The sequence below is a fragment of the Muntiacus reevesi genome, chromosome 2, assembly GCF_963930625.1.
Source record: "Muntiacus reevesi chromosome 2, mMunRee1.1, whole genome shotgun sequence".
NCBI classification, from domain to species: Eukaryota; Metazoa; Chordata; class Mammalia; order Artiodactyla; family Cervidae; genus Muntiacus; species Muntiacus reevesi.
In genome coordinates, this window is record NC_089250.1 from 135220141 (window position 1) to 135292229 (window position 72089).

General features: G+C 40.6%; 2 protein-coding genes across 2 annotated transcripts; one reads left to right on the forward strand and one right to left on the reverse strand.

Annotated features, from left to right (window-relative positions):
* Nucleotides 1-8819: 8819 nt before the first annotated feature.
* On the forward strand, nt 8820-37911 carry RPP30 (ribonuclease P/MRP subunit p30). The gene is made up of 11 exons (XM_065922897.1): nt 8820-8933; nt 10429-10484; nt 11036-11092; nt 12522-12596; nt 15431-15502; nt 21498-21587; nt 30309-30425; nt 30969-30998; nt 31409-31446; nt 31810-31889; nt 36126-37911. Exons 1-11 carry the CDS (start codon nt 8852-8854, stop codon nt 36233-36235), a joined length of 807 nt encoding a protein of 268 aa, XP_065778969.1. The 5' UTR covers nt 8820-8851; the 3' UTR covers nt 36236-37911.
* An 11708-nt stretch (nt 37912-49619) lies between these two features.
* On the reverse strand, nt 49620-59043 carry ANKRD1 (ankyrin repeat domain 1). The gene is made up of 9 exons (XM_065920005.1): nt 58933-59043; nt 58085-58264; nt 57050-57187; nt 56601-56708; nt 55030-55128; nt 53409-53507; nt 53203-53301; nt 52969-53067; nt 49620-50455 (listed from the first exon to the last, which is right to left on the reverse strand). The coding sequence occupies exons 1-9, from the start codon at nt 58957-58959 to the stop codon at nt 50345-50347; spliced, it is 960 nt and encodes a 319-aa protein (XP_065776077.1). The 5' UTR covers nt 58960-59043; the 3' UTR covers nt 49620-50344.
* Between the last annotated feature and the right edge of the window lie 13046 nt (nt 59044-72089).

Below are 72089 nucleotides of genomic sequence, written 5' to 3' on the forward strand. Positions count from 1 at the left end.
GATTTCTCAAGAGGCAGGTCAGGTGGTCTGGTATTCACATCTCTTTCAGACTTTTCCACAGTTAATTGTGATCCACACAGTCGAAGGCTTTGGCGTAGTCAATAAAGCAAAATAGATGTTTTTCTGGAACTTTCTTGCTTTTTCAATGATCCAGCGGATGTTGGCAATTTGATCTCTGGTTCCTCTGCCTTTTCTAAAACCAGCTTAAGCATGTGGAAGTTGATGGTTCACATATTGTTGAAGCCGGACTTGGAGAATGTTAAACATTACTTTACTAGCTTGTGAGATGAGTGCAATTGTGTGGTCATTTGAGCATTCTTTGGCGTTGCCTTTCTTTGGGATTGGAATGAAAACTGACCTTTTCCAGTCCTGTGGCCACTGCTGAGTTTTCCAAATTTGCTGGCATATTGAGTGCGGCACTTTCACAGCATTATCTTTTAGGATTTGAAATAGTTCAACTGGAATTCCATCATCTCCACTAGCTTTGTTCGTACTGATGCTTTCTAACGCCCACTTGACTTCACATTCCAGGATGTCTGGCTCTAGGTGAGTGATCACACCATCATGATTATCTGGGTCGTGAAGATCCTTTTTGTACAGTTCTTGTGTATTCTTGCCACCTCTTCTTAATATCTTCTGCTTCTGTTAGGTCCCTACCATTTCTGTCCTTTATTGTGCCCATCTTTGCATGAAATGTTCCCTTGGTATCTCTAATTTTCTTGAAGAGATCTCTAGTCTTTCCCATTCTATTGATTTCCTCTATTTCTTTGCATTGATTGCTGAGGAAGTCTTTCTTGTCTCTCCTTGCTATTCTTTGGAACTCTGCATTCAAATGGGAATATCTTTCCTTTTCTCCTTTGCTTTTCACTTCCCTTCTTTTCACAGCTATTTGTAAGGCCTCCTCAGAGAGCCATTTTGCTTTTTTGCATTTCTTTTTCTTGGGGATGGTCTTGATTCCTGTCTCCTGTACAATGTCATGAACCTCCATTCATAGTTCATCAGGCACTCTGTCTATCAGATCTAGTCCCTTAAATCAATTTCTCACTTCCACTGTATATTCATAAGGGATTTGATTTAGGTCTAGGCTTAGGTAATGATAAGCAAGTTTTACCCCATGTGAACGTGTGGCAGGATATTCAAAAATCATGCAAGATGAAGGACAAGTGTTCATTATATGATACTCTCATTCACTGCAGGATAGTTAACATCTCTGACCCCTTCCTACTGTAAGCTAGTGTCAACCACCTCACTTCTCAAGTATAGTGACAATGATAAGCTTACAACAACAAATTCTATGACAAGCAAAAAAATTACACAAATTTTCAAATCCCTCCTCGCCCTGGCAATGTTAACTAGGAGGTAGAATAGAGTGTATGAACACTGTTGTGGATCATTGATTTAAAAAGTGTTCATCAGATGAAAACAAGGTCCTCCTGTACAGAACAGGAAACTACATTCAACATCTTGTGAAAAGAATATGAAAAGGAATGTGTGTATGTAAAACTGAATCACTTTGCTACACAAAAGAAATTAACACAATGTTGTAAATCAACCATACTTGAATAAAATAATTTGAAAAAAATAATGAAGGGTTCAGCAAACATTTTCCATCATTTATATCAGATAGTAAATATTTTCTGGGCTGAGATGCAGAATTGAGACTATTATGTAGGTGTTTAAATAGCAAAACTTCCTTTTGTAATTTAAAATCACATTAGTGACATTAATTGAAGAAGGCAAATTAAGAAGTATTAGCATAAAGTTTCAAGGCTTAAATCAGAGCACCCTTTTTGGATCAGTCTTCGGCTCCACAATTTAGCACTGCACTATGAGATTAGACCATAATTTTCATATTTGGAAACCAATTTCTAGGTCAAAAATGAGCTTAATTATTCCTTGTCAGATGAGTTTCCCCAAAACAAAATTTTGCTATACATAAACAAATCAGTTTACATGATTTTTCAAAAGGTGGGGAGAAAGAGTTATTTAAAGGGGTTATAGCCTGGACCAAAAGAACCACATCTGGCCCAGCGTCCACTGGTAAACGAAGATGGAGATTTTTTTCCTTGACGGCATCAGTAAAGTAAATTTCTTTCAGCAGTTCAAAATTTCCTCAGCATCCACTATATGCGCTGCAGCTTTTTGGAATACAGATTGTGTGGGTCATGGTTAATTACCATGGCTATTACTTGTCTAGTTTTTAAGTTTAAAGCTCAAAGTGGTTCTGATCTACAGGACAATAAATTGGCTAAATTCTGCCTTGACAAAATCTTGTCACATTGTGCTTATATTTCATGAGTGTGATGTTAACACTGACCCCTGCAGGAGTCCCATCTGTAGTCATGGTTACCAATTCTGACACATCTACTTTAAAATGGTCAAAATTTCTCTTCATACACAAAAATAAGCCATTTCCTAATGATGTGCTTTGTTTGGGCAGCATTTTCAAAAGATATTTGGTCATATCAAAATTCCCAACAACACCAATAGCTTTTATATATCTACTTCCTTACCAGCTGTAATAGAATACGCCAGAAATAACCTAGCTTTTTCTTGCGATTTACCCTGAAAATTCTAAGCTATATTTCCAACATACTGAAAATAGACTTTTAGTTGTATTGGCTGTGAATACTAGTTTCTGCTTAGGACCTGCTCTTTCTTGTGCCTTCAGTAAATATTCTTCCCAAACTAGTCTTCAATTAAAAAAAAAAAAAATTAGTTGCCTGAGCAGTTTTTCTTCACTTATGGGATGATTTCAAGGCATCATTCCTACAATGATTCTATCAACTTGACTGGGCCATTGGATGCCCAGATCAGTGTCAAACATTCTGGCTGTGTGTTTGAGTTTCTTCTGAATGAGATTAGCACTTGAATCAGTAGATTGAGTAAAACAGATTAACCTCCATAATGTAGGTGGGCTTCATTCCAGTCTGTTGAAGACCTGAATTGAACAATAGGACTGACACTTCTAAGGGCTTCCCTGGTGGCTCAGCGGTAAAGAATCCACCTGCAATGCAGAAGACACAGGAGACACGGGTTCAATCCCTAGATTGGGAAGATCTCTGGGAGAAGGGAATGGCAACCCACTCCAGTATTATTGCTGGGAATATCTCATGGACAGAAGAGGCTGGTGGGGTACAGTCTAAGGGGTCACAAAGAGTTGGACAAGACTGGAGAGAATGAACACACACCCAGTATGCTAGGAAAAGTTGGGCAGGTGGTTCACTGAGCAAACTTACCACCCATGTGGTAAATAGGGGCAAATGTGAATCTGCCTGGAGGAAGGGCATCTTTTTCTGTTCCGCACAAGAGCACCAGTAAGTACTCCATCATTGAGAAAAAGAGAGGGGGTTCTATCTGAGTTGCTAGTGTACCCAACCAGTCTACCATGTGCATACTTCAGTTAATTTCTGTATTTAGATAATTGAATACATACAGAAATACTTCAGTTACCCAAACTGTTGTTTAAGTAATTGAATACATCTAGTAGTGCTACAGGGCTTCCCTGATAGCTCAGTTGGTATAGAATCCACCTGCAATGCAGGAGACCCTTGTTTGATTCCTGGGTCACCAGATTCACTGGTGATGGGATAGGCTACCCACTCCAGTATTCTTGGGCTTCCTTTGTGGCTCAACTGGTAAAGAATCTGCTTGCAGTGCGGGAGACCTGGGTTCAATCCCTGGGTGCGAAGATCCCCTGGAGAAGGGAAAAGCCTTTCCCACTCCAGTAGTCTGGCCTGGAGAATTCCTTGGACTATACAGTCCATAGGATCTCGAAGAGTCGAACACAACTGAGTGACTTTCACTTTCATCAGTGCTACAGTTGGGTTGACGTGGATATGAAGATAAACATGAAGCCATGGGTTCCTTTATTAAATTTGCAACTTTTGACTCAGTACCACCTACTTTATGCCAGTTCTAGATATACCTCAGACCTCTGCGTCTTGTTGTTCCTCAATTTCATGGGCCAAAATTTAATTCAAGCATCACCTCCTCTAGTAAACTGTCTGTATGTCCTCTCCAAATCTCTCAAACCTCCCCCTCAGTATGGAAGAGAAGACTCTGCCAGATGCTCTGGACACACCTGTGCAAGTCATGTTATAGTATTGCTTTCTTGCCTTGCCCAACCTTAACCTTAAGCTGACAGAGGACAGAGGGGTGGGAGGAGTATTTCTGAATTCACTCAGGAAGGGTGAGCCAAGTGAGAAGAGTACAAGGGCAAAGACCAACAAAGCATGCACTGACATTGAGGGGCCAGCCCAAGAAAGAGGGGTCTGCAGGGAGCCCCAGATGGGCTGTAAGTTTGCTTTGGATGCTAAAGCCCGTTCTCTCTTTCATAGCTGCCTAAGGAAGAGGAAATAACTGAAGAGTCATCCTTTTTGAGTTCAGGACTCCTTGATATAATAGGAATAACAATATCTCATTGGCTGGTTGTGAGGATTAAATCAGACTGTAGGTAGGAAATATGTAGAGTAATTATATAGTACTATTATTTTCCAGTCAGAAGTTTCCAAGGTCTTCTATCCTTTTAGCTGTAGCTACACCAACCCACCTCACCCCAGGCCAAATTCTGACCCCTCTTCTCTGCTCCCCTCCCAATGCCATCTTCTCTTTTCATTCTTCCCATTCTTCCTCCCCTCTTCCACCCCCTTCCTCCCCTGCCCTCTCCCTCCCTACTTCTTCTTTCCTCTCTCTCCAGCCCTCCACTCTCCTTTTCCCTCTTCTTCTCTCCCCCTTCCCTTCCCATCCTCCAACTCTCCCTCTGCTTGCTTTGCCCAGGAGACAGTACACCGAAGCCCAGGATGAAGATGCTTGGATCCACACGTAGGTCTACCATGATTAACTAAGTTTAAATGACTCACATGTAAAATGTAGATGTTACTAAAAAGCAGGACTTAACTCATAGCTGTTTTGAAAATTAAATAAGGTATGTAGGTAATTACCTTGCAAATAGGCTTGCCCTCAGTAAAGTGATCAATGACTGTCATCTGCTCATTTTCCTTCTCACCCTTTTTATTTCCTTGTTATGTAAGCCCAGAGTGAAGATGAAGAACGAATTCTAAAGGGTATAGTTCTCAGCAACAGCACCATGACTTTCAAAGAGAGAAGTTCTCTGTTGTCTAAGCTCTCTGTTGTCTAATCAAATAATGAGTCATCTTATTCACCTTCACCACACACTGGACATATTTCTGACCAATATAGATTTTGTGGTCACAGTATTACCAAAATGCAAGTTCATGTGCCTGACAAACAGTGAGGCCAAACAATACCAAAATGTCATAGTTTGGAACAGAGAAATTTTATTACAGGGCCATGCAAGCAGATGGGCAGCTCAAGCCTTAAAAACCCCAAATTCCCTGAAAGCTTTCAGCAAAGCCTTTTTTTCTAGGAAAGGGGAAGGAGAGGTTTAGTTAGTCATAGAAAACTTCTTGGGTCAAATCCTTTGTTTTTGAGGTCATGTCATGGCCAGGTAATGCTATTTCTGTAAATCTCTACCAAAGGAATGTTATTCTCTGTTCTGACAAGAAAGGGCAAGGTCTCAAGGCACGACTTTTTCCCTCTGAGGTCAAGGTCCTGGTTAAGAGGAGGTAGAGCTCAGCTGGCAGCTCTCTCAGAGCCAGCTCCCTGCCCAGTTGTCACCGCTGAGGAAGCCAGATGCCCAGGACCCAACTGGCCCTCAGGTTCCTCAGGTCACCTAAATGGGAGGGAAGAGAAGGTCGCACAGACTGCAATCCAGGCAGATGGTCAGTAACTACTATCAGGGCACTGAGATGCGCTTGGGGGAGAGGTTCACTGCTGCCTCACAGCCTGGGCCGAGGCCAGTGGGTGGCCATGATAAGAGTTCTGGAGTCCTACAGGACAGAACCCCCAATCTCTTCGCTGGGCTCCCCAGCTTACCCACTGGCCTGAGACCAGGTGAGCTGGAGGAGCCTGAGGAGACGGCATGGAATCCATCTCTTACCTGATTTTCCACCTGACAACCACCACTCCGCCTGACTGGAGTTGGCTGAATGAGCCCACCAACGGTCACTCCTTGAGCTTGGGGGCGGGGCCCACTGCAGTGCTGACCAATGGCTGAGCAGGACCCCTGATGGTCCTGTGGTAACCTTTCCCTGCTAACAGGGTGCAGGGATAATGCCACACAGCAATGGCGGTGTGCCAAGGGCTGCACCCGGCTGCACTCCATTGCAACAGTGTGATAGAGCATGACTGAGTGCAGCCCTCAGCACCCGGGCCGGTGCTGTGCGCCACTAACCCCCTACCCTGTTACCAGGGGAAGGTTACCACAGGACCATCAGGGGTCCTGCTCAGCCATTGGTCAGCACTGCGGTGGGCCCCGCCCACAAGCAACGCAACTGTCAGAGTGACCGTTAGTGAGCCCCTTCAGCCAACTCCAGTCAGGCTCGTGGTGGCCGTCAGGCAGAGAGAAAGGTGGGAAGTGGATCACAGCCTTTTCCCCAGGGCTCTCAAACTCACTTGCTGGCCCGAGGCCCAGTGAACTGGAGGGGCCCAGGAAACAGGCCGGGGGCAGTGTCCTGGAGGGTTCCAGAGTCTGTCCCAAGGCCACCCACTGGCCAGACCCAGGCCTTAAGGTGGCGGTGAACCTCTCCCCCACCCCCAGCTCTGTGACCTAATGGCGGCAGTCTGCATAAGATGCAGTCTGGGGAACCTGGCCTCTGCCGTTTGGGTGGCCTGAGAAGCCTGAGGGTCAGGTGGGCCCTGGGCACCGGGCTCCCTCAATGATGACAGCTGGACAGCGTGTGGGAACCTGGCTCTGAAGGAGCCTCCGGCTGAGCTCTACTTCCTCTTAGCCAGAACCTGAACCTCAGAGGGTGAAAGCTGTGGGTTGGGACCTTGCCCTTTCTCGTCAGGACAGAGAATCACATTCATTCTGTGGAAGTTTACAGGAACATCATTACCTCACCATGACCTGACCTCAAGAACAAAGGATCTGACCCCAAGAAGTTTGCAACAGCTAACTACGCCCCTCCCTCATCTTTCCTAGAAAAGGGCTTTGCTGAAAACTTTTGGGTTGCTGGTGGTTTTTAAGCATGAGCCACCCATCTCCTCAGGTGACCCTTGATAAACCCTTCTCTGTTCTAAACTCCAACATTTTGGTATAGTTTAGCCTCACTGTGCAGGGTCAGGAACTTGAGTTTCCATAACAACTGGTGAAGATCCTGTAAAATTAACACCAAATATTCTGATGAAAAAAAGGCAAAGGGTTTGCTTTATATGACTTCATTCTCTTTGCAGAAGTAAATTTTTATTTTTACTTAGGATATATCAAGTGTTGGGAAAGCAAAAGATTTCTTCACTAAACTTAGCCAAAAGGAGAATTGCTTGCTACTACATGCAATTCTAGGGATAGGATTGAAGGCAAAAGGAGAAGAGGGCAGCAGAGGATGAGATGGTTAAATAGCATCAGTCACTCAACGGACATGAATTTGAGTCTGCCTGCAGTGCAGGAGACTTGGGTTCCATCCTTGAATCAGGAAGATCCCCTGGAGAAGGAAATGGCAACCCACTCCACTATTCTTGCCTGGAGAATTCCATGGACAGAGGAGCCTGGTGGGCTACAGTCCATGGGGTCGCAAAGAGTCAGACAGGACTGAGCAACTTACACTTTCACTTTCAAGAGACAGTGAATGACAGGGGATCCTGGTGTGATGCAGTCCATGGTGCAGCAAAGAATCAGACGTGACTTAGCCACTGAACAATAATAAGATGGGGCAGATCCCTCTTGAAATTCCCTTCTGAGCCCAAGGAAAAAATCACGAGAGGAATACAAGTCAAGATGTGGCCTACAGGCTAGAGATTGTCTATGTACTCTCTGTGGTAAGTTAGCACAGAAATTGTAACTGATTAGAAATTTTCACACCCATTATGCCTTATCCGGATACCCAAGTCCCTTGGACTCTTCTTATTCAGTCCAGTACAGAGCAGTTCAGATGTTAGATCAAACTTTTGAGGCCAGATTTATCTATTGGTCATGCAGGAGGAAACAGGAATGGGTCCTAGAACAACTGGGTGGGGGTGGGAGGAGTAACCAGACCCTTCATCACAGCTCGTTTGAAAAAGCACTGATGTTAACTATTGCTGTTGTTATTGAGTTGTTAAGCCATGTCCAACTCTTTGTGACCCCATGGACTACAGTATGCCAGGCTTCTCTGTCCTCCAGTGTCTTCCAGCGTTTGCTCAAATTCATGCCCATGGAGTCCGTGATGCCATCAAACCACATGATGTCATCTGATGTCAACTATAGCTTCACAGTTTTATGTTCTCGGATCATTGATCAATATTTAAGAAGAGTTCACTTACACGAAGTTCAAATATGTGGAAATATCAATTGTGTGGGATTTGATTGTACCTGGCAATCCGCTTTTAGGTCAGTTTCCCCATTTCCCGTTAAGTCCATTTTAAACAACAGAATGGCCTTTAACGGGGAAAAAAAAAGAACAAGTTCCCTACTACTTTTAAAGCATTTCCAGCCCTTGGCAAAAGAATTTTTGGTTCAAGTAGGCGCTCAATTAATGGTGTATATGTCCGTTTTAAAAGAATCACTTTCTACATTATTTCCAAGGATGAAGGGTGGAAAATGTGAACCCCGACACCCCCACCCAGGAGAAAACAAACATTCTCATTTGGAAGAAGACGAAGAAGGACTGAAGCAAGGCTGCTAATACACGCTAACTTCTGCTGGTACTTGAGGGCGAGAAAGGAGCATGAGAACCGCAGATCACGAGAGGGCGGGGCGGGGCTGACCGAGCCGGTGAACTGCAATTCCCGGCATGCCCGAGGAGGCGGGGCCCAGAGGCTGCGCCGGCGCCCGCGCTCACGTGACTTCGGCATGGCGGCGTTTGCCGATTTGGACCTGCGGGCGGGTTCCGACCTGAAGGCGCTGCGCGGGCTCGTGGAGAACGCTGCTCACCGTGAGTCGCCCGGGCTTCGCGGGCCGCCGTGCCTGCGCTGTCTCGCTGTCCCTAGGCTGTCGAGCCATGCTCTGGAAGGACCCGGCGGGCCTAGTTCAGGTGTCCTGGGGCCTCTGGCGTGTCCCTGGAAACTGATGCCCCGCGGTGTTGCTTTGACCCCAGGCGCGGGAAACTCGAAAGCATTGGGGAGATGTTACCCAGTCCAGCTCCTTCTGCCTTGCGAATTGAGGAAACTGAGGCCCTGACATGGCGGGGGATTTGCATGGGCCCCACAGCTGATGGATAGCAGAAAACAGGGCTCCCAAGTGTACACCTACACCGATGAAAACATATCGCCCCTTCCTGCGTCTCTTGACATTGTCCTGATACTGTCAAATGCGGGAAACTGATGCAGAGATGGGGAGTACTGTGGGGGGCCCCGAGAATGGGGAGGGGGATATGTGGTTCCGAGTGTTGGAATATTATTTACACGGAGAGTAAGTGGGGGCGGAAGACTTACTAGGAGGGTGGGAGGAGAGCAGAATGGCTAGAATGCTACTCCTGTTTCAATCCAGGGGAAACAAAAGCCGTGAGAAGTAAGACCTCATCTTAATTATTGAAGTGAATCACAACTGCTAAATGGGGATAGAAGGGTTTCAAAATAAAAGAGATTTCTTCAGGGTCTGTTAAGTAATGGATGCTCAGTAAATATTTGAGAGAGGAAGAAAAGGACCTTGGACAAACTGATGAGGGGGAGGCCACTATTTTGGCCTTAATATGCGTTATCTTTTAATATTAATATCCTGTCGTCACCGTTGGTGTTTAAATAGCTTAAAGATTGGAGTCATGATTTAAACATATTTTTGATAGTCCACGTGTCCAGAGCAGTGCTGTGTTGAGGCTGATAGAGCCAGGCCCTGGCTTCAGAGAGTTCTCAGTCTCTTGGTGGGTATCTCAAAGGAGAACGTGGACATTGGTTTGAATGAATGGTCATCCTGTTTCTCCTTAGCAAAAGGGTCTCTGAAGAAGTAGAAAGGGTAAAAAGCGAAAAACAACAACGACAAAAGTAAGAATGAAGTTGATAGTGAAAAAAGTATAAATTTGATGAGATGAAAATGAACATAGGGGCACGAAAAAGAATGATGGTTGAAAGGAGATAGGCAAAGATAAAGGTCTTTGTTATCATGCTGATAATACATCACCAAAGTCAAACAAAGCTCTGTGTCTGTGCCAGACACTGTTCTGAAACATCCAGTGTGTGTTATCTCATTTAATTCTCATGAGAGTTGTATGAGATGAATCCTGGTATTATCACCATTTGGCAGATTAAGAACCTGAAACTTAAGCTTAAGTAACTTTTAAGTGATAATGTTTAGGTTTGAGAACAGGTAGATCTGACTCCAGAGTCCATACTCATGACCATTCTTCTACCTTGTAGTCTTAACGTGAATCGGTATGAGCTCATGTGGAAAAGAGGTCGTTGTATTTGACACAAATGTTCAATTTTTCTTTTCAGTGGGCTATTCAGTGGTTGCCATCAATCATGTTGTTGAATTTAAGGAAAAGAAACAGGTAAAATAGGACTTCTGACATTAATAATAACCAGCAGTTATAATTATTTTGTGTGTATTGGTAATATGGAAGCCACAGACGAGCACTCTTTGTGCATTATTTTATATGTCAATAGTTGAGCTGATACATACGTGTGCAAATGAATACATACCTGTGCAAATGATAACTTTTTTGTGAAGTGCTGGGGTATGATGTAAAGATTCTTAAAGTCGATTTGATGTTAAGTAACTTTTTAAAAAGTGCGTTGTTGTTGTTTAAACTGTAATCACAATAATTAATCCTTTACTGTCATGGACTCATTACTGATTGATTTCCCTTCCAAACATACTAGTAAATATGTGTATCTCTCCTTAGGCCAACAACTGTTCCTTACAGATTGTTTCATTCTAAAAAACTGTTGTTCATCCTTCCTTTCTATTGATGTTCTCAGCTCCTACTCGGCTTCAACTTTCTTCATTAGAAAACACACACATGCACATACACACAACTTATTTAGTGTTTCTGCATGCTAGAAATTAGCTTTTTAAAAAATTACTCTTTATTTGTTGTAGGAAATTGAAAAACCAGTAGCTGTTTCTGAACTCTTTACAACTTTGCCAATTGTACAGGTAAGTGCTTTGTTTAAGAAACATAATACATACTCATCGAGTTCAAACATTCCCAGTCATATATATGGTTCTCTAACCTGCACTGCCCATTCCTTTGTCTAGTAGTCTTACCTTTCCATGAAGACTTAGTGTTTCCATGAAACATTATGTACATCTCTTTTTCTCTAGCTATACAGGTATACCTCAGGGATACTGTGGATCTGGTTCCAGACTACCACATTAAAGCAAGTCACACGAATGTTTTGGTTTCCTGATTAACGTTAAATTTATGCTTACATTGTTCATTAAGTGTGCAGTAACATTATGTCTCGGAGAAGGCAATGGCACCCCACTTCAGTATTCTTGCCTGGAAAATCCCATGGATGGAGGAGCCTGGTGGGCTGCAGTCCATGGGTTCGCTGGGAGTCGGACACGACTGAGCAACTTTACCTTCACTTTTCACTTTCATGCATTGGAGAAGGAGATGGCAACCCACTCCAGTATTCTTGCCTGGAGAATCCCAGGGATGGGGGAGCCTGGTGGGCTGCCGTCTATGGGGTCACACAGAGTCGGACACGACTGAAGCGACTTCGCAGCAGCGGCATTATATCTAAAAAAAACACAATGTTTATCTTAATTTTAAAATATTTTACTGCTTAAAAATGCTCACCGTTATCTGAGTCTTCGGTAAGTTATAATCTTTTTGCCAGTGGAGGGTCTTACATTGATGCTGAAGGCTGCTGAGTTTGATAAGGGTGGTAGTTGCTGAAGACTGGGGTGGCTGTGGTAATTTCTTAAAGACAACAATGAATTTGCTTCCTTTCAGTACAATTTCTCTGTAGCATGCAATGCTGTTTGATAGTATTTTACCCACAGTAAATCTTCTTTCAAAATTGGAGTGAGTCCTCTCATACCCTGCCACTGCTTTATTAACTAAAAGTTTATGTAATATTCTTAATCCTTTGTTGTTATTTCAACAATTGATTAAGTTCAATGTCTTATATGGGTGTGGTTTTTGACATTGAAAACAATTACAATAGTATCATCAGAGATGAGGAAATTCCCTGGCAGTCTAGTGATTAGGACTTAGGCAAAATCAGTAATCACAGATCCCTATAACAAATATGATAGTCTTGAAAAAATGTGAAATGTTGGGAGAATAACGAAAATGGGACTCTGAGACATGAGTGAGCAAATGCTGTTGGAAAATGACGTATTATAATAGACCTGCTCAATACAAGGTTGCTACCAATCTTCGGTTTTTAAAAAAAACAAAAGCAGTATCAGTGAAGCACAACAAAATAAAACAAATAGATTATAAATTCCTTGAGAGTTAGGGCTAGGTTTTACTGATCTTCACCATTCCTTATTGTTAGTACCTTTTAATGAATACTTTCCATTGGTAAGGAGGAAAATCAGTCATCTGTATTTTGTGCTTTCTTTATTATAGGGAAAATCAAAACCAATTAAAATTTTAACTAGACTAACAATTATCGTTTCGGATCCATCACACTGTAATGTTTTGGTAAGTTATTTTTCTTCTCTCTTGGTCTTGTAAGTTGTATTGATTAATGTTGAACACTTGCTTTTCAAGTCATCTCATTCTTAGATCTTCCCCAACCCCCAGTGTATGACACTTGACTGCTCTCCTTAGTTCAGAATTCACATGGTATAATAGAGTCTCTTCTATTCATGAAACGTGTATAAGGATTAAACCTTTTAAAGATTTAAAGAGTATTCCAGCAACTGATCTTCATTGAACTTACATGACCCAGACATAGAGTACTAGTGATGTTGCTATGAATAATACAGACATTATCCTTTGGAAAATGGGTAGAATCTTTAAAAAGTGGGAGATAGTAAATAAGGAATGTTGTGGGAGTGTGTAACAGGAGGCCAACCTGAGGAAGCTGATGTTCAGACTGTGGCCATATGAATCAGTGAATGTTATTGGTGCCAGATAGGGAGAGGATGTTCCCACAGACAGGATAAATTATGCAAGGTTCTGAATCCCAAAAAAACATGGTGCATGGTGGGAAATGAAATGCCAGTTGAGTTGAGCCTGATGAGCTGTCTAACCTAGGATGATGTTAGAAAGGTAGGTCTGGGTGAGCAATTAGAAGAAGCCTTTGAAGGTTTTAACTAAGGGAGTATAGTTATGAGATTTGCATTATAGAGAATGGATCAAAGGGGATAAAGGAAGGGATTTGATAAAGGGATAAAGGTGGGGGAGGGAGGATTGACAGGATTTGATGTTGATTGGATCGAAGGTGGTGACTCCCTGCTTTGGCCTGAGCACCCAGATAAGTAGATGGTACCATTTCCTGAGATGAAACATACAAAGAGAAGTAAGTGTCGACCATCATGTTTCAGACCCAGTAGGTTATTGTAAGAGTTCCAGTGAAAAGAAAGTCACAATCATGTCCAACTCTTTGTGACCTCCGTGGACTGTACCCCACCAGGTTCCTCTTCCATGGAATTCTCCATGCAAGAGTACTGGAGTGGATTGCCATTTCCTTCTCCAGGGGATCTTCCCAAGCCAGGGATCAAACCAAGGTCTCCTGCATTGCAAGCGGACTGTTTACTGACTGAGCCACCAGAGTTCAAGTGGAGCTTGTCAAATGAGTAGTTGGAAAAGAAGGATGTGGCCCTCAGAAGAGGGACCCCAATTCAAGATACTCATTTGGAAGTGGTCACCTTGTAGAGAGTAATCGTACTCATGAGAATGGATGAGACTCCCCAGTCAAAGTATAATGTGGGAGGAGAAGGTCTGGGACAGAATCCTGGGGAACATCCATACTCAGTGGTGGAGTAGAGAGTGAGCTAGGATGGGAGCCTGAGACGGCCATCTGAGGAGTAGGTGGACAGTGAGGAACATGAGAAGGGTGAGCAACATCGGCGCGCCTGAGTGCTCAGGCGAGTAGGAGAAGGGCTAAAACGTGTCTTGGACAGGCAAGTTCCCTAATGACATGGTGGTCATTGGTTGCCTTACGAAAAGCCACTTCTGTGGAAATGATTGGGCTTTGAGAAAATACAGCCCGTGTCTGCTGCTAACTTTGCTTAAGAAACTTGACTCCATGGAGGAACAGAAGGCTTGGGAGGCTGGTGAGAACCTGCTGTGTAGATTTTGTTTGTCAAATGGAGACTTGCAAATAGCTGGTGCTGATGTGAAGAACCGGTGAGGGAGAAAGTGAGATCTCTGAGAATCTGAGCTCCTGGTTCTGGAATGGCCTCCTCTCTCATAGAAAAGGAGTAATCAAGGAAGGGCTGGCCTCCTTTCTAACAATTAACATTGCTAAAGAAATTATGAAAAACCAAGTTTTGGGTTTTTTTTATAGCTTCAGGCTGCATTCTGGTTGTCTAAGCCTGGGGAGACAGAGTTGACTTTCTATGGTCACAGACTTTGATTTTTCTCTTGTTACCATGAACATCCTGGTGGCCCCTTTCAGTCCCTATCCCAACTGGGACTGTCAAGCAGAGGACAAAGAGTACTGGATCCTGACTTTTTCTGAGTTCTAGAACCTGCCCTGTCTTGGCATGCATCTCCCCAATGGGTTCGCTTAGCTGCTCAAGCACAGTACCTGCTGCATCTCTTCAACCATTCTGTTTCCTCCTCTAGTTTTTATCATGCTTTTTCTTTTTACAGAATAAGAGGTAAAAAATTTAAAGGTGCCAAAGGGAAAGAAGAAATAGCACATATTATCTCATGATTCAGTGATTATATACTTGAATATGTATTTTTTCAGCCTTTTCACATGCATACCCATGCAGTATCAGTTTGAGACTTTCTTTTATAAACCATCTTTAACTGATAAATCTCTCTCCTTCTGTCAGAGGACTCTTGGTTATTTTCTTACACATCTAGCAGTTTAATTTGTATTTAACAGAATTCTCATTGTGAACCTAATGACATCATACTTAGTCATGTGTATTTCTCGTCTCACCAAAAAATGATATGCTCCACTGAAAGCAGACATACGCCTTAAATGATTTTGTATCCCTAGTGCCCTACACATAGTAGGTGCTCAGTAATTTTCTGGCAAGCTCCTCCACTAGCTTATAAGAGCAGGAGCTGTCTAATTTGATTTTTGTGTCTCAAACGAAATGTTTGATATACAGGTAAAGCATGACAGTGTGGGAAGGAAGGAGAGATGATTGGTAAGATGGATGTTGATAGCTAGAGTCTTACGTGCTGAGAAAGTCTTTTCTGTCAACATACAAAGCAAAGCAAAAATGTCAGTGGCATATTATAAATATTACAAGATTGAAATATAAGTGCAGCCAGGACACTAGTCAGAATCCCATATGCATTTGTTGTTGTGTTGTTACTGTACGGTAACATTCTTTTCATTTTACTAGAGAGCAACTTCTTCAAGAGTCCGGCTGTATGATATTGTTGCAGTTTTTCCAAAGACAGAAAAACTTTTTCATGTAAGTAACAATAAAAGGAAATAGTACTCATTATTTTACGTAAGAAGTCTGATGTTGTACCTTTGTAAATGACCTGTTTCATCTCATCTGGAAGCACTGAGGATTTTTCATTTATACGTGGAGTCCTGGAACTGCCTGAGGGTGTATTTGGGTGGCATATTTTGTTTTGTTCATTCTGCTAGATATTTGATGGGCTGATATTAAGAGAGTCCATCAAGTCTTTCTCTTTTTAAAAAAAAATAATTTTGTTTATTTTTCTACCTATGGCTGTGCTGGGTCTTCTTTGCTGTGCAGACTTTTCTCTAATTGTGGGGCAGAGGGCTGCTTTTTATTGTGTTGCCTGGGCTTCTGTTTTAGGTGGCTTCTCTTATTGTAGAACTCCAGGGCAAGTAAGCCTCAGTAGTTGTGGCTGTCAGGTTTAGTTGCCCCATGGCACGTGGGATCTTCCCATATCAGGGATCAAACCTGAGTCTCCTGCATTAGCAAGTGGATTCTTTACCACTTCAGTTTCTGTCCTTGCTATTTGCTGCTACCTGTTACAGAAGAAAGGCACAAGATTCTACTGTGGCATAAAAGATCCTTCTCTGCTTAGCTTCTTTGCTCTGAGGTGTGGTCCATATGCTAGCATGATCATGGTCTTCTAGAAATCCTTGAGAATCAACTATCTGCTGGTACTATTCCTTTTTGTTTAAGAGAACCTTTATGAATTTCTTTTGTCCTTTTCAAATGGCCTTTTCTGTGACTTTTTAGGAGGGAAAGTTGTTTCATGTATGTGCTCATTTTCTCAGCTTGAGACAGAACACACTGGGCGTTGTTAGTGATCACAGGAAGAAAGAAATCAACTGTAACAATACTTTTTCAGGAATATGTTTTACTGTGTAAAGTGGATAAGCTGCTTTTAGAAATTTCTGAATGTTGTCTTTGTCTAGGTTCAAGAAAATAGCCATCTACCCAAAGTGTATCCACCAAAGGGATATTAAGGAGCTGGTCTTTGATGTTTTAATTTTACAGCATAATCGATTTTTAAGTAGTCTGTTCTAAAATTATAAGAAGATTTTACCTAAGTTTATTCCAGTAGATGGAGCTGTTGACTAAGGAGACTCGTATGTGATAAATTTAGTTTTTGAGGTACACTCACAATTTTTATTGTTTATATCAATGCAGGGAAACAGCACAAGTAGGCAATGAATTCCACTTTTTTTGTGACTCCTTTTCTAAATGCTCAGTTATCGTAATTCTCTAGAATTTCATTTCAGAAAAAAGGGAAGTGGGATCGAGTGGTTCATAGGCATCAGAGACCCCTGTGGAACCTTTTAAAATCAGTCAGGCTCAGATCTCCACCATGGGAGATTCTGATTAGGTAGGTTTGGGGTTGAGCTTGGGTATTTGTTTTTTTCTTTTTTTTTTTTTTGGCCATGATATTCTTTATTTATTTTTTTTTTTTTTTTTACTTTTATCAGTTTATTATAAAGGATATTATAAAAGCTACAGATGAAGAGGTACATAGGGAAAGGTTCAGAAGCACCCAGAGCACAGAAGTTTCTGTTCTCACAAAACTGAAGTGTACCACCCTTATCAGCAAGGAGGCCCATCAGCTCTTGTGGTTCAAGAGGGGTATTTGTTTTTTTTTAAGTTCCATATGGGATTCTGATTCAGTGTGGAAACCCTTAAGAGAAACATGGATATGTCCAGATTTGTTAAGTAAAAACTTAGTTTTTTTATTAAATATTAACAACTCAGTTATAATGTAGACTAAAAGTTGGTAGTGTCCCTAATTTTTTATTGCACTCTTGTGTTTTGAATTGATTTTGAAGAGCATACATCGTACATTTCCATAGCCATTTATGTGATTAGAGAAAATAACAGCCCAGGGGGTAATTGAGATGGATGCTTATTATTATCATCCCCATTTTGTAGACGAGAAAATTGAAACTCAGGCTAAATGATTTGCTCTAAACCTCAGGTAGCATGTCATAGAACTAAGACTAGGATTTTAGACTGCATTATATATTTGATTCAGTGAATTTATCTTACTGTTTTCCTCAGATTATTCTCAAATTTTAGCTCTGAGGTATGAACATGTAATTCATGATGGTGGGTGGAGGAATCAGAAATATTCTGGAAGATGGATAAAAGCTATACATAACTGGCAGAGTATTTGTTTGGAATTGACTGTAGAAAAAACAGTTTTTAAAATCAGAACATTTTTCCATATCTTACCCATTCTTTAAGATTCAGTTGAAGTTGGCACTCCTTGTTTTTGATAGAAAATCCTTTTAAAAAGATTTTTCTTTTAATGTAAAGCTTGAAATTGGGTCAAATGCAAGCAATTTGTTGCTTAACAGGTTATGTTCTATTAAGTGATTTTGTTTGTTTGGTAAGTAGATTATTTAGAATGTAGATAGAATGTAGATAGGCAAATATCTCTGTAGATAGGATATTCTAAAACTAAGGTCTCTAAAATGAGTCATAAAAGCATTCCTAAACACATGTTAACAATTAGTAGTGTGAAATCTAACCACCCTAAATAATTCCATGGGAATTAACATACTAGTTTCCACTCAGAGTATCTGAAAGATATCTCATAGATAAACCCTCTTCCTCCATAATTACCCCAGGGAATAAGGCAAAGGTGAAAGGTTGTAAGCTGAGTCCATTGGCCAGGGCTTCTTGGGTTGTGGGTGGCTGTGGAATCTGGCAGAGGGAGTTACATAGAAGTTTCAGGAGCTTCTGATTTGGTTGTTCCATTTAGGATTTTTTTTTAAATTTTATTGAAGTATAGTTGATTATTGTGTTAATTTCTGCTGTGAAGCATAGTGAATCAATTATACATATATATATTCTTCTTCATATTCTTTCTCATTGTCATTCCCATTTAGTACTGGACAGGGTGAGGAGAATTTAGGCTGTTTAGTCCAGCGGCCTCCAATCTACTTTGAGTGTATACTATATCAATTTGAAAAAATACTGGTCCTACATCCCCAATATGTGTGTGTTTATTTTCTTTTAAATTATTTGCATGCTTCATTATATCAGTGTGCTTTATGAAATAATATACACACACTGAACAAAATATTTTAAGAGAGGAATTAAAAAGTGAAAACTGAAGTTCTCTTTTCTTCCTGCTTCCGAAATCCATGCCTTACCCTTTGCAGAGCATTATTGTACTAACACCTGAGGCTTCTGAAAGGGCGGATCTTTCCAGGCTCCTTTTAAGGTGTGGTCTGACTGCACTGGTGTCAGATTTGCCTTGAAGATTTGTTAAAATGCAGACGATTAGACCCTGCTTACTAAATTGATTGCTGGGAGTAGGGCCTGGTAATCTCCATTTTAAGCAAATTCTTCAGGGGAGGGTTTTTTTTTTTAACATGGGTTAGGTTGGGAGGATCCATTTATGGACATCTCTTTTCACTGGCAAGCCTGGCTCTCCCTTGCGTAAAACACCAGGATGTACCAACCTGACATCCATGAAGGATTTGGGGAGACTGAACCTTCTCCCTCTTATTCCCTTTGTTCCATAAAGTCAAAGATAAGTGTATGTACCATTTGAGGAGTACCTTCCTTAAGTCCTCATAGGAGTCCTTGGCCAGAGGAAGATTAAGAACAGTTAATATGAATTCATACACAACCTGCCAAAGCCACTATAATAAAATTCTTAATCACAAGTATTTGGACATAATGTAATCCTTTTTAATGATTTAGAAAGTATTTCATTATAATGTGACCATTAACTCTTATTTTATAGTTACCTAAGTGTATCAGTTGAACATTTGGATTAATAGCTAAATAACAAAAGAATTCGGTTTGAGACATTTTAAGTCTAAGGTGCCAAGTAAAGCTGTCCTTTGTAACTGAAAATTTATTATAATGTGTGTATTTAAACCAACACAAGGGGGGTTTTTTTAATTAACCCTGGGGAAAAAAGAGCAATACATAAGCAAGTAACCTAATTTAGCTTTACTCTGGGGAAGAATGTTTTTACAGGCTTTTAAGAAATGAATCAGCTTTTTGAAATGAAAAATAATTTGTACTTGTAATAATAAATTCAAAGAGTGCAAAGAGGTATACACTGGAAAGTACACCATCCTCCTACTGAAACGCCTTGTGCCATTTCTTTAGCGGCAACCACAGCCAGAAGTTCTTAGGTTTCTTTTCAGAAGTATTTTTACCCAGTCCTTCTTCATTCCCCTCTCCCTCTTTCCTGCCTTCCTTCCGGACACCTTGCTTTGTTCACCTGACAGTGTATCTTGGCGATGGTTCCATAATATCCATTAGAGAGGTACCTCATTGCATGTAAAGAGTCAGCATATTCTATTGTGTAAAGCAACCCTGTTTTTTTAGGTAAAATTGAGGAATGTTTAGTTGTGTCTTGTCTTTTGTGATTGGTACTGCAGCATATGTTCTCTGACTAATACCCTGAAGCATTTGTAGGGTATAGAGCTATAGAATACACTTCTGGTCTCTATAGGATACTTTCCTGTAGGCGAAATTTGCTGATGTGTGCGTGTAAACTCTTGATACCTATTGCTGAAATGCTTTTCAGGACAGTACTGATTTAAAACCCCTGTGAGTCCCTGTTTGTTTGTTCTTGTGTCACCCGTATGTTACTAAGCTTTATTATCTTTGCCAACCTGATAGTTTAAAAATGGCAAACAGAAGCTGAATTTGTTTTAGTTTCACCTGCTATTCAGAGGTTTTCTCATCCATTCTTAGCAAATTTTCAGTGACTTTTATGAGTTAGACAGCTGTAGCAGTTGGGATAGGACAGGTCCTTTATGAGCCGAGTGTCTGCCAGAGCAGCATTACTTCCCAGGCTTATGCTAAGTTACTGTGACGGTCTTAAAGCCAGGCAGCCTCCAATCACTCCCTGCTCCCTGGAACCCTGAGGTGGGGTAACAATGAGTGGAGCAGGGACTCTGAAGAAAAAGGAGAAGATGTGACAGTGCTGTCATTGCGGAAGGTCAAGCCTACCTACAGGGCGTTGCCACCCCCTGTCGACCCATTTCTCTTGGTCATTGCCACTGATGTTAGATGGGCAGCACGGCCCCCGTGGCAGCTTGAATTGTTCATCAAGCCTGACTGTACCGGCATTGATAATGAGGCTTATTTTTTGTCATAATAGGGAAGAGCCAGTTCTTTTTATCTCTGTAAATCAAATAATGGCAAAATGAGAGCTGGATGTGCAGCTTCTGGCCTGCACGTTTAAGCTAGTAACTGCTCCTCAGCTTTATTTTCCTTCCCTGTTCTTCCTTTTATCCTCATTTCCTTATCTATTTATTTTGTCTTGCATGTATTTTTTTATAAGCAGTTTCAGATCTCTTTTGGAAGTAAATGCAGAGTGTCAACAGGTAGTAGCAAAAATGAGAAGAAAGGAAAGAGAAATTAACAGTTGGAAAAAAATGCATTCAGAATCATTTGATTTACAACAGTTCTCCTTTGACCATTTGTGGAGATGCTTTGTTTCTATTAAAGTTTGAACAAAATGCTGTTGGTAGTGCCACGTAAGGTTTCTTTGACCACTCAGTAGACTGATCAGACCCATAGACGTGGGACAATTGCTGGCACAAAAATAAATAATTTCTGGAGAAAGTGGACCATGCATACATTCCTTTTAACTTTTCTTTTTTCTTGGTATCAGAACAGTTTCCTTTTTCTGGAACAGTCTGAAGTAACCTTCCAGAAATTGAGCCTCTCTTAGCAACCTCTCCTTGTGTAGCTGACTGTGGATTAGAGGGTCTCTGGACCATGTCTGTTGAGATTTCTGTAGACATATCACCCTACTTCAGCTGGATTACAGCTAAACCATTCAAACCAAATGTGAGTGGCTAACCGTTGGCTTTGCAAAAGGACGGATGCATTTGAACACAGAACCCCACAGTGTCTATTGAGTGAGCCGTATCTATTTACATTTCTTTATGGCATGTTTGACCCTACCCCATTCTTAACATGTGCCAGTTTTGCTTTTGGTTTTACTTGTGTTCATTCTTCTTGACAGGTTGCTTGTACACATTTAGATGTGGATTTAGTCTGCATAACTGTAACAGAGAAGCTACCATTTTATTTCAAAAGACCCCCTATTAATGTGGTAAGTGTCAGACTTTATTCTCTGTGTGTCTCTCTAGATGTGCATTAACATCCTGGGAAAGGGGCAGAGGAAACCGCTGCTTTTAGAGGGGAAAAATCAAAGGCTAGTAATAAATAGACAACTTAAAGGATTTTTTTGTGCAAGCTGACTAAAGGCTGAAAGAAAGTTTAATATAAAAAATAACTAGTAAATTACTAACGTGTGTTTGAAAGGCCTTAGAAACTCAACTGTGTGAAGGACATTTCCTAAGAGGATAGCTAATAATAACGGACAGTTACAGTCTGCATGTTGCATATTAAGGAGACAGAGAAGCCCAGAAAGGAGGAGGGAATGGCAGCAGCAATCTGGAAAGGGGATGGCAGTGGCAGGGGCAGGGACGGCAGGCATGGTGTGTGCCCAGGTACAGCCTGCACTGAGGTGTGCTGGCTCACACAGAAATCCAGCATGACTTTCGTTATAACCAAGGAGGGTGATCCTGCGTTGTACTCCTTCCTCTGCTATAGAATCTTTCTTGTTACCTTTCTACATAATTTCTCATTTTCTTCTACTCGTTATCTTCCATCTGTCACACCTTTTTATAAGTCTTATTCAATCATGAAAGTGAGATTGCTTCACTTTGGGAGCTATAAGGTTGGCACAGCTGTCAACTATTTGCATTGGCAGCCAGATCCTGGGAGGAGTCAGGATGCTATTTTAGAACAGAGGCTTCTGAAGCTGATTCCCATTCTCAAAAAACGCTGTTGAAGGAGAAAAAGGTTTAACAGTCTAGATTACACACCTGCCCCGTCAGAATTGGAAAATTAAAAATTTATGGATTTTTTTTCAGGATAGGTAACTCCTCTATTCATTTGTCTCTGGAGAATCTTTTGTTTCTCTCTCTGCTGCTAAGGAGTTGGCTTGATGCTGAGAATAGGCAGAGACGGTAAAGAGGAGAAAATTGATCTGTATGGTATGGAAAAATTGAATCCGGTGTGGAAAAAGTTTAAGATGGCTTATGTTCTACCCCTGAATGTATGCTACTAAAGCATTCAAGAGTAATATTTTGAAAAGTATTCAAAATTTTAAAGTTATATATTTAAAGGGAAAACTATAAAACAGCTCTTTGCTGATTAATAAGAATACTACTGAACATATATTTAACAACATGCTCAAATGATTGTTTCCCTGCGTTCTTGCCAGTACTTATAAATAAATGAGTAAACACTTTTTAAAAATGGTCAAATGAGGGCAAGGAGAAGCTGTACAGCTCTTCAGACGCAGAGTTGGAACAGACCAGATTGGCTTCCATTAGATGAGACCTCCGATGTGCCCCAGGTACCATGCTGAAAGCTCAGACTAACAGGGTATCTGAGGTGATGACAGTCTTACTGGCCTCACATGGTGTCCTCCCCTGAGGGAGCAGGCTTTGTCTCCAGACGTTTGCCAAGGCTTTTTACCAGCTTCAGTTTGCCATTCCAGTTTACAGGTAAATGGCACCCCCCATAAGTTGCTCTTGAACTTTCAACTTCTTTACTTTTCTCTTCACCCTGATGAACAAGGAAGGCCATTTTTTTAGATGACTTTGCCTGAGTAAACCCACATACAATACTGTGTTCTTGGTTGGGAGGAGACAGTGGCATGTGACGCTAAGACCAAGTCCATGGAATGGACAGCAGTTCACGGCACTTAATTCTTCTCATCCCACAACAATGCTAAGCTACCCAGTGCCAGTTTTGGTGATGGCTTTCTCTTGGTTTCTTATGAACGTGCCCTACTGTTCAACCCAGATTGTAAGCTCCTGGGAAGCACCAACCATCTCATGGTCTTTGCTTAATTATACCCAATACCTTTAATGAGTCCTGCCTAAAATTTTCAGTTGAACGAATATACATCTAATTTCATATTGTCAAGGTACAACTTGGGGAACACAAGCAAATCCTGCAAGCCATTAACCCTTAGCTGGTTGTCAGGGCTCGGCAGGCAGCCTCCGCAGTGAGAGGAGTGGGGCACTGGGGCAGCAAGAGGAGGAGATGCACCAGGACAACCCACCTTCCAATTCCATCTGTAAGTTCGGGAAGGTACTATTTTTTGATGGATATTTTTGGCCACATTCCCACATTTTTTAATGTAAGAATTCTGAAAAGTAAAAATTTGACAAGTGAGACGGATATGCAGTATTTAACACAGTGTCTGCTTTTTTTAAAATCTGGTGTGAACATGTTACATATGTTGTTTAATAAAAACTAGATGATGGAGTGGAGGGAGGGCTGTGCAGTCTTATTTTTAGTCTTCGTCTAGTGTATAAGTAGGCTGCGGTGTGAATTGGTCAGGAAGCAGAAGAGTCCCTGTTAATTTCATTCACCTCTTTTTCATTTAAGAGAAACTGAAATTAAAAGTTAAATTAACTAAAATTAAATTAAAAGCTAGAAGCATATTGATACAATAAAAGTTATCGAGCTTGTTGTACAGTGTAAATAAAGGGTAGTTGCATAGATGTGTGTATATTATTTTTACCTGATAATTATACCTATTCTGGATTTGTATGCTTAAAGTATGGAAATATATTCCCCATGAAAATACAGAAGATGTAGTGAATGTGGGGAACAGTTTAGCCTTAAGTATTGGTCCTTGCATGCTCTTTTGGCCCTTAGAATGAATTTGTCTTTGACTGTGATAAGTTGTTGGTTTGGTTTATAAGGATCACAGTATTGGGTACAGATCTTAGTTTGGATGGAGTGGTGGGGAAAAAAAAAAAAAAAAAAGGAGCTGTACGATATTTAATTCATTAGTCTTGACCTCCTGGCCATAAGACATGTGAGAATTATCAGCTCAGAAAGTTGGGATTTTAAGTCAAAGGGTACAGATTTTCACTTAGAAAAAGAACTAGTTTTGAGGCTCTAATATACAGCATGGGTGACCGTAGTTAATAGTCCAGTATTGTAACTTAAAAGCAGTTGAGAGATGATCCTAAGCAGTCTCACCACAGAGGGGAAAAAAAATGTTAACTACATCAGGTGATAGTTGTGTTAATTATTTTGATCTTGGTAATCATTCTACACTGTAGAGCAATGGTCCCCAACCTTTTTGGCACCAAGGACTGTTTGCTTGGAAGACAATTTTTCCATGGACTCGAGGCTTGGGGGAGGGGGGATAGATGTTTTCACTTTCGCCCGCCTCTCATCTCCTGCTGTGTGACCAGGTTCCTAACAGGCCATGTACTGCTACTGGTCCATGACTTGGAGACCCCTGATGTAGAGTATATTTATATCAAATGATCACATAATATACTTTAGATATATACATTATATTTTTCAATCATCCCTCAATAAAGCTTTAAAAAAAGAAGTAAAAGAAGGTTGCAATTATGAAGGAGGGCCCAGGAACTAAGACATACCAAAGCATTCCTTATAAATAATTTTTAGCAGCTTTCATCCCTCTTGGTATCTTCACCACATGCTTAGGGCACCATAATTTCAGTTATGTTAATTCCCTCTAGAATCTCCTACAAACCTCCTCTGAAGTCTGAGTAACTTGTAATAGAATCATTTTATCTTGTTATAGTTGGGTTTCAAGAAAGTTGAATTCAGCTCCTCTTCTTGGATAACCAAATGACCTCTAATAGCATTTCAAGGTCTAAGCTCTCACACTTGCTCTCAGCCTGCAACTTTAAGGTGGGGTAGATGTGAATTCTCTATTATGCAAGTGATATAATTGAGACTCAGGTAGCTTACATCTCACAACAGGTACACATCTCTCTCCAAGGTTAACTTGGGATTTGTACTCAAGCTTTGATTCTAAATCTGCTGTCATTTTCCTCTTGGGAAATGCTATTTAAAATTACAGCAGAGCTCTTAGTTAAGCACAAAGTAATTTCATATTTTAAAAAGTCTTTATGAAATCAGGTTTTGAGAAGAATTTTCTTTAAGCAACACCTATCTTTACCTTCCCTTTGATTTTTTTTCTTAAACAGTGTTTTGCCATTCAACAACAACTTAAGTTTTTTGAGCTATTTTCAGTGATTGTATGTTTTATGCTCTCTTTGTGAAGTTTTCCCTTCAGCATTTTCTCTAACCCTAATCCATTTGTCTTCTTGGTCCAATTAGTCACCACAGAGAGAAATCCAGTAAATAGTATCTGAAACAATGAGATTGTTCCAGGAATCTTTCCACATATCCTTGAGTTGGGTGTGACTGCTCTATAAACTTTATTCTTCATCACATATACTGTGAACCTAAATGTGTTAAGTACTTTAGGGATCTAGTGCTTGGAGCAGTGCCAGCAAACTTGGCAGTATCAAAAAATGTCTGTGTGGCAAAAAAAAAAAAAGAAACCATCTGAAATGACAGACTGTGGAAATGGTTTCACTTATGTCATAGACAAATGATTAGTCTCTTTAATATATAAAGAGCTCCTAGAAGTTGATAGGGCTTCCCTGGTGGCTCAGACGGTAAAGAATTCTCCTGCAATGCAGGAGACCTGGGTTTGATCCCTGGGTGGGAAAGATCCCCCTGGAGAAGGGCATGACAACCCACTCCAATATTCTTACCTGGAAAATCCCCATGAGCAGAGAAGCCTGGTGGACTACAGTCCATGGGGTCGCAAAGAGTCAGACATGACTGAGTGACTAAACATGCTTTCAGAAGTTGATAAGCTTAAAAAAGAGAGATCACTGTTCAATCCAAAAAAATGGATTAAGAATATGAAAAGGACATTTCACAGGAAAGGAAATACAAATAGGCTGTTAACATATGAAAAGAGGCTTAAATTCATCATGCTAAGAGAAATTCACATCAAAAATCACCTATCTGATTGGCACAAACCCAGAAGTTTGATGACACATGGTTGTAAGGCTGTGGGAAAGCAAGGATTCTCATGCTTTGATTGTAATTGTGAAAGTGGAGCAGTCCATATGAGGGAGGGTTAATTTGGCAACAACTATCAGAATTATACATGCTTTACCCTCTGACCTAGTGTATTAGTTGCTTGGGGTTATCATAACAGAGTACCACAAATGGGGTGGCTTAAACTAATAGAAATGCATCAACTCACAGTTCTGGAGACTGGAAGTCTGAAATCAAGACATTATGGAGTTATGCTCCCTCTGAGACCAATTGGGCGATCCTTCTTTGTCTCTTCCTAGCTTTTTGTGATTTGCTGGCAGTCTTTGGTGGTCGTTGGCCTACAGCTGCATAGCTCTGATTTCTGCCTCTGTCTTTATTGTGTATCTCTTACGTCTTCACATGGTCATCATCTTATAAGGACACCAGTCATACTGAAACAGGAGTCTGCCCTATTCCAGCATGACTTCATTTTAATTTACATCTATAGTGACCCTGTTTCCAAATGAGGTTATATCCTAAATACTGAGTTAATTAGGACCTCAACATAACCTTCATAAGAGACACAATTCAATCCATAATACCCAGCAATCCCACCTTAGCGTTTGTTCTACACATATATTGGAACAACTGAAAACTATCAGAGGCTTGGTTAAGCATGCCATACCTCTTCAATGGAGTATTGCAGCTCTAAAGCGATGCTGAAGTTAGGAACTGACATGGAAAACCCTTCCAGTCAGAACCACAGTGTAGTAGGCTATCTTTGGGGTAAGAAAGAGGAAAACAGATGTTCATATTTGCTTATATTTGTATGAAGATACTCTGGGAAAAGACATAAGAAATTAATAAAAGTGATTATGGGAGGTGGGGGTGGGGCAAACAGGAGCAGAGATACAATTAAGACTTTTTGTTGCTTTCTTGTGTTACTTGATATGTGAATCATATGAACAAGTTACCTACCTCAAAGAGTGATACACCAAGAGTGTCCTCCTTTGCACTTCAGTAAAGAACTGATTTTTATGAAATAAACAGGAATCTGTATATTGTCCCAGTAATCAACCCCCTATTTTCTTTCTCTCTTCTTTCTCTTAAGCTTTGCTTTAGTTCTTGGAATTTTACCACCACTATCTTTTCACATGTCACACACCTGCTCTTGGTTTGTAGCATCGTTATGACTGTTATTTCTCATTAGTAAAGAAATATCTGCTTATTCCAGAACCTTTGGTCAGAGATGCAAACAAAAGCTAATCAAGCAGGCACTGGCACTCTTTATGAAAAAGCTGTTATGAATAATCAGCTGATGAGCTTAAGGCAATTTACATTAAAATGGTCTTGGAAGCAGGAGCGCAGGTAATGAGTCTGTATTTCATCTATCTAAAATTTTTAAATAAAGTGTTATGAAAGACGTGTTCACAGCCTTCAGTAGCGCATTATCTTCAGTGTCTGAGTTTTCTTTCCATTTTAAAAGTGAATTTGATTAATGTACTAAGATCAGAATCAGAACTTTTTTCTTAAAAAATAATTAAATGGATAATTGTGTCCATTTAACCCTCACCACACCCCAAAAAGTTTCTATTTTGCTCTGGTCCCCAAGGGGGCGGGAGGTGGGGGAAGTAGCAAGAATACTTTGGGACCTGGTCACCTACATCTTTTATTTCTCCTCCTCTCCATCTTACTGACCTGGGTTTTAGTTCAGCACCTAGAGGGATGAGGAAAAGAGGTACATGTAAGTAAGCCTCTTTGGCTAGTTAGTAGTTTTGGTTAGAGAAATAGCCAGGGGGATAGTTGAGAATATGGTTGAAAGACATGATTTGGTTTATCTGTGAATTTCAACTTGCCAAATTAATCCTGGTTTCTTTTATGATGGATAATCCATAATGAACAGCATTATCATATGACTTCTTTTCCATAAGCTACTATTTATTCCCCCATAAGCTACTATTTATTCCCTCAGAATATTAATATATTAAGTGCTTTTTATATAAAAGAACAGCTCAGTGTTACAGAGAAGTGTCATGATACCAGCTTCCGAATGTCCAGGCTAGACAGGGAGAATGGGATGTATCTGTGCCCCAAAGAATATCGTAGCAGACATTATTCCCAGATATAATCAACACAAGACAAAGAATTGGGGGCAGGAAGAAGCTGTCTGAAAAAAGGAGAGGGGGAGATTGCGGTGTGGAAAACAGTGTGTAAATGCTAATTAAACTAGGATCAGATATATAGGAAGCTAAAATAAAATCTGAGCACCTCAAGGCAGGAAGAAAAGGAAAGGGAAGATTAAGGGATGGAAAAAGAAGAAGTCTGTATTCAGAAGACAGATTTTTTGCATTCCTTGTTACACTCAGGAATAGACCTCCAGCTGGACACGTCCCAACCCATCTACCTCCTGGGCTTTGCCTGCTTTACTTACTTTGTTCCTTCAAGAGACGCTGCAGCCATCGTGACTCTAATCATCACCTCCATGAGAAAATCCTTAGATGCTTTGTGTGGCTACTAAGATTAATTCTGTCTCTGTTCTAAAGACCTGCACTGCTGGCCCTTGCCATCCTCTTCCAGCCTCCACTCCCACCACAGGGCTCTCCTCCTTCTCTCCTCCCCAGCCTTTGACCTTCGCCACATACTCCACCACTCCCTCCAACCCTAGAGCCTCTTCATATACACACCCCCCACCCCTCCTTGTGCAAGTGCTTCACTCTTCTGCTATTTAACTGATTAAGTCCTTCCTCACCTACACCTAGACTTCTCCTTGACATTACTTAGCACAGTGGAAGTTTTTAATTTGTGTGTAATTATTTGTTGGTCTTCTCCACTAAACCGGAAGTTTTTAGAAGAGAAGAACCGTGTAAGCTTTTGCTCACCATTCCCATGCACAGCTGACTTGAAACCCCTCTCTTGTAAATGGATGAAGATGCAAATCACTCATCAGGGAAGCAGAATAGTGTAGTGGTGGATTTAGTCCCTTTGCCACCTCTTCCAGGCTGAACAATCAGTTGACGAGCTTAAGGCAGTTTACATTAAAATGGTCTTGAAAGCAGGAGCTCAGGTAATGGTTCTGTATTTCATCTATCTAAAATTTTTAAATGAGATGTTACCTGTGAATACCTGTGGATTCCACCCTATTAAGAACACCTTAAACAAGAAAGTTTCTTTTTCTCATGTAGAAGGCCAAGCTTGCAAGCTGGCCAATGTCAGGGATGCAGGCTGCTTTCATTGTTTTTGCTGGGCATTCATGAACCCCACTTAAGATACTGACTCCATTAGTAAAGAAAATGGGGAGATCAGAGCGGGACAGCTAGCTGTCTCTGCCATAGTGCTTTCTAGGCTTTGTGGGCGTTGAGTAAATACATAAGACTCTCTCAGCACAGTGCCTGGCACATGGCACTTCTTGGCTGTTTGTGTTTCTTCCTTCAGCATTTGCATACTAAATCACTTACCCTAGATGCCTTCTACTCCTGTTCTTAGGATGTTTTTGAGTTCTTCACTTTTTGTCTCTTCATTCTGGATCAAATTAGTTGGTTTACTACATTTGCAAACAGTCTACCCTGCCTGTAGGGAACACATCTCCAATTTCCTTTTGCTAGTTCATGGAGTAGTAGCCCTTCTGCCACACCACTGGGACATTGCTCTCCTCGGCCTCTTGATGACTCCTGTTTATATAAAGTCAGCTTCCCCACAGCTCAGATAAACTCTGTTGATCAAATAGAGCCAAAGATCTTTTTTTCTCCCATGGATGGTGCCATCTGAGCACAAATATGCCTTTTTTCAAAGCTATACCTGGACATGTAGGAGTTAGGCGAGGAGGGACAGGGTGAGGAAGGAGGTGAGAGGGAAGTTCAGTGAAAATAAAGTAAGACAGTGTGTGTTAACCTTGACAGTTTTGTTTTCTTTGTTTCCTGTGAAGGCAATTGACCGAGGAGTGGGCTTTGAACTTCTCTATAGCCCTGCTATCAAAGACTCCACGATGAGAAGGTACACAATTTCCAACGCCCTCAATTTGATGCAGGTCTGCAAAGGAAAGGTATGGTTCCATAATTAGGATGTTTTTCAAATCTGATTGTTTATTATCAATATACTGGGGTTATCCAGCTGATCCTTAGAGCAAAAAGTTCTCAAGGCCCAAGAACAAATTCTCCCATTTCACCAGGCTCTGCAGGTTTTAAGAGAAAGAAAAATACCCTAGGGAAAAATAACATGAAGCGGGGAAGAAGTGTTGAAAGTCTTTTATCTTTCAGTAAAGAATTGGCCATTTACCTACTGTGAAAGAATAGTCTGGAGAGCAATTATTTGTCCTCATTGAGTTGAATTAAGGTTACATGCCCTTTTCAACTAGTTTTTTAAACTGAATCAGTTTATCTGTTGGGAAAGCCTGCTCTGTTTCTTATTTTAGGCTGCTTTTAGTCTGACATGAGGTCTTTCATCCATCATTTTAATTATGTACCTTATCTTAAGAAGAAGTTGGTGTTTATGTTAAAATTTGATTGCTGGTTATTTGTATTGTAAGACTCTTCAGTTTTTTCCCACATTTATCTAAGATTAATGTTGATTACTTTCTATTTTGTAGAATGTAATTATATCTAGTGCTGCAGAAAGGGTAAGTCTGGCATTAAGTACTTTGTTTTCACTTTTCAAGTTTTAAAACTAAAAGGTTTCTAGGGCAGAAATTAGAATAGTAATGTAATAAAAGGTTGTGTTTTCATTGTTAACTTCATTTGCTCATTGTAATTGCTGAAGAGCAATTTTATTCCTATTTATCCCCATTCTTTTGAGGCTTCAGATTTTGTTTATATAAATAGTCTTTCCTTTATATTGTTGTAAAATGCTTTTCAAGGATCTTTTTTATTTTAAAAAATGTAAGAAACCCATCAAAATTATAATGACTTAAATTTATGCAGTTGACTTCCTTATTTTTAGATACTTAAGCATCCTATTTACTGCAGATGAAGTCATTGAAATGTTATGAATAACTTCTCTCATATCTATTTTTTGTTCATTTTATTTTAGCCTTTAGAAATAAGAGGCCCATACGATGTGGCAAACTTATATCCTTTTCTGAATAAGAAGTCATTGCAATTTTCTTTTAGGGAATTTGGAATTTGATATATTAAACTTTAACAGGAGTTTTAAAACTATAAGTTTATCAACTAAGCTTCAAAAACAAATTACATCAGACTTAAAGTGCTCTATCCTTTTGTTTTCTGGATGAAGGGTAAAGTAGAAAAGAAGGGGAAGAGTAAAAGTTTAGAGTTAAATGAGTCTTTTCTCAAATGCTTTTTCCATTTGGGCTAAGAACTGTAGATTAAAGTGTCTCTTTAGGAGCCAGGGCAGCTGGCATTGTCGGTTATGTTTCTGTTAATCTGGTGTCCTCGGCTGACTCTGGGCTGAAATCTTTAACGACCCCCCAGAGGGTTGCTGTTTGGGCTGTCTGAAAGTGATGCCAAGGCTGCAGTGTCCACCAACTGCCGAGCAGTGCTTCTGCATGGAGGTGAGTATGTTTTTCCAACAGAATCACTGAGTCGTCATGTTAAGAGCCAGTCATTTCTGTCAGACAGTTGAGCCATATCAACTTTTATTATCCTACCTCTCAGAGTTCCTTTAAAGTCATCTTTTCTGAACCCACTAGCCATGTGCATCAATGCTTTTCTTGCCCTTCACTTAAGGCTTTATGTTCTGTAGTTTGTGGAATGAATATACTTCGCCTTGAGTGTTGAATGCGTTCTTTCAAGCTCTACATATACATATCCCTGCCTACATTTTGACAGGCCTCTAATTGCCCTTTCTCCTCCAGAGGGACATGCTTTCCCCGCTGAAAATCACTGAGAGAAGTGAAAAGTGAAAAGTACATGTTAAGCCATTGATGAGGAGCACAAAAGCGCCGAACACGTTTTTAAAGATCCAGCTAGCAAACTCAGACCACAACTTTGCACATTTATTACATCTTGTGGTTCTTTCTCATTTTTTGTTTCCACGTTCAAGTATGCATAGACTCCATGTTTTTTACTCACGTTTCATTTATATATATCTACCTCCTTACCTTAATTCCACTGCTTGAAGGCACTGAATTTCTTATTCATCAAATGATAAAAATTGAACTAGAAGTGTTTGATATGCCAGGGCTTTGGAGAATGAAAAAGAGGCTTTTTATTTATTTATTTATTTTCCATTTATTTTTATTAATGGGAGGCTAATTGCTTTACAGTATTGTAGTGGTTTTTGCCATACATTGACATGAATCAGCCGTGGATTTACATGTGTTCCCCATCACGATCCCCCCTCCCACCTCCCTCTTCATCACATCCCTCTGTGTCTTCCCAGTGCACCAGCCCTGAGCACTTGTCTCATGCATCCAACCTGGGCTGGCGATCTGTTTCACCCTTGATAGTATACTTGTTTCAATGCTGTTCTCTCAGAACATCCCACCATTTCCTTCTCCCACAGGGTCCAAAAGTTTGTTCTATACATCTGTGTCTCTTTTTCTGTTTTGCATATAGGGTTATCGTTACCATCTTTTTAAATTCCATATATATGCGTTAGTATACTGTATTGGTCTTTATCTTTCTGGCTTACTTCACTCTGTATAATGGGCTCCAGTTTCATCCACCTCATTAGAACTGATTCAAATGAATTCTTTTTAATGGCTGAGTAATATTCCATGGTGTATATGTACCGCAGCTTCCTTATCCATTCGTCTGCTGATGGGCATCTAGGTTGCTTCCATGTTCTGACAATTATAAACAGTGCTGCAGTGAACATTGGGGTGTTTAGCTGTTTTTGTCTTCATTCTCTTGCTTGCTTGCTTCATTCTCTTGCTCATTCATGCTTGCTGTCCCTGTAGAATTAATAGCACATCTATAGGATAAATTGTAATTACCATGGTTTTACTTGACATTGGGATCAATGAGACAGTAGTATGGTGGGATACTAGGATTACTGATTCAGTCTAAGGTTCTGTTCAGTTCAGTCACTCAGTTGTGTCCAACTCTTTGTGACCCAGTGTATGGCAGCACACTAGGCTTCCCTGTCCATCACCAACTCCCAGAGTTTACTCAAACTCATGTCATTGAGTCAGTGATGCCATCCAACCATCTCATCCTCTGTCGTCCCCTTCTCCTCCTACCTTCAATCTTTCCCAGCATCCGGATCTTTGCAGAGAGTCAGTTCTTTGCATCAGGTGGCCAGAGTATTGGAGATTCAGCTTCAGCATCAGTCCTTCCAATGAGTATTGAGGACTAATTTCCTTTAGGATTGACTGGTTTGATCTCCTTGCTGTCCAAGGGCATCTCAAGAGTCCTCTCCAACACCACGGTTCAAAAGCTTCAATTCTCCGGTACTCAGCACTCTTTATGGTCCAACTCTCACATCCGTACATGACTACTGGAAAACCATAGCTTTGATTAGACAGACCTTTGTCAGCAAAGTAATGTCTCTGCTTTTTAATATGCTGTCTAGGTTTGTCATAGCTTTTCTTCCAAGGAACAAGCATCTTTTTAATTTTATGGCTGCAGTCACCATCTGCAGTGATTTTGGAGCCCAAGAAAATAAAGTCTCTGACTGTTTCCATTGTTTCCTGATGAAAGTGAAAGAAAAGAGTGAAAAAGCTGGCTTAAACTCAGTATTCAAAAACTAAGATCATGGCATCTGGTCCCATCACTTCATGGCAAATAGATGGGGTAAACAGTGGAAACAGTGAGAGCCTAAGTTTACATGAAAAGAATTACTTGATTCTGAGGCAAGAGGATTCAAAGTCTCACTGTTATCCTCTGTACTGGTAAGACCAAACTGGCACCTGCATCATCCTGAGTGCACATTTAAGGACACCACTGCACAGAAGCACTCCCAGAAGATGGTTAATCCTTGGAGGGTGTGAAAACCATCTCCTGAGAGCAATTGTTGAAAATAGTGCAGGAGTAGATACCTAGAAAACAGAAGAGTTGAGACACAGTAGTAGCTGGCCTTCCACGTTTTAAGGCTTGCTATAAGGAATCAAAGTCAGATGAGTCCTGTGGGGTTCTAACAGCCAGTGAAGAGCAATTTTAAGGTCGAGACAGAGAAAAGAGGTTCAGGGTCTAAAAGTGTTACTTTAGTAACTATATAAAAATCTTGTCTTTCAGTGGTTTATAATCTTGTTGACTTAGATTAAGAAGTGAATGTTCATGTGATTAAAAAAGAATATTTTTGACATGGAACTAAAATAATTTTGAAACTAATCCTTTTTGTTTTGTTACAAACATTTTTGTTAATTGCTTTTCACAATTTAATTTTTATACTTTTTTATTTGTTCTGCTGATTTTTAGACTAAATATATATACATAGTGATAAAATAAACATCTGTAGATGTAACATTTTTCTTGCTGAAATGCAAATTTTGGGCAATTTCTGTTTGTTTTGAGATTCCCTGATTATTTTGGCTTTGTAATGACCTTGAGAGAAGTTTTGTCCCTGTTATAAGTTAAAATGCTTTTAAATAACTGACAGAAATTTAGTAGACTTGGTAAATTAATCTTGATAAATGAGAAGGTAATATTTAACTTTTTAGAAATGACTTTACTTCTATTACATGAAATAAGTCTTAATTAAATTTGTGTTTATCAAGTCCCTTTGATTTTATCTCTTTTGTTACCAAAGGGCCTTGCTTCCTCCCTCATCCTTCCCCATTTCTTAAGGACTAAGTTTAAATCTCTTCATGGCACTGTGACCTTTCACAAACTACCCCTCCAGCCTTGATTCCCCCTGATTTTTACATACTCCTCCTTTACACCAGTTATCTTGTCTCCTAAGTATTATTTTCTTCTTATCTCTCTCTCCATATCTTTGCAAAGGAAAACTTTCCTTTTTCTTTTCCTTCTTTTATGATAGTGTTACTTCTTTTATGATACCTTCCTGATTCATCCAGGCAGGGTTACTTCTTGTGGGGTCTCCATTTCTATTATACTATTATATTTGCCCCTGATGTGCTATCAGTATGGGTAGAAAGAAGCGCTGTTTAGGCATCTCAGAATCCTCTGTAGGTGACACAGTGCCTGGGCCCTTAGTACATTTTTAGCAGAAGTTAGCTAGACTGAAGCTAAACTCTGCTGCCAGCCTGACCTAAACATCTAATAATTTCCATTCTTCTTTGTCCATTGTCACCAACATAAAAGAGATCAATAACCATGTGTATTATTCTTTATTCACTCAATAAGTATTTCTTAAACACTTGTTAAATAGCCAGGCGTTGCTGTATGTTGGCGATACCATATGATTGATTCTTCAGACAGACACTCATGATCTAGTGAGGGACACAGATAATGAACGGTGTGTGCCATAAAGTGAAGTGAGCACACACACCACCATGGATCATTACGGCTGACTGTTGTACTTGCTGTCCTGACTCATCCATCTCTCCACACTTTAAGCATGTGCTGTCCCAACCTCTGAAACTTGGTTTCTGGCTACATGAGATACCATTAGAGACAGACCATTAGAGATAATCTGCCCTGTAATTTTACCCTTGAGGGTAGTCCCTTTGGAATGAACTAGTTGTTAATAATATACTGATATTTGTATAATCTAGGGGCAGGTAAAGGTGATAGCAGTAAGTAGCATCAGCGCTCATAGCAGTTCATATAGGTTTATCATTTACTCATGCTATAAGTCACAGTAACATGGGGATGCTTGTTACACCACTTCTTTAAATCATATCTTAACTTTAAGCACCTTGGTTTCCCTGTTTGACTTATAGAAACTAGAAAAACTGCTTTTGGAATTATTTCCACGGTGAAGAAACCTCGGACATCAGAAGCAGATGATGATTCTCTTCCAGCCTGCAAAAAAGCCAAATGTGAGAGCTGAAAAGAACCCTCCATCTCGGTCAACACTGCCCTTTCAGAGTCCATCAGCCACTCTGAACAGAAATAGAACCCCTGTATGATTCACTGTTTGCACTTGGAGCCAGATGTCACTAGTCTATAAAAACAATCTTATATTCAAGTCATTAAAATAACAAAACCTAGTAAAGCATCAAAAAAAGAAAAAAAAGACTCCCCTTAATGAATTTAGATATATTTTAGGAGAAAAACAAAGACTAGTTTGTTTATCCTTTGCATTAAGTGATAAATGACAGGTATACTTGAATAAGATGTTTTAATACAAGAGACTCTTTAAAAATGTTTCTTGTTCATTTTGAAGTGCATGCTTTTCAGCTTCACTTGGGATACATGGCTTATTATTTTTTAGTTTTACTACTCAAAAGTGATTATTTTGAGGACTATTAAAACTTTTGTTAAGGGGTTGACTTTTTAGTTGATCTTTTGCTTTAAGCCTCTCTTTCATTATGTTCATGAAGTCCAAGTCCTTTCTAAGAGGAATTGCTATAAAATTTGTGGAAGGAAAGGAAAGGTGCACATAAAATCACACTTGGCCTCTTTCTTTGCTGCTTCTTACCTCCATGTTGTCCTTAAGATAAGATTCCTCTGAGTTGGAAGCCCCTGGAAACCTAATACTGATTTTTATAAAACTATAGTAAAAATCTCAAAGTACTGGATTCAACCAATTTTGTAAATAATTTTTTTTAATAGTGGGATCGTTATGTTAAATAGAAATAGCCTTTTTTTTTTTTTTACAAGTATCTGCATTAGTGCTATATTGATACTAAGAAAATTGGAGAAAGCTTTACACCAAACTTACGTATGAATTTAGATGCTTACATAAAATATTGGCAAAACAGTGCATCCAGGTGAGATTTATTCTAGAAAGGTAAGTGTTTCAGTTCTTTTCAGTGTACTATACTTTATCATATTAATAGGTCAAATTAGATAAATCAGAATCATCTTAATAGATGGCTAGTAAGACATTTAATAAAACATGAAATCTACTCCTAATTTAAAAAATAATAAAAGCCCTTAACAAAATACAAGTATAGGAATACTTCATACATACATGCATATGTTTGTTTCTATTTATATACTGTATTAAGCATCATGATTCTAAAATAAAGCTTTTTTTACTCCCATCTGAACGCAATATGATGGATTAGCCTGCTGCACTCCCTAAAACAGATGGCCACTGCTGCTGAACCCTAGAACCTGCCACTTCCTTGAGTGCCAGCTTGCTTCTACCTTCACCCTACTGCATTCACTTGTGTTTATTCACAAGTCTGTTTATGCCTTTGCATTTATTTAGCATTATAAAATTATGTAAGTTAATTTAAAATTATGAAAACCGATGAACTAGGAGGAGCAAAAAAAAAGGATTCCCAGGAAAATTAATGCTTTTGAGAAATTTTAAAAAGATAAGTGATTTAAAAGAACTGTCAAAATAGGTGTGAGCAAGTCTTTTATTTTACCAGTCTTTTATTTTTTTCTTCTTCTTTTTTAAATTGATGTAACATTGTTTATAAAGTTTTATGTGTATAACATTATAATTCAACTTATATACACTACCAAAAGTTTCTACCCATCACCATACAGTTGACCCCTTACCAATTAATTCCACATAAGAATTAAATCATTTAGTATTTGTCTTTCTCAGTCTGACTTAATTCCCTTAGCATCATATCCTCAAGGTCCATCTGTGATGTCACAAATGGCAAGATTCCTTCTTATTTTATGGCTAAGTAGTAGTCTATTTTATATACTCACACACAAACCACATCTTTATCTGTTCATTTGTTGATGGACATTTAAGTTGTTTCCATACCGTAGGTATGTAAATAGCACTATAGTGAACATAGTAGTGAGTATATCTTTACAAATTTGTGCTTTCATATTCTTTGGATAAATTCCCAGAAGTGCAATAGCTGAGTCATGGTAGTTCTATTCGTAATTTTTTGAGGAATCTCCATAGTGTTTTCCTTATTTGCATTTTCACCAATAATGTATGAGGGGTCCCTTTTCTCCACTTTCTCTGTATAACATTTGTTATTTCCTGCCTTTTTGATAATAGCCACATTCCAATAGGCAATCAGGTATGACATAGGTATTAGCATTATCTTTCTGCATGTTGTCTTCTCAGGCAAGGGAAACATGCAAAAGTAAAAGGCTACACAGCAAAAGAAACCCCCCAGCAAAATGAAAAGACAGCCAACAAGGACCTACTGAATAGCACAGGGAACAATAATAAATATTTTGTAATAAACTGTAAAGAAGAATCTGAAAAAGTATGGTATGTGTGTGTGTAAAAGAAAGTTTTTGTCTAGTAAAAAGGCAACCTTTTGAGTGGGAATAAAATAATCTATCAGATGAGGGGTTAATAGTCAAAATGTATTAAAAAAAATTCATACCACTCACCAACAAAACACTAAACAACCTGATTAAAAATGGGCAGAGGATCTGAATATAGACATTTTTCCAGAGGTGTACAGATGGCCAATAATTGACACATGGAGAGATGTTCAATATCACTTATTCAAATCAACACTAAATGAGATGCCACTTTTCTTCTTTAAAATTAGAGAATAGAACTCAAAAACGAAGATCCCGCATCAGTGGAACCATACTTTGAAGAATAGGCTTTGATGTGAAGTGATGTGATGTGATGTGAAAGTCGCTCAGTTGCAACCTAGAATTCTCTAAGCCAGAATACTGGAGTGGATAGCCTTTCCCTTCTCTAGGGGATCTTCCCAACCCAGGGATTGAACCCAGGTCTCCCGCATTGCAGGCGGATTCTTCACCAGCTGAGCCACAAGGGAAGCCCACAAATGCACAAAAGATTGCACATGAGTGTATATTTACATATTTTAACTTGAAATTTTTAAGGGGATGTGTGTTCAGCTTATTTTTGATTCATCTCCATAATCTACACTTTCGATCAACTGACTGTAAGCCCCATCTGTGCCAGATATAATATTGAGGACTTTAACATTATATTGGAAAGGAAGTAAAGTTACAGCAGAATGTGAGTCTTGTTTGAAACATTTCAAGAAAAGCAACTGGATAAAGATGAGAAGTGCAGGTGCTTCTTGGTTTACATGCATCTGTTATGTATTTGCAGTTGTACCTGCTTTTTGTTTATGAATATGCACTTATCCTGTTGTTCAAAATAGGGCATGATGGCCAGTCACCAGTGAAGAGCAGCAGGCAGGGCTTTTTAAAGTTGGTTTTTGTTAGAATGTGAACTGGCTTAATTGTAACAAGATGACAGTAACTTTATTTCAGCAAGGTTCAGTTCAGTGGCTCAGTTGTGACCGACTCTGCAACCCAATGATCTGCAGCACACCAGGCCTCCCTGTCCATCACCAACTCCTGCAGTCCACTCAAACCCATGTCCATTGAGTCGGTGATGCCATCCAACCATCTCATCCTCTGTCATCCCCTTCTGCCCTCAATCTTTCCCAGCATCAGGGAAAGATGAGTCAGTTTTTAGATGAGTCAGTTCTCATCAGGTGGCCAGAGTATTGGAGTTTCAGCTTCAACATCAGTCCTTCCAATGAACACGCAGGACTGATCTTTAGGATGGACTGGTTGGATCTCCTTGCAGTCCAAGGGACTCTCAAGATTCTTCTCCAACACCACAGTTCAAAAGCATCAATACTGCGCTTAGCTTTCTTTATTGTCCAACTTTCACATCCATACATGACCACTGGAAAACCATAGCCTCAAATAGACGGACCTCTGTTGGCAAAGTAATGTCTCTGCTTTTTATTATGCTATCTAGGTTGATCATAACTTTCCTTCCAAGGAGTAGGCATCTTTTAATTTCATGGCTGCAATCACCATCTGCAGTGATTTTGGAGCCCCCCAAAAATAAAGTCTGACACTGTTTCCACTGTTTCCTCATCTATTTCCCATGAAGTGATGGGACCAGATGCCATGATCTTAGTTTTCTGAATGTTGAGCTTTAAGCCAACTTTTTCACTCTCCTCTTCCACTTTCATCAAGAGGCTGTTTAGTTCTTCTTCACTTTCTGCCGTAAAGGTGGTGTCATCTGTATATCTGAGGTTATTGATATTTCTCCCAGCAATCTTGATTCCGGCTTGTGCTTCTTCCAGCCCAGCGTTTCTCATGATGTACTTTGCATATAAGTTAAACAAGCAGGGTGACAATATACAGCCTTGGCATACTCCTTTTCCTATTTGGAACCAGTCTGTTGTTCCATGTCTGGTTCTAACTTGCTTCCTGACCTGCATACAGGTTTCTCAAGAGGCAGGTCAGGTGGTCTGTCCTCTTTGAGAGCCCATCATCTCTTTCAGAATTTTCCACAGTTGTGATCCACACAGTCAAAGGCTTTGGCATAGTCAATAAAGCAGAAATAGATGTTTCTCTGGAACTCTTTTGCTTTTTGATGATCCAGCGAATGTTGGCAATTTGATCTCTGGTTCCTCTGTGTTTTCTAAATCCAGTTTGAACAGCTGGAAGTTCATGGTTCACATATTGCTGAAGCCTGACTTGGAGAATTTTGAGCATTACTTTACTAGCGTGTGAGATGAGTGCAATTGTGCGGTAGTTTGAGCATTCTTTGTCATTGCCTTTCTTTGGCATTGGAATGAGAACTGACCTTTTCCAGTCCTGTGGCCACTGCTGAGTTTTCCAAATTTGTTGGCATATTGAGTGCAGCACTTTCACAGCGTCATCATTCAGGATTTGAAATAGCTCAGCTGGAATTCCGTCGCCTCCACTAGCTTTGTTCGTAGTGAGGCTTTCCAAGGCCCACTTGACTTCACATTCCAAGATCTCTGGCTCTAGGTGAGCGATCACACCATCTTGATTATCTGGGTCATGAAGATCTTTTTTGTACAGCTCTTCTGTGTATTCTTGCCACCTCTTCTTAATATCTTCTGCTTCTGTTAGGTCCATACCATTTCCGTCCTTTATCGAGAGTAAGCGTCTTTTAATTTCATGGCTGCAGTCACCATCTGCAGTGATTTTGGAACCCAGAAAAATAAAGTCACCCACTGTGTCCACTGTTTTCCCCATCTATTTGCCATGAAGTGATGGGACCAGATGCCATGATCTTAGTTTTCTGAATGTTGAGCTTTAAGCCAACTTTTTCACTCTCCTCTTTCACTTTCATCAAGAGGCTGTTTAGTTCTTCTTCACTTTCTGCCATAAGGGTGGTGTCATCTGCATATCTGAGGTTATTGATATTTCTCCCAGCAATCTTGAGTCCAGCTTGTGCTTCTTCCAGCCCAGTGTTTCTCATGATGTACTCTGCATATAACTTAAATAAGCAGGGTGACATACTCCTTTACCTATTTGGAACCAGTATGTTGTTCCATTTCCATTTCTAACTGTTGCTTCCTGATCTGCATACAGGTTTCAGCAAGGTGGTCAGTTATAAATACAAAAGCCAATAGTTTTAATTAATAAATATTTTATAACAGTAACTTGTTAAAAAATACCATTTTAGAAGATGGTCCCTAATCACAGACATGTTACCAAGAAACGATGGAACTCACGAAGAAAACTCTTAAAGGATACAGGAAACTAAAGCCTGGAATATGTCAAGGGAGATGTGGTCAAATTCTTCCCCAGTTTATGAATTTAAGAAAATCCAAAGCAATGTATATATTATTGTTTAGTTTTGCTTTTAGGCTTTGTATTTTGAAAGAAAAAAATTGAGACTAGCTAGGGAGTTTTGTAGAGAAACACTGGGAGGGACTTGGAATGGTGATTATTACAGAGTACAACAGAAATCTAGTAACCAAAGCAGTGTATAATTGGTACAGAAATCCATGTAGATGAATAAAAGAGCTGAGAGTCCGGAACACTGCAGTTGTGAGAAGTGGTGACCGGGTTGTTCAGTTAGTGGTGTTGGAACAGCTGGCTACTTGGCAGGAGAGGCAGGACTCCATAGTACAGTGAAGTGCAGAGACTGAAGACGCGCTTCCCAACCTGCTAGTACCTGCTGCCCGTGGCTGTGGGCAGATGACATAACCACTCTGCATCACTGCTCTTCTCCCTGTGGTGTTATTGCAAGGGTTCAGTAGATTGAAATTTGTCGAAGGCTCAGAGCAGAACCTGTCAGGTAGAATGTTCCTACTAAGTATCAGCTATAATTCTGTCATTTAGGGGGAAAAGTCCACTGCCTATCTCATACCCAGGACACACACATCATAAATTCAAGTGGATTAAAGAGTTATTTTTTAAAAAAGATTGGATTGGAAAAGACCTAAACATAGTCACCAAAGCCAGAAAATAGAAAAGCTTGATCAGTTTGTCTCTATAAAAATCTAGTGTTAGAAAAGTACAAGAAGGAAGGTACATTTCCAATGCATATTCCAGCGAGGTTTAACATTCTTGGCTTTTTTAAAGGAAATGATTCTAAAAAACAAATATGCAGCATGGCAAATACTGTTAGTGTCCATCCAGATTCTTTTTACCAGGTGGTACCCCCCTCCCCCACAGCTGCTGCAGATATTAGGTATTAATTGTTTACCCTCCCCCTCCCTCCGAGATTGTCCAGGGCTGATTGTCCCAGAAGTGCGCGGGAAGGTTTACCCCCACCCCTGGAGGCTGGCCCGTGGTGGACGCCTAATGCAGGGCATTACAGCTTGCCCTTCTGGTCTCTGTGGTGCACTTTATGCTTCTGAGCTCCCCATGGAACTAGGTTTAGGGGAGACTTCTGAAACCACATCTGTGCCCTTCTCCTGCCCTGTCCTGTTTCCCTCAGTCCCTTATAGAGCACTCTCAAGAAATCACACAAGAATCCTCAAGTGCCACTTCCAGGGAACCTGACATAATAGAAAATTGAGCAAAGAAGATTGACCCAGAAAAATGATCAACAAACCTGAAGATGCTGAACGTTTTTTTAGTAATCGGGAAAATCGTCAAAAATACATCTTTCCATTGCTGATTGGGTTGGAAAAATAAAAGATTATTTATAAAATGAGTATTTTGTTGATTGTGGGGAAAGGCTAAGAGATAATTTGATACCAACCTTATAGATACTTCTATAAATGTATTTCTTCAGAAATAACTGGTTAGGTGCAAAGGAGGCATGGGTAAGGATAGTCATTGCAACAATGTCTAAAATGGGAAAATGGAAGCAACCTAGATGCCCAATAATGATAGGATGAGTTAAACGATCCATTGTACATTGAAACAAGACTATCATTTATAAAAATGTCTAGAATAAGTTGTTCAATTGACAATAAAGTTATAAAGCTAAGTGTATGGTGCCCATATGTAATGTGCACAGAAGTAATCAGTGCCATGAAATTAGGGTTATAGGGAATGTTTGTTTTCTTCATTATTCATTTCCATAATTGGCTTATTAATGAGCATGTGTTGCTTGTTCAAGGGGAGAAGACATTTTTCATTTAGGAGGTAAAGGTAGCATGATAGATGTTATGACACGGAGAAAAAAATGTACAGCAGGAACACATGAGACTAAAAAGTCCCAGTAAGGATCAAGGATGCCTTCCTGGAGGATGAACAGCTACCCCGAAAGGGAGGAATGAGGGAAAATTATGCAGTAGGGTGGGAAGAAGAGCCTTCCAGAGGGGTGGCACAGTATATGAGAACAAAAGCTAGTGCCTAGATTTTTTTTAGAAACTGAAAATTCAGTTGAGTTGAAATTTACTGTTTAGCTAGGAAAGTCATGAGAAATAGATGAGAACAAAGAGTTAACAGCAGCCAGATTTCAAGAGTTTTAATAAGGCATTTTTATTTCATCCTGAGAGCAATGGGCAGTCACTGAAAATTTTTGTAGAGAAGAATGACCAGATTTGCATTTTAGAAAAATCGCTCTGGCTGCAACCTGAAGAACAGACTGGAGGAAAGTTAAACTGAGGCATTTGAGTAACCAGGGAGATAACAGTTTGAACTAGGAGTGGCCCCAAGGACAAGAGAAAGTGGACAGATAACAGAGCCCCTTAGGTAGTATTCTTGGTAAGCAGTCCTGTGGTTATTTGAAAGAGGGATGAGGCAAAGGGCAAGTCTACAACAACTTCCAAGACTCTCCATTGGCCAGTGGGACGTTCCCTTCACCGATAAAAGAACATAAGTGACAGACTGCAGGCAAAGAGCTGGCTCAGGTTGGAAAACAGCTTATAAATGTTGACCACCTGTGTGACAGAAACGAAGGTTTTGCCTCAAGTGTTTATCTTCTCAAGTAGCAAAGGTCACTGAGTTGCCCTTGTTATGATGAAACTTACTCCGTGTTGATTCTCATGCCCCCTACTTCCGTACTAGTTCAAATCTTTATATGCAGGAGCAAAAAAAGTGTTTTAAGCCCTTACTTCTTTACCTTCCAGTTCTTGTGGGGAAGGGAACTTGAGGAAGACATAGAAAACTTGGCCAGACAACAACACACCCAAGTTGTGCTGTGGGAGACGTCAGTGTAGCAAGGGAGATGCTGCCTGTGTAGTAGCTGCTTTGCTTAGAGTAAGTGGAGGGATCCTGAACCATAAGATCTGATGGGTTAGAGCCAGCAGGATTCCCTAGGGAGGGCAGAGGGTGGCAGAAGGGTATTGAGAGGGGAGGATATAACAGAATGAAGCTCCCGAGGCCCCCAGGAGGTGGATGCTACAAATTGTTCAGAGACCAGATAGAAAAGGCACAGAAATATTTCACACCATCCTCACAACTCCATGATCAGCTAACTGAAGGATCTTCTGGTTATGGATTGTGCCTGCACGCACTCAAAGGGTTTGACGACATAGCTGAGAGGTGATGAGTATCATACTATCTAAAGTGGTTTTTGGTAGGGGTACCAGTGCAGATGTTTTGCACTGGCCTTCAAACATTTCCGCAAGTGGCAAACTTCCCCTATAACCTTGCCCTTTTCTACATTCTCTCTGCTGCCTAGAACACCGTGCTTCAATAACTCCAGTTTATCCTTCAGACTCCACCGGGAAGATCCCCACCTCAAAGAAGTCTTTGTAGAAACTCCCTCCCCTGCCTCCTCCATCAAATGATGGGCCTCCGCAGCTTAGACTCTCAGCATGCTATGCTTGTTACTTCATTGTACTTACTGCAGATTGTTCAGTTCAGTCACTCAGTAGTGTCCGACTCTTTGCGACCCCATGAATCGCAGCACGCCAGGCCTCCCTGTCCATCACCAACTCCCGGAGTTTACCCAAACTCATGTCTATCGAGTCGGTGATGCCATCCAGCCATCTCATCCTCTGTTGTTCCCTTCTCCTCCTGTTCCCAATCCCTCCCAGCATCAGGGTCTTTTCCAATGAGTCAACACTTTGCATGAGGTGGCCAAAGTACTGGAGTTTCAGCTTCAGCATCAGTCCTTCCAATGAACACACAAGACTCATCTCTTTTAGGGTGGACTGGTTGGATCTCCTTGCCACCCAAGGGACTCTCAAGAGTCTTCTCCAACACCACAACATCAATTTTTCGGCACTCAGCTTTCTTCACAGTCCAACTCTCACATCCATACCTGACCACTGGAAAAACCATAGCCTTGACTAGATGGACCTTTGTTGGCAAAGTAATGTCTCTGCTTTTTATTATGCTATCTAGGTTGGTCATAACTTTCCTTCCAAGGAGTAGGTGTCTTTTAATTTCATGGCTGCAATCACCATCTTCAGTGATTTGGGGGCCCAGAAAAATAAAGTCTGACACTATTTCCACTGTTTCCCCATCTATTTCCCATGAAGTGATGGGACCAGATGCCATGATCTTAGTTTTCTGAATGTTGAGCTTTAAGCCAACTTTTTCACTCTCCTCTTTCACTTTCATCAAGAGGCTTTTTAGTTCCTCTTCACTTTATGTCATAAGGATGGTATTATCTGTATATCTGAGGTTATTGATATTTCTCCCGGCAGTCTTGAGTCCAGCTTGTGCTTCTTCCAGCCCAGCGTTTCTCATGAGGTACTCTGCATATAAGTTAAATAAGCAGGGTGACAATATATAGCCTTGACATACTCTTTTTCCTGTTTGGAACCAGTCTGTTGTTCCATATCCAGTTCTAACTGTTGCTTCCTGACCTGCATACAGGTTTCTCAAGAGGCAGGTCAGGTGGTCTGGTATTCTCATCTCTTTCAGAATTTTCCACAGTTGATTGTGATCTAACAGTCAAAGGCTTTGGCATAGTCAATAAAGCAGAAATAGATGTTTTCCTGGAACACTCTTGCTTTTTCGATGATCCAGTGGATGTTGGCAATTTGATCTCTGGTTCCTCTGCCTTTTCTAAAACCAGCTTGAACATCTGGAAGTTCATGGTTCACATATTACTGAAGACTGGCTTGGAGAATTTTGAGCATTACTAGCTTGTGAGATGAGTGCAATTGTGTGGTCATTTGAGCATTTTTGGCATTGCCTTTCTTTGGGATTGGAATGAAAACTGACCTTTTCCAGTCCCGTGGCCACTGCTGAGTTTTCCAAATTTGCTGGCATATTGAGTGCAGCACTTTCACAGCATCATCTTTCAGGATTTGAAATAACTCAACTGGAATTCCATCACCTCCACTAGGTTTGTTCGTAGTGATGCTTTCTAAGGCCCACTTGACTTCACATTCCAGGATGTCTGGCTCTAGGTGAGTGATCACACCATCTTGATTATCTGGGTTGTGAAGATGTTTTTTGTACAGCTCTTCTGTGTATTCTTGCCACCTCTTCTTAATATTTTCTGCTTCTGTTAGGTCCATACCATTTCTGTCCTTTATCAAACCCATCTTTGCATGAAATGTTCCCTTGGTATCCCTAATTTTCTCGAAGAGATCTCTAATCTAGGCAGAGACAAGCTACCACATGCCCGAGGTCAGGGGCAGCGGCCAAGTGGAGCTACCCCACCTCCAAGGAGCGGTGGCTGCGCAGGCGCAGGAGGACCAAGAGGAACTACTCCACGTTCAAGGTCAGGAAAGGCGGCCGTGAGGAGATAACCCTCGTCCAAGGTAAGGAGCAGAGGCTGCATCTTGCTGGAGCAGCCGTAAAGAGATACCCCAAGTCCAAGGTAAGAGAACAAGGTAAGAGAAACTCAAGTAAGACAGTAGGTGTTGCAGGAGGGCATCAGAGGGCAGACACACTGAAACCATAATCATAGTTAACTAGCCAATCTGATCACACGGACCACGGTCTTGTCTAACTCAATGAAACTAAGCCATGCCGTGAGGGGCCACCCAAGACGGTCAGGTCATGGTAGAGAGGTCTGACAGAATGGGGTCCACTGGAGAAGGGAATGGCAAACCACTTCAGTATTCTTGCCTTGAGAACCCCATGAACAGTATGAAAAGGTAAAATGATAGGACACTGAAAGAGGAACTCCCCAGGTCGGTAGGTGCCCAATGTGCTACTGGAGATCAGTGGAGAAATAACTCCAGAAAGAATGAAGGGATGGAGCCAAAGCAAAAACAATACCCAGTTGTGGATGGGACTGGTGATAGAAGCCAGGTCCGATGCTATAAAGAGCAATATTGCATAGGAACCTGGAATGTTAGGTCCATGAATCAAGGCAAATTGGAAGTGGTCAAACAGGAGATGGCAAGAGTGAATGTCGACATTCTAGGAATCAGCCAACTAAAATGTACTGGAATGGGTGAATTTAACTCAGATGACCATTATATCTACCACTGTGGGCAGGAATCCCTTAGAAGAAATGGAGTAGCCATGATGGTCAACAAGACAGTCTTAAATGTGGTACTTGGATGCAATCTCAAAAAAATGACAGAATGATCTCTGTTTGTTTCCAAGGCAAACCATTCAATATCATGGTAATCCAAGTCTATGCCCCAACCAGTAAACACTGAAGAAGCTGAAGTTGAACGGTTCTATGAAGACCTATAAGACCTTTTAGAACTAACACCCAAAAAAGATGCCCTTTTCATTATAGGGGACTGGAATGCAAAAGTAGGAAGTCAAGAAACCCCTGGAGTAACAGGCACATTTGGCCTTGGAGTACGGAATGAAGCAGGGCAAAGGCTAATAGAGTTTTGCCAAGAGAACGCACTAGTCATAGCAAATACCCTCTTCCAAAAACACAAGAGAAGACTCTACACATGGACATCACCAGATGGTCAACACCGAAATCAGACTGATTATATTCTTTGCAGCCAAAGATGGAGAAGCTCTATACAGTCAGCAAAAACAAGACCGGGAGCTGACTGTGGCTCAGATCATGAACTCCTTATTGCCAAATTCAGACTTAAAGAAAGTAGGGAAAACCACTAGACCATTCAGGTATGACCTAAATCTAATCCCTTATGACTATGCAGTGGAAGTGAGAAATAGATTTAAGGGATTAGATTTGATAGAGTGCCCGATGAACTGTGGATGGAGGTTCATGACATTGTACAGGAGACAGGGATCAAGATCATTCCCATGGAAAAGAAACGCAAAAAGGCAAAATGGTTGTCTGAGGAGGCCTTACAAATAGCTGTGAAACGAAGAGAAGTGAAAAGCAAAGGAGAAAGGGAAAGATATTCCCATTTGAATGCAGAATTCCAAAGAATAGCAAGGAAAGATAAGAAAGCCTCCCTCAGCAATCAATGCAAAGAAATAGAGGAAAACTGCAGATTGTTACCATGTATTTATTTCTGTGATCACTTCTTTAATATTCCTAGGAAGTCCTAAGAATAGGGGGCTTCCCAGGTGGCTTGGTGGTAAAAATCCACTTGCTAATGCAGGAGATGAAGGTTGGATCCCTGGGTAAGGAAGATCCCCTAGAGAAGGAAATGGTAGCCCACTCCAGTATTCTTGCCTGGGAAATCCCATGACAGAGGATCCTGGCAGGTTACAGTCCATGGGGTCACAAAGAGTTGGACACGACTTAGCGACCAACAACAATCCCAGGAAGGCAGGCAGGAACAATCTGGTTTGCTCATCACAGGTCATAGCACCTGGCCTAGCATGTGATAAAATCGCTCTCTTTGTAGGTCAACAATCATTGGCCAGGTGCATTTTTTCTTGGGCAGCTTTGACATTAGTAGCTGGTGTCCACAATAATTGTTAAACCTCAGATTAGTTAAACCCCAGTGGGAACGTTTTAAGGAATCATTAACTTGTAGTAAACATTTTCCCCACCAGAGGTCCCTTTCTCCCCATCACTGGAGCCAAAGAGCTTAAACTCCTTGTGTATCTTCCTGGTTTTCATAGCCATGCTGCTCATTGAAGACTGGTATACCACCACCTTTGCATTGCCCAGGGGCTTGTCAGTAATGCAGAATCTCAGGCCCACCCACACTGGAGGAATCAGAATCTGCATTTTAACAAGATTCTCAGGTGATCTGTGTACACATGCAATACTGCGAAGTACAGTTGTACAGAACATTCATAATCTGAAAAGCTTGGAAGACAAAACCCCATCTAAATGGCCTTTCCACCAGACTTAAACAAGGAAAGAGGTTTAGAATCTGCTTTTATTATGAATATAAAATATACATACAACATAATATACATTTACACATTTACAATTTGCAGTTAGTTTCACTTTTTTGAGCACATTTGGTTCTGCACGGCCCAGTGGCCCATGTTCCTTCCACTTACACTCAAGACATTCTCTTCACCTTGGTACATACTTGGTAAGAAATACCAAGCCCAGGCGTCAAATGGCCAGCTTTACTGTCTTCACAGAATCACTTTCATCTTGTTTCCCCTCTGTTCCTACAGGCTTTCCATGGCCTCAAACTTCAGCATTAAAAATGCAGGAGAAAAGAGGGCTGCAGTAATCCCCTTTGTCTTTCAAAATCACCTTGAAACATCTCACCTGAGCGAGGTGATACATCATAGGCATTGCTGGTTAATATGGTTTAAGAACTACCTATGGGGAGGCTCTGACGTGTCACATACAAACTAAGCTTGTTCACCAAATGAATGATCACAAAGGATCTGAGTATTGGTGGTATCACAGTAAATAAATAAATAAGTTAACTGGAATAAATACAAATAAATAGAGTGAGTTTCACTAAGGAAAATGCCAATGCCTACGTCCCTGTGCTCCAAACCTCATTAGGTGCCGCTTTACAACAGGTTGATAAACAGAAGCTGGATTTCTCTATGAGTCGCTCTTTGGGGCAACGCCTTCCATGTGCTGGTAAAGAGCAGCCAATGGAATCGTTCGTCATCACTTTTCTCAGAATGTTGCTATGCGAGAGGCTTTGTAGGAGTTCTCTTTGAGGCTGTCAAATATTGCTTTGGTTCCATTCTGCCAGTGTAGCACCAGATCCATCGGTGTCTTCCCAGCCTAATCAAAACAGAGGAGGGAATTTGACTTCCAGGTTGAAGACATCTATAAGTTCATCTCCTCTGTGTGTGTGTATTTGATGAGGTAATGGATAGGTGTATGTTACTGAGGTGTTTTATGTTTCCCAGTATGATTTGCAGTTTATATTCAAACCAGTCCTTTACTGTTTCTCATAGGAATGCTTTTGGCATTTCAAATTAGCAGATCAACAGTGTTTGTTTTTTTTTTGCCCCCCTGTGGGACTATCCCAGGTGTTGGTAAAAAATTCCTAGTCCCTTGACACTAAATAGCAAGCCTAAGCCAAATCATTCTGAAATTCAAAAGATGCCTCTGTACTTCTACAGTGTACTGCAGAATGGGCATGGAGAGGTAGCAGTATCTACATGGTCAAAAACCAGTTCCTGTCAGTTTGGAAAATGATTCCTGACTGATAAAAACTGGTGGGATATGAGCTGCTGCAACACCTTGGCTTAATTACACAGGTACCGCTCCAGGGAGTAGATTTTTCACAGTTGCTCAGAAGTTACAATGGGCTCTCCCAGGAAATTTATTTTTCTTAGAGATGATATCAATGATTTTTGAGACCGAAATTTTTTTACTTTATGTCTCAAGATATTTACAAAAGTTAAAATTATGTCACTTCTCAATTCTTGCCTTTCAATTTGAGAAGTCCTAAAATTTTCCATCTCTATCTATTCAGAAGTCTCTCTTTATCCCAGAGATTGTAAACTGGCAGCTTTGAGATGCAAATCAGTCTAGAGACCTGTTTTGGCCCAAACAGAGCTTAGATTTTTTAAAAATTGGAATTAATTGGCAATAGTTGGAAATTAAGAGATTTCCCAATTGAATCTGTGATCTCTCTGAAAAAAACTGGAAGGCTTGGCAGCACGATACCCATGGTTTCATGGAGCAAGAAGGGACTGGATTAGGGAAGGACCGCTACCTTCTATGCACAGAGCCTGCAGCCACCATAAAGTCATTTATGTGATCTGCCTGGGCCCTAGGCGGATTTGAGTTGGTGTCCCTGCAACCTTAATTTTGGACCTTCTCACCCTGTAGCATGTGCCCTGACGAACACTTATCAGCAGATGTGAAGACAGAGTTTGGGACAATGATACAATAATGATACAGTAGTGTATTGTTTACAGTTCCCTTCAAGATGGTGTCCAGTAACTTAGTAGTCTTTTTTGGAAATATCCATCCATTGGGTCAATGACATTCACAGTTCTAGAAACTTTATGCTGGGGTCTTACTGAAAATGCAGAGCTCTGAGGCCTATTTATATATTTAGGGCTATTTTCCCATGAATTCTTTAAACTCCTTTGTATTGAAATTTATCTCGTGATTCCCTGGCTACTTACACAGTCTCCCCAAATCTATATGCTTTTCACCTCTGCCTGAAAAAAAATTTATATTTTTGCAGCTTTGGGGGTTTTGTTGAATCTACTCTTTCTGATGGTTTAAATTATTTGATAAGATCAATCCTATATCAAGGATGAGGGGACGCTACTGTTAACACTTTCCCAACTCAAGCAGTCTCTATTTATTGCATTTATTTTGTTCCTGTCACCAGGACAGTTTTATTTATTTATTTTTTCTTTGGCATGATGAAGTATTCCTCTCAGTCTTATAGTAACACAGTAAGAGGAGGAAATGATTCACAGTAAAAGATGACTGGGTTTGTTTTTTTTTTTTTTCCCTTTCTTTGTAAAGTGATTCTCCAAGCCTCTTTCAAATTACTTCTTCAGTACTTTACACTCATTCCTCCCAGTGGTATTTTTAAAGCTTATATTAGATGATGCTTGACTAGGAATGGGGACCATGAGGAAAATCTGGTTACATTCCCTGGCTTACAGATGAAGCTAAATTAACATGTACTTGTAAAAGGGATTTATACAAGCATTTTTTGCGCCTAAATATAAGAAACTATTTTGAGGGATGTGCAGCTAAACCAAAGAGGAGAATGAATAGAAATTAGCTCAAAAATAAAGGCAAACGCATGGCTACCTCTGTAGGAAAATGGTAGCATTCATGCTGTTGTAAGAGGGGAAGGACTATTCACAATTACTCAGATTCAGTGTTGAATCATTTGAGTTCCTCGACCCTTGGCTGCACTGACCACTGTGGAATTTTCAAGAGCTTCAAGAATGGTGGGTGTCTTTATCCATGACTATTCCGGCCTAGCTCAACCAGGGATGGCCAAGGCAGACACTGCTTGTGTCTGTGAAGGTGGGTGGTTTGACCATCTTTTATTTTCAATACCAAATTCTGAAAGAATTCCTAAATACTGTGTTAGGCATTGAGGGCATAGGAGGCACTGTGGCTTCCCCATCTCTGATCAGGTGACCTGAGTCCTTGCCAAGGTCAGCAATATCCTTAAGGGAAGGAACGGGGCATTTAAATCATCAAAAGACCCCCGAAATGCTGCCGTTGTAAGGTTATTTTCAAGTATGTTAGCCATACTTCTGTTCATTAGAAAGTCGGCAAACAAGGCCCCTTTCCTGAGTACTTACACAGTTCTTGACGTTGAGGTCGGCGCCATACGTAATCAGGAGTCGGATCATCTTGTACCGATTCAGCCTCACTGCGTCATGCAAGGGGGTATCTCCTTCCTAGAGAACAGAGTGAACAGGCTAAAGGTGGGCCTGAGGCCAGGAAGTGGGTCCCGAAAGGGTGCCCAGCAGGGGTAGTGATCCCAAATGAATAAGTGAAGCTTTTAGGAGGCCAAACTCTGCCGGCCTACTCACCCGGTCTTTGGCGTTGAGGTCTGCCTCGCAGGCGATGAGATGCTCTGCGCACTCGTAGTGGCCAGTCCTCACCGCGACATGCAGCGCAGTGCTGAGCAACTATGAAATGGAAGAGCCCATTGGGTCCCTGGGCATGAGGACAGAGGGTGTCCCAGACCCCAACGCATGTGTGAAGGGGAGGAGGGGGACGGGCGTAGGAGAAATACCTTATCCCGCGCACTGATTTTGGCGCCTTTGTTCAGCAACAGTTTTAAGACATCGAGGCTTCCTCCGCGGCTTGCCCAGTGGATGGCTGTGGATTCAAGCTATACAGGGAAGGTAAGAGGACATGACTCAGTGGAAGAAGAACCGGGTCAGAGGAGTTAGTTCTTGGTTTCTAAGACCTAGGAATACCAGGTTTGCTAGGGCATCTGTGATGGCACTGAGCTGTCCTGGTCTAGGTTGCCAGTGCTAACTATTGTAGTTCAAGTCTCTTGCCAAATATTTTGGCAAAAAATGTGCGAACGTGAGTGTATGCTCTCCTGTGTATGTATCTGTGTGCGTGTTTGCATCATCAGGAGATTCTTAATAAACCTAATCTTTTTTAGAGAGGATAAGAACTAAAATGTACTGAGAATTTCCTGGTGCCCACATACTTCAGATGCACTGATGCTCCCAGCAACATTGTGAAGTGAGCGTTCCTGTGCTCATTTTGCAAATAAGAAAAAGGAGGCTCCAAACTATTCAAATTTTTTGCCCAAGGAAACACAGCTAGTAAGTGGCAGAAGAGTTATTCCAGCCCACAGTGTGCCTGGAACGTTTAACCACCTTTGCCAAATAAACTCAAAAGTTCTCGACAAATGTATGGATTTTAAAATTCTGGCAGAAAAGAAGTACTCCCTTCCAAAAGATATTCGTCTGGATCTGACACCTCTGCCTGTGTCCCAGTCGTCTTTTCCTCATCGCTTCCTGGTTCTCTGCTGTCATCTGTTCTAGCACACTGTCCTCTCCCCCCACCGTCACTGTTTGTGGTCACTGCACTTAATCTTGCTGGAAAGTTTGGTATATCCCTGGCCCTCCAAATATCATGCTCGTGAATTTTTGTGTCTTTCCACGCAAACTTTATATTTTGTTTCTTTGCTTGTTTTTCTGTGTGTGTAACTTCTGGATTCAGTTTTAGCCAAATCCTTTGGACTTTTCCAGTCCCTTTTCCACTCTGCTTGAAAAGTCAAATTGAGCTGTCTTTAAATAAATAAAGCATTTTTTTCCCCAGCTCAATCTTCATTTCATAGAATATGCTATATACTGGTCTGCATAGAAATCACAGTGGTTAAATTACTGAGATCTGAATAGCAGCTACCTCCCCATAGAAGCAATTCATTTTGTGTGCAGTCTAGCCCCAAATCTCACTGACGGCAATCAGCATCTATCAAATAAGGTGTGCAGCTAGAGAATTCTGAGATATTGCTGGCAGCCAAGGGTCAGGAACAGGTGGCCATGTATGATGGAAGGATGGGGATGCTGAAAAGCAAGTGTTGACTGTATTACTCCTCAGTAAGGCTACTGACTTGATAACGACCCAAGTCTTTGATGAGGATATTGAATTCTGTCCAACAGCTCTCGCTTCCTTCTTTTCCCAGAAATACTCCTTTTCAGTATGTATGGAAGATACTTTCCACATGACCTAGTCCCATCTCCCAACTTCCCTTTGTATGGAGAAATAAGCTTCTGTCTAGTTCTCTCAGATCAATTTTCAATACAATTGGCCCCATTTTTCATCGTAGGTTTTCTCAAGCTTCACATAGTCTGCTTACTTTGGCTCATTTCCAAACAAAGAGATATATTTACCATATCACGGAATTCAATCTGGGCTCCAGCTTCTATTAACTTCTCCACAATTGCCAAATGTCCTTCCAAGCATGCTCTGTGAAGAGCTGTCCGTTTATACTGTCAGAATAGAGATTTAAAAAAGAGTGAGAGAGAGCAATGCATATAAAAATGAGTATAAATCCTTTCTAAGAAATAGGAAGCTGGGGATTCTGATGACCTAGCTGATAGAAACTTGAGTTCTTCTTTATGAGTTAGAAATGTCAAATTTAGTAAAATTATCGACTAGAACAATTATTCTGCAACTGAGATTTGCATCTCAGTTTCTAAGTGATTAGAGGTCTTCATCGAGGTGTGTGGACTTAGATTCAAAACTACCTAAGTGCTGACGCTTCCCTTTCTTGTGTTTTGTGCCCTCATGATTTCTATAGTATTTGTCATGCAGTTCAGGCCATTTCCTTCCTTTGGTACTGCTGTTAGGTTGAATATCAGAAAGTATTCATTTTTCAGATAACGGGAGACATTTTTCTTTCAGCTTCAGAAACGATTCCCCATTTCAGTTCATAGGGGAAAGGAGTCAAAAAAGGATTAGTGATGTCTGATGAACTGGCTTCCAATAATGGATTAATGGGCTTCCCAGGTGGCTTCCTTGGTGGCTCAGAGGGTAAAGAATTCACCTGCAATGCAAGAGACCCAAGCTTGATCTCTGGGCCAGGAAGATCCGCTGGAGAAGGAAATGACTACCCACTCCACTATTCTTGTCTGGAATATCCCATGGACAGATGAACCTGGCAGGCTACAGTCCATGGGGTCGCAAAGAGTCAGACAGAACTGAGTGACTAACACTTTCACTTCAGGTGGCTCAGTGGTAAAGAATCTGCCTGCCAATGCAGGAAATACAGGAGGCAGCAGATACCATCTCTGCATCAGGAAGGTCCCCTGGAGAAGAAAATGGCAACCCACTACAGTATTTTGCCTGAAAAATCCCATGAACAGAGGAGCCTGGCGGACTACAGTCTGTGCAGTTGCAGAGTCAGACTACTGAGCTCACACGCAAATGGATTAATAGGCTCTTTGTGCTGGAACACTATTAGGCATTATTTCATTCCAATGCCCTTTCTTTTCAGGTAAGGAAACTGAGGTCCAGAAAATGCAGATTGGCTGCTAAGAATCAAATAAGCGAGTACTGATAGAACTGACACTTGAGCTCCGGACTAGAGATTCCCTGTATAGAGCTGATATATTTGGGTCCAGTCAAAGCTAATGCTAATAATACGTTTCTCCAGTCATGAGTGGTTGTTCCTGCCGTACTAAAAGTCTATCCCAAAGATCTCAAAATTAAAGACAAACTGAGAAAAGCAGTGGGAAGAATATGAGAGTGCAAAAAAATAATGCAATCCATAGCACTGATCCAGCATTTTCTTTTTCTGGCCCACTGCACTCCCCTGTTATGCTACTGGCATATGTGGCAACAGCTGGGGAGACAGTTTCAGGTGGATTGATTTCTGGCACCAGACTAGTAAGGCTGCAGTAAAGCATAAGAAACACAAAATTAACAAGCTGGATTTTGCAGTGCTTTGTATAAGCCTTACCTCATCACAGACATCTGGATTGTTCTTGTCTGACAAGAATTTTTCTACTACTGGCAGTTTATTCTCCAGGGCAGCTTTGAGAAACCTAGGCACATCCACAGGTTCTGTCTAAAGTAAAAAAAAAAAAAAAAAACAGTGTGAGAGTTACTATGGGCTTTCCAACATTCAGTCAAACCATCTACTGATAGTTATTTCCTTGTAGCCTAAGGCCGAGGGTTTCCCTGGTGGCTCAAACAATAAAGAATCTGCCTGCAATACAAGAGACCCAGGTTCAGTCTCTGGGTTAGGAAGATTCCCCTGAAGAAGGAAATGGTAACCCACTCCAGTATTCTTGCCCAGAGAATTCCATGGACAAAGGAGCCTGACGGGCTACAGTCCATGGGGTCGCAGAGTTGGACATGACTGAGTGACTAACTCCCACCCCCACAACATAACCAAGCAGCGCTTACCACGATTTCAGGTTCAGGTTCCTTTACAACTGGAACTTTTGTTTTCCTGTATTTTTTCCTTTTCTTCAGTTGAATGATTATTTCAAGATCTTCTAAATTTTCCAGTTTTGACCTTTGTTCTAGTTTTTTCTTCTTGAGCTAAAAAAGAAATCCGTGTTTCAAAATATGGTGAGTTCTACTGGCAAGCATTCTGGTTGTGTCAAAACAAAATCTGCAAGGTCTGAGCTCAGTATGTGAGCAGTTTGAACAAAAAGATTTAAAAAAATATTTATAATAAATCTTTGACTTGGATTTAGTGATTTCTTATTCAGGTATTTAGGGGTCAAATTTTTCAGCTAATTGCCTTTATCTTTACTTCCTTTGCTTGTAGCACCAGCTTCTTGTTGAAGAATCTAGTCTCTAAGTGATGATTTTGTAATTATTTCCAGAAACAAACCCCAGATTTCTGTAGAATTTTTTTTTTAGCATGCTCATGAATTTTTTTAATTGAAAAGACTTTACTAATAAGTTTCAAACTCTAAAATTTCAATGCCAGTGTCTTTTAGGTGGCTCACAGAGCAGGGCTCATGAAACAGACTGTCTTGGGACTGCATCTGTGGTTAGTAAGTAATGAAAACTCACCCAGCAACACACTTTGTCAACACAGAAAGTTGCCACAGTCAAACAATGATCCACGAACCACAAACCACATTATTGAGAAAAAAACTCTCCCTTCCTTGGGATTAATTAGACAATATAAGACATCAGAAATTCACTGGACTCTTTTCTTTTCTCTTTCCAAGCCTTTCAGTCAAAACACAGTCATAGACCATTCAGTGATTGATTCGGAATCCAGAGGTCATAGTCTTGCCAAAGAATTATTTTCTACAGCCTGTTCCATAGAAGTTGCTTCTTTATAAGTTAGAAATTGATAAAGAAATACCTTTGGAATGGTTGCATTTATTTGGTTTCTCTCTCTTCTCCTTCCTATCTGGCACCTCTGTGCTCTACACCATCCCCAACCTCCCACTAGTGAATTTCACAGAAGGCCCTTACCTCTGCCTCTCGCTGTTTCTCAGTTTCCCATTGTTGCTCCCCCAGGCTCACAAAGTGGGTGGGAAGTGTTTTCAGGTCTTCCTGCTTCTCTAAAGTGACAGCAGCTTCATATTCTCCATCTCTGAAGTCCTCAGGAAGGAACTCCCCAGCATCCCCGCTGCCATTCTTTTTCCCTGTAACCTACAAGAAAGAAGGTGGCAGCGTCAGAATAGCAGAGTCCGTCCTGGGGTCCTTCTCCATAAATGATGCTGCAGGAGGTCCCCCGGCCCTTCCTCCCTGCTGACAGTGGCTTCAGAGCAATGCACTCTCAGAGCTCAGGCTGTAATGCGCTGCCCCAGTGTTCCAGGAATACCTTCAGATGCTTGTTCTCTTGTATTGGTTAAATCAAGGTTTAGGTTAGGTTGATATGTTTAAATCTTCTTTTAATCCACTTAATCACATTTCTCCTAAGAAAATCCCAACCTCTTCCCCGCATCCCCACCAACGGTTTTAAAATTCTGTCATTTTCAGTACTTTTGATGTTCCCTTGCCTTCCTATAGTTTCCAGATATATATTGTTGCAATAGAACTTCTTCCCTAAGGCATTTTGATTACTGTACATGATTCCACACTTTAGTGATAAAAACCAAAGGAGAAGATAATAAATAGGGAATATGTAGAGAATTCATTACTGCCAGCTCCCTTTTTTGCAATTTTACTTATTTCATCACATAAATCAACCATTTTCCATATATGACATTTTCAGAATACCTGTGCATTATGTCTGAAAGAAAGGAGCATTTCAATTTTCAAATAAAAATCAAGGCTGCACCATTTTTCACTGCGTAAAAATAATGTACTTTACATACCAGCTCTTCTACCTTCAGAACCATCATGTTGACCCGAAGTTTGTCAGTCTGTTTTCCTCCTGAGGAATGAACCCTTGAGTTGCCCTGGGGAGCCCATCTGCTCCAGTGAGCTTATATAGCTAGAATTGGGTGAGATAATCTTCCAACCTGGGAACCCAAGTAACACCCCTGCACACCCCACCCCCGCCCCCCCTCCGCCACGAGGCCAACTCAGAGGCAGGTGAATTTTTCATTTCAGACTCAGTGTCTGGGAAGCAGGAGAGGGAGGGGATGACAAGTAACCCCGCTGAATATGTGAATCAGGAAGAAATGTGAGAGGGCCATTCCTTTGGCAGTGACCACACTGCTCAGCAATGCAAGTCATCCTATTTATCGGCGAGCCAGAGGACAGCTGTCTGTTAACATTGCGCCACACCGCTGCTCCTTTTCCTTCTTTGTCAGCTTTCATATGACTAACCCTATCAAGAAAATGTAAATGACCCGTGTATCACACCGCCAGTAATATCTTTCTGATAACCAGACTTATCAACACGTCACTTGGGGGAAGTGTTGCTTTAGGACATCCTATTCCCATGGGTAAACAGCCAGAGAGGAAAGGACCTAGGTCCTAATGTCCCTTGTCTATATCTGTTTGGAATCCTCTGGAGTGATGTCGAGGGCTAAAAAGGCCCCATGACATGCCACCTTACCATCATTATAAGAAATTGAAAGCGTTCAGTAATACACTTTTGTTTTATGGTGTCACAGGCCATAATTAGCACATGACATGCTTACTGTCCTCTAAAACAGCATACTTACTGGAACAATTTTTATTCAGAAAAGTTTCAAAACGTCCTGAGATAGATTATATGAGGCCAATTGTTAGTGACAGTATGACCTTGATCAGGTCATTGAGCCACAGATCTCAGTTGCTGTGGAGAAAAGACACCTGCAGGAGCTGGTGAAAACTGCAGGTCCCTGGGCCCCACTCCAGGGCATTCTGTGTCAATTTATGGCTGAGTCCTAGGAGTCTGTGTTTTTCAAAGCACTCAGGTAATTCTGATGAAGGTTTGAGACAGGTTGCCAGAGGAACAAAGAGCTTTGTTTGGGTTGGAGTGAAAAAAGACCTCTGTTCCTGGTTTCTCATCTCTGAAGTGTTAAATTATGTAAAAATAGTTATGTCTCTTCACGGTCCAAGGAGAAACTAGAATTACTATCTCCAAAGTCATTTAAAAACTTTTTTTTTCTTTTTTCTTTTTTTTCAGTAAAAGAAAGGAGGGGAGAGTAAGAGAGAGGGAGTGTGAATGGAGAAATGTGTTCATTAGATGTTATGTTGACCTTCTGTGTCTATCACTCTCTCAAACGTACCCACTCAGCACACATCGTTGCCAATCTCTTCCTTCCCCTGATCAGCCTGGGGGTGGCTTTGCTGAAATTTTCAGAATGACACATTGACACCCCCCACCTGCCTCTTTGTGCTGACAAAGAGGGATCCTCCCAATTACTCGGGTATCTGTTCTAGTCTCCTAATGGTCTATCCTAAAAGGGATTTTACTAAAATGGAATTTCCCAGTGTTTTCTTTGAGGTGGAGACAGTTATGACCATTTTTATTGGTTTCTTTAAATAGGAAGTAGTGATTAAACTTTTCCTACCATTTCTTATCTTAGTATCTTTGTTCCAGGCCTGACCCAAACTAAGGGAAGCCTTAGGAGATCTCCTTGAGGGAAGGGTCACGGGTTGTTGAAGCGTCTTGGATATTGAATCCCAGAGCTGTTAATGCCCTCAAAGTTCAAGCAAGGCCAGTGCTTTCATTATATAGAGAGGGCATGGAGGCACAGAAATGTGTCAAGTCACTGGCTGCAGACACACAGCTGGTTGATGGATGCTAGGTTGAAGAGTTTGGATTCCATCCATCAGAAGCAGAGAATCATTGAGGCCAGAGCACATTTCCCATGGTAGTTCAGACCTAGACCCTCTCAGGGCCCAACCAAGACCTATTAAAAGTCCTTCCGTATTCAGGGCACCTCAAAAAAAAAAAGAAAAAGCAAGTGAAAGTGGGTGGGATGGTACACCAAGCCTCTGGTCATTTAATTTCTTCCTCTGGTCATTTAATTATCCCCTCAAACCTGGCTAGTTCTACACAGGAGACTCCAATAGGTCTAAAGAAAACTGCAGAGGATGACGCTTGAGGAAGGCTTGATGGGATGGGCAGAACTTAAGAGAAAGGAGCCTGCCGGCCAGTTCCCTGGATATCATCAGGTGAGTAAACTCTGCCTGCCTCTCCACTCGCCACTTCCGGTATTGATCCCATTGGTCATCGTAAAACATGAGAGGATTTTGCTTTTCAAAAGAGGTTCTAGATACATTTAGCTCCCTAAAAACGGATCAGATGCGATTGTATTTTCAAATCATTCCTATTCATTAAGACTGAGAAACAAACTTCGCAGAGAGTTTTCTGTTACTTGCTTTTAAGGAGCTTCCTTTCCATAAAATTTCCCCTAGTGGAGTAAGTTCTGAAATTTGTACATTTGACTTGATCACAACCTCAAACTAGGCATAACCTTTCCTTATCAAGACAAATTAAGACAAATTGGTTCTAGAATGATTTAGCAACCCAGTGTCAACACCTATGGCCAGAATGAGCAGGGAAATGGTCCCTGAGATTGGCCAGAGTCATCTCAAGAGCCTTTTCTCCTTCCTCTCAGGATTTGCGCATTTCAATGAGACCAGAGTTATAATCGTATTTACGGGTAAGGAAAGTGAGGGGCAGAGAAGTGGAGTCTAGAGCATTTATTATTGTCACCCAGGGTTTGAGAGACGTGCCCCGGCACCACCAGGGTTCATGTGCCATAGCTCAGCTCCAAGGACAATTTTCTCTTTCCAAATTTTAGGATGTTATATACTTATCTACTCTAGAGACTTTTTATTTTTACTGTTTTCTTGACTATGTAAGTAACTTATAAATATGTTGTTAAAAATTAAAACAATGCAGAGAGAAGCTTGCTTAATTGCAATCTTGGTGAGTACTGATTTGGTACTTGATATGTTTCTCTTGAGCGTGTGTCTTAAAGATTATCTTCTACCAGCACAGATGAGTCTGTCTTATTCTCTTCAACCACCACATGGATTTCTGTGCGTGGACATACCCTTGCTTATTTAACCACTCTCCTATTTATGGAGATGTAGGCTGTTTTCCAAAATGGTCTCTCTTATTTGCTACAATCCAAGGTGTTTTATAGCACATAAATCACAAAGTGAGTTGCAACACCCACCTTGAACAAAGAGGAAGGACTCTGAGGACTGTCGCCAGACTCTGACTGGAAGCCACCTTGTTCTGCTATTGCACTTGTAACTGCTCATTTTGCCATCCCTCCTAATTGGCTTCCCAGTCCCAGCTGCTCCTCGCCTCTCTTGGCTCTGAGAAATGGCTAACTTGGCCCAGCTAGGAATCCAAGTATCCCTCCAGCCAAGCCTAGGTTCAGTTACACACTCAGAAATACCAGAGGGAGGTCACAGAATTGAAGCAAACAAGGTTCAAGGTTCCTTCCCTCCCCTGCCAACCAGGGAGGAAATCACCTGTATTTGAAAAGCCACAGGTACTAGGAACATTTTGAGCAGGATTGAGGCATCTGCCTTCCTCTCCTCTCAAAGGATGGACTCAAGACCAAGGTCCTCCTGTATCCAGGGTTCTGAATAAAAATTGCATGCACACTGCTGTAAGCAACCCAGTTTCAAGCTGCCTTTTTGCAAATATCAGCAGTTTCCTTTGGTAGAGGTGGGTTAAGGCTGTAGGTCTCTTCCCCATACCTTACAGCAGCAGGTGCCTTGCTGTAAATTATGTCTCTAGCCAAATTCTGCCCTGCTTATGGATTTGTGTCAGTCAACAGGTATACACAGCTACACGACTATTCTGTAAACTCTCTGAAAGTGGCCCCTACCCATTTATACTCTAAGACAGTGCCTGGCAAATGAAGTCATTCTAGCAGTAGACTTTAGCTAACTTGCTAGCCTAATCAGATGACAGAACCTACCATGTATGACCCAAGACTAGATCTGACCAATTCCTGGTACTGAATATATAGGTCTAGGACTCCACAGAGCATACATAGCAAAGTGCCTGACACATAGTGAGGCTAAGTATTTAGCTAACACCTGGTAGGAGTATTATAGTCTTTCCTAGCCAAACCACATATCTCAAATCTCCTTTCAATGACAAATAATTAGGAACATTTTAATGCTAAATAACAAATAATCTTCTAATACTAATTAGGGGTAAAGATAAAGTGCTTAGGTAATCTCCTCTGGAGTGTGAGCATCTTATTAGCATTTTTCAAATGCTGACCAACCATGACAAGTGTAATTTTCCAGTTAGGGCATATCACAAGTGCCCTTTCCTAGGGTGGTGGTTCCAAGGCTGGGCGCATCTTAGAATCATCTGAAAATCTTTTAAAAGATGCTGATGCCCTGGTCTCAACCCAGGTGAACGAAATCTGAATATAAACTTTAATATCCAGATATTGTCTTGAAAAAGAAAAACAACCAACAAACAAAACTTTTCCAGTTGATTCTAATTTCCACCCAGCATTGAGATTACCACTCCAGGGTACAGACTTAAATGAATACATACATAAATATATACACGTATATCCTTGAAGATGGAGGCAGTAAAGCCATCTTTATCCCAGTGTCAGAATTCTGATCGTGAAAGACTTCACCTTTACTAAGACTGTGGGAAACACGCACACACTAAACTCACCATCAATGTTTATTTGACCCTACTATATGTCAGGCATTTTTTAGAGCTAGAGATATACCAATGTTTTCCAGAGTCAAACTCTCCTGCCCTTGGGGAGTTACCAGTTTTACTGAGTTTTCTAAGGAAAACTGCAGGCAACATAGTATGCTGCTTCTGCCACAAAGCCAAGGAGGGCAGCCTTTGTATGTATAAATGTATAAAGTTGTGAAAGATGAAGGATGTGGGGTGAGGAATTAGAGAACCTGCCTTTTAATCCGGGCTCTGCCCTGGGACTAGTTGAGCAAATCCCCTCAACTCCTCGAATTACCAAAGGAGAGCTTTGAACAAAATGATTTATGGGCCTTTAAAGTATTATTATTGAGATCTCAAAATCACTGAGTTAATAGATAGAAATAAACAGCCCCATGACTGCAGCAGCACACGCGGACCACAAAGTGGGTTCTCCAGAGCCTCTAACACAGGTGCTGTGCTGTGCTTAGCCACTCAGTCGTGTCCGACTCTTGTGACCCCATAGACTGTAACCTGCCAGGCTGCTCTCTCCATGGGGTTCTCCAGGCAAGACTACTGGAGTGGGTTGCCATTTTCTTCTCCAGGGGATTTTCCCGACCTGGGAATTGAACCCAGGTCTCCTGCATTGCAGGCAGATTCTTCTTGTTCTTTTTTTTTTATTATTGAAGACTAACTGCTTTACAGAATTTTGCTGTTTTCTGTCAAACCTCAACATGAATCAGCCATAGGTATACATATGTCACCTCCCTTTTAAACTCCCTCCCATCTCCCTCCCCAGCCCACTCATCTAGGTTGATACAGAGCCCCTCTTCGAGTTTCTTGAGCCCCACAGCAAATTCCCATTGGCTATCTATTTTGCATATGGTAATGTAAGTTTCCATGTTACTCTTTCCATACATCTCATCCTCTCCTCCCCTCTCCCCATGTCCATAAATCTACTCTCTATGTCTGTTTCTCCACTGCTGCCCTGTAAATAAATTCTTCAGTACCATTCTTCTAGATTCTGTATATATGTGTTAGAATATGATATTTATCTTTTTTCTTTCTGACTCACTTCACTCTGTATAATAGGTTCTAGGTTCATCCACCTCATCAGAGCTGACTCAAATGTGTTCCTTTTTATGGCTGAGTAATTTTCCATTGTGTACATGTACCACAACATTTTTATCCATTCATCTGTCGATGGGCATCTAGGTTGCTTCCATGTTCTAGCTATTGTAAATAGTGCTGCAATGAACAATGGGATGCATGTGTCTTTTTCAATTTTGGTTTCCTCAGCGTATGTGCCTAGGAGTGAGAATGCTGGGTCATATGGTGGTTTTATTCCTAGTTTTTTAAGGAATCTCCATACCATCTTCCATAGTGGCTGTATCAATTTACATTCCCACCAACAGTGCAAGAGCGTTCCCTTTTTTCCACACCCTCTCCAGCATTTATTGTTTGTAGATTTTTTGATGATGGTGATCTGACCAGTATGAGGTGATGTCTCATTGTGGTTTTGATTTGCATTACTCTATAAAGGTCCATCTAGTCAAGGCTATGGTTTTTCCAGTCATCAAGTATGGATGTGAGAGTTGGACTGTAAGGAAAGCTGAGCATCGGAGAATTGATGCTTTAGAACTGTGGTGTTGGAGAAGACTCTTGAGAGTCCCTTGGACTGCAAGGAGATCCAACCAGTCCATCCTAAAGGAGATCAGTCCTGGGTGTTCATTGGAAGGACTGATGTTGAAGCTGAAACTCCAGTACCTTGGCCACCTCATGAGAAGAGCTGACTCATTGGAAAAGACCCTGATGCTGGGAAAGATTGAGGGCAATCTGGAAAGGGGACAATGGAGTATGAGATGGCTGGATGACATCATCAACTTGATGGACATGAGGTTGGGTAAACTCCGGGAGTTGGTGATGGACAGGGAGGCCTGGAGTGCTGCAGTTCATGGGGTTTCAAAGAGTCAGACATGACTGAGTGACTGAACTGAACTGAGCTGAATAATGAGTGATGTTGACTATCTTTTTGTTTGTTAGCCATCTGTATATCTTCTTTGGAGAAATGTCTGTTTAGGTCTTTTTCCCACTTTTTGATTGGGTTGTTTGTTTTTTTGGCATTGAGTTGTATGAGCTGCTTGGATATTTTGGAAATTAATCCTTTGTCACTTGTTTCATTTGCCATTATTTTCTCCCATTCTGAGGGTTCTTTTCACCTTGCTTATAGTTTCCTTTGCTGTGCAGAAGCTTTTAAATTTAATCAGGTCCCACTTGCTTACTTTTGTTTTTATCTCCTTTACTCTAGGAGGTGGGCCATAGAAGATTTTGCTTTGATCTATGTCATTGAGTGTTCTGCCTATGTTTTCCTCTAAGAGTTTTATAGTTTTTGGTCTTACATTTAAGTCTTTAATCCATTTTCAGTTTATCTTTGTGTATGGTGTTAGGAAGTGTTTTAATTTCATTCTTTTACATGTAGCTGTCCAGTTTTTCCGGCACCATTTATTGAAGAGGCTGTCCTTACCCCATTGTATATTCTGGCCTCCTTTGTCAAAAATAAGGTACCCATAGGTGCATGGGTTTATTTCTGGGCTTTCTATCTTGTTGCATTGGTCTATATTTCTGTTTTTGTGCCAGTGCCATACTGTTTTGATGACTGTAGCTTTGTAGTATAATCTGAAGTCAGGAAGGTTGATTCCTTCAGCTCCATTCTTCTTTCTCAAGACTGATTTGGCTATTCAGGGTATTTCCATATGAATTGTGAAATTTATTTTGCTTGAATTTCGTTCAATTTCAATTGTGAAAATTTTTGTTCTAGTTCTGTGAAAAATGCCATTGGTAATTGATAGGGGTCACATTGAATCTGTAGATTGCATTTGGTAGTATAGTCATTTTCACAATATTGATTCTTCCTACCCAGGAACATGGAATATCTCTCCATCTGTTTATGCCATCTTTCATTTCTTTCACCAATGTCTTATAATTTTCAGTGTATAGTTCTTTTGTCTCCTTAGGTAAGTTTATTCTTAGATATTTAATTCTTTTTATTGCAATGGTGAATGGAATTGATTCCTTAATTTCTCTTTCTGATTTTTCATTGTTAGTATATAGAAATGCAAGTGATTTCTGTGTATTGATTTTATATCCTGCAACTTTGCTAAATTCACTGATTAGCTCTAGTAATTTTCTGATACTATCTTTAGGGTTTTCTATGTACAGTATCATGTCATCTGCAAACAGTAAGAGCTTTACTTCTTCTTTTTCAATCTGGAGTCCTTTTATTTATTTTTCTTCTCTGATTGCTGTAGCTAGGACTTCCAGAACTATGTTGAGTAACTGTGGTGAAAGTGGATACCCTTGTCTTATTCCCGATCTTAGGGGGAATGCTTTCAGTTTTTCACCATTGACAATAATGTCTGCTGTAGGCTTATCATATATGGCCTTTACTATGTTGAGGTTAGTTCTTTCTATGCCCATTTTCTGAAGTTTTAATCATAAATGGGTGTTGAATTTTGTCAAAGGCTTTTTCTGCATCTATTGAGATTATCATATGGTTTTTATCTTTCAATTTGTTAATATGGTATATCACATTGATTGATTTTCATATATTGAAGAATCCTTGCATTCCTGGAATAAATTCAACTTGATCATGGTATATTAGCTTTGTAATGTGTTGCTGAATTCCGTTAGCTAAAATTTTGTTGAGGATATTTCCATCTATGTTCATCAGTGATATTGGCCTGTAGTTTTCTTTTTGTGTGTTGTCTTTGTCTGGTTTTGGTATCAGGGTGATAGTGGCCTCATAGAATGAGTTTGGAAGTATTCTCTCCTCTGCAATTTTTTGAAAGAATTTTAGAAGGATAGGCATTAGCTCTTCTCTAAATGTTTGATAGAATTCTCCTGTGAAGCCATCTGGTCCTGGGCTTTTGTTTTTTGGGAGATTCTTGATCACAGCTTCAATTTCATTGCTTGTAATTGGATTGTTCATATTTCTCTTTCTTCCTGGTTCAGTTGCAGGCAGATTCTTTACTGACTGAGTAACAAGGGAAGCCCATAAAGTGAAAGTCGCTCAGTCATGTCCAATGGACTATACAAATTGTGACCCAATGGATTACACAAATTCTCCAGGCCAGAACACTGGAGTAGGTAGCCTTTCACTTCTCCAAGGGATCTTCCTGACCCAGAGATCGAACCTGGGTCTCTTGCATTGCAGGTAGATTCTTTACCATCTGAGTCACTATAGCTATCTCTTTGGACATATAAGGCAGAGTCTTTAACAATCAGCATTGTGAGATGGTGATAAGGATGAGTGGATTGCTTATTACCACCCAGAGGAGAATGAGTGTGTGGGAGAATCAGCTATTGTGAATGCATAATGTTTTCCCCTCCTGCCCCTAAACTTCTTGAAAAGCTAAACTGACTTCATGAGATGAAATTGTACTGAACGGACAGTGGGGTGATGAAGAGTTTGCACTGAAGTGGTTTTTGAAAAAGAAGTCTGATTGTCATAGTAACACTCTGAAAAGATTTTGATGCAACTTTGGAATTACTTCACATCCAATTACATAGGACATTCACTTGGGGTGAGAGATAAGTGCTTCTGTCACTGCAAACATAGAAAGAAAATCCATTTAACCTTTTTAGCCATTTATTAAAGCAGAGGAGAATTATTTTTAAAATGCAATTTCTAACTTCGAGTAAAGAGTGTTGGAAGAAAATTTTTCTTGGTGTAGTTTGGAGTTTCCTAATACAGGAGAAAATGCGCAAGACATCTTAAGTTTGGGTTCTTCAGGAAGAAGAGAACTTGAGGACCAGGAAAAACACCAAGCAGCCATTGAGTTCATTCTCTGACTATCAGGAAGGGCCAGGTTCAAGCAGGTAGGATCCTCCTACTTTAAAGACTGAGGCCTCCCTTTGTAAACATCCCAGTACTTAAACTCTCATTTTACCATAGTTTTTTTTCATGGTTTACCTAAATCTTGGCAGTTCAGTCTGTTTGTTTTGTTCTAGCTTCAGAAAGATCATCACCACCAAAAACATTGATTGAGCACTTTTAACAATGAGTTTTGTTAGATAAAGAGGAGAAAAAGCTAAAAGGTAAGGTTTTTGCCCCTAAAATCTTACTGGAACAATCCCCTCTTTAGGCTCAAAACCCTTCTCATAAATAGGTATTGTTAATCTCTTCAGAACATCGAATTTTGGAACACACAAAGGGTATCAGTACCTCTGATACCAGTTCCCTAATTAAATACAATGGAGCAAGTGACACCAGAAGAGATTAAGTGGTTCAACCCAAATCACACAGAGTTGGGATTCCAGTCCAAGTCTCCCTGCTTCCAGACCAGTACTCCATCTCTAGCTTAAAAGTATCTTGGTTATTTTTCTTCACAAAGATACCCCGGCTGACATTTAGTGCTGTATTCCCTTCAAAGTAAATGCCCACACATGTATCATTTCATATTTTGTCTCCTCCTATACAGTGCTTATAGTATATATATATATATATACTGGAACAGGGGAGGTTCAATATGAGCCTAGACTACCCTCTGCCAGGAAGCGTGGAGTTACTCACAGACCATGGGGAACTTGCCCAAAGATGCAGCTGTAAGGGCTCCTGCTCTTCAAATTTGGGACATGTCAAATGTCAGAAAAAATCACGATGTTAACTTCTGAGTAAACCAATTTATTGAGTCCATGACGGTACTCAATAAGCTAATATGAATATATAAACAAGTAAATAAATATAGAAAGGAAAGGGAAAGTCTCTTCTTTATAGAAGAATGCCAGTTAATCGATATGGAGAGAAGGTACAATTAGAAAGGTAATGGTTTCACAGCCCCCAATGAAATAATTGATTTAAGCAAAGATCATCTGTGAACGTGCAGACCATAAAAGGTTGTTGGGCGTCAGGATATTCTCATAGTACTAAAAGATCACACAGAGTGGAGATTCCTTAAAAAACTGGAAATAGAACTGCCACAACCCAGCAATCCCACTGCTGGGCATACACACCGAGGAAACCAGAGTTGAAAGAGACACGTGTTCCTTAATGTTCATCACAGCACTGTTTACAATAGCCAGGACATGGAAGCAACCTAGATGTTCATTGGCAGATGAATGGATAAGAAAGCTGTGGTACATATACACAATAAAATATTACTCAGCTATTAAAAAGAATGCATTTGAATCAGTTCTAATGAGCTGGAGCCCATTATATAGAGTGAAGTAAGTCAGAAAGAAAAACACCAATACAGTATATTAATGCATATATATGGAATTTAGAAAGATGGTAATAATGACCCTATATATGAGACAGCAAAAGAGACATAGATGTAAAGAACAGACTTTTGGACTCTGTGGGAGAAAGCAAGGATGGGATGATTTGAGAGAATAGCATTGAAACATGTATATTACCATATGTGAAATAGATCACCAGTCCAGGTTCAACGCATGAGACAGGGTGCTCAGGGCTGGTGCACTGGGATGACCCTGAGGGATGGGATGCGGAGGGAGGTGGGAGGGGGGTTCAGGATGGGGAACACATGTAAATCCATCACTGATTCATGTCAATGTATGGCAAAAACCACTACAATATTGTAAAGTAATTAGCCTCCAGTTAAAATAAATTAATTAATTAAAAAATAAAAGATCACACAGGGATTGCATATTTAATACAAAGGAGCAAAAAGCATCTTTACAATGGAGATATCTGGCAGGCACCACCTTCACCAGTTACCTGGTTTATCAAGAGAATTTATTGGGACCAGATACTGGCCTTTTTTAAAACTTTCCAGCTGATTCTAATTTCTATCCAGAATTGGGAATACCATCCCAGGGTTTATTTCAGTCAGTCAGACAGTTCAGTTGCTCAGTCATGTCTGACTCTTTGCGACCCCATGAATCGCAGCACACCAGGCCTCCCTGTCCATCACCAACTCCCGGAGTTTACTCAAACTCATGTCCATCAAGTCGGTGATGCCATCCAGCCATCTCATCCTCTGTCATCCCCTTCTCCTTCTGCCCCCAGTCCCTCCCAGCATCAGGGTCTTTTCCAATGAGTCAACTCTTCACATGAGGTGGCCAAAGTATTGGAGTTTCAGCTTCAGCATCAGTCTTTCCAATGAACACCCAGGACTGATCTCCTTTAGGATGGACTGGTTGGATCTCCTTGCAGTCCAAGGGACTCAGGGTTTATTTAGATTTACACAAATATGTATGTATATGTGTATATATATATATATATATGGAACTTCCCTAGTGGCTCAGCAGTAAAGAATCCACCTGCCAACGCAGGAGATATGGATTCCATTCCTGAGTTGGGAAGATATCCTGAAGAAGGAAATAACAATCCATTCCAGTATTCCTTCCTGGGAAATCCCATGGATAGAGGAGCCTGGTGGGCTACAGTCCATGGGGTCACAAAAGAGTCAGATACAACTTGGTCACTAAACTGTGTGTGTGTGATACCTTATCATGGTATCAGAAGTTTGACTGTTAAAGACTCTGCCTTTGCTAAGACTATGGGGGTAAATACATACATCATATATATAAGTCCTTCATTCAACAAATATTTGTTTATCTAGTCTATTACCATGGGACAATCAGATGTTATGCTTTTCCTGAAGTGTTGCAATGAGTAGCATCACTTTTGTAATATTCTTACCAAAAACGTTTGACCTAAATCCAATTCTGAGGCAATAGTCTGACAATCTAGTGTTGGGCAGTCAAAAAGACAACTAACTACCTTGGGCTCTTCAAAGGTCAATGACTTGAAAAACCAAACAAAAAGTGAGAGATTGTTCTAGATGAAAAGACACAAAAGAGAACAGTCAGACAAAATGCATAAATTTTGGTTGGATTCTGTAATTTAAAGAACAAAAGCCACAAAATACATTTTAGAACCAATTAAAGAAATCTAAATTTGGGCTGTATTTTAGACATGATATTTGATTTAATGATAGTTTTCTTGTGTGTAATAATGATTTTGAAATAATGTAGGAGAATGTCTTTATTCTTAGGAGATACATTCTGAATTATTTAGGGGTGAGGTGTCATTATACCTGCTCTCAAATGGTTCAGCTAAAAAACAGTGTGTGTGTTTGTGTGTTGAGAGAGAAAAGTGGAAAGAAAAAGAAAAAGCATAGCTTTAAAAGGTTAGCAGTTGAATCTGTGTGAAGAGTATACACGTACTCATTGTACTATTTACATGTTTCTGTCCCTTTAAAAATTTTAAAATAAATGAATCAATCCTCTTAGTAAAATAGGAACCGTAGACATAAACTCTATGAAGCCAGGGATGTATGTTTGTCTGTTTCTCTCACTGGAGTACCAAAAGCCCTTAGAGCAGCCCCTGGCACATAGTAGGCTTTCAGTAAACATTGTTTAGTGAAAAACAAACAGGAAAGATGGCCCCAGCTTGGGCTCAGAGGTTGG

Excerpts from the sequence above, each read along its gene's own strand:
- RPP30 (XM_065922897.1), top strand. The coding sequence starts at position 8,852 with ATGGCGGCGTTTGCCGATTTGGACCTGCGGGCGGGTTCCGACCTGAAG. Across the intron at positions 10,485-11,035 it reads AATTTAAGGAAAAGAAACAG|GAAATTGAAAAACCAGTAGC; the intron begins GTAAAATAGGAC and ends TATTTGTTGTAG. Across the intron at positions 31,890-36,125 it reads AGCAGTGCTTCTGCATGGAG|AAACTAGAAAAACTGCTTTT; the intron begins GTGAGTATGTTT and ends TTTGACTTATAG.
- ANKRD1 (XM_065920005.1), bottom strand. The coding sequence starts at position 58,959 with ATGATGGTTCTGAAGGTAGAAGAGCTG. Across the intron at positions 53,508-55,029 it reads AGATTGAATTCCGTGATATG|CTTGAATCCACAGCCATCCA; the intron begins GTAAATATATCT and ends TTCCCTGTATAG. Across the intron at positions 53,302-53,408 it reads AAATCAGTGCGCGGGATAAG|TTGCTCAGCACTGCGCTGCA; the intron begins GTATTTCTCCTA and ends TCCATTTCATAG.